This window comes from Lissotriton vulgaris, chromosome 12, assembly GCF_964263255.1.
Source record: "Lissotriton vulgaris chromosome 12, aLisVul1.2, whole genome shotgun sequence".
Taxonomy (NCBI): domain Eukaryota; kingdom Metazoa; phylum Chordata; class Amphibia; order Caudata; family Salamandridae; genus Lissotriton; species Lissotriton vulgaris.
The window spans coordinates 350,548,560-350,620,648 of record NC_141700.1 but is presented as its reverse complement, the minus strand read 5'-3'; positions in this window follow the sequence as shown (position 1 = coordinate 350,620,648).

The following is a 72,089-nucleotide window of genomic DNA, read 5'->3' as shown; positions in this document are numbered from 1 at the left end:
AAGGGATGCAAATTCCAAATTCATGTTGGTGGAGGATACCAGGAAACTGGAAATGCCCTTATACAGATGGTGTGTAGGCATTGTTCTTTTACATCTTTTTTTCACAATATCATGATTACAAATAAATGGGCATGATTGGTACGCAGTGATGTCAACACAAAGCCAAGTCTTATTGAGGAAATGTTTTGAAATCCTTTATTCGCTTCTTTTTGTTTCCAAATTACTTAATTTTGTACAAAAAATCCTTACATCACTACCACAATGCTAACACAATTTTTATGAAAATCAGTTTTTCTGGCAATTTTAATTTAAATCCTTCATATTAAAAGCAACCAAATCCTCCTATCAATTGTCTTTCCTAAATGATAGGATAAACAAAAACGTATGCTGCATAAAAAAACATAAACTGCGTAATCCAACTCATACATTTTCACTCTCACATGTACCATATTGTCATACTTTTCAATATAGTGAAATATCCCTAGGATTTAATCATTCATCTGAAATCAAGGTCGACCTCCTTGTTAATCGGAGATGCAAAATGTCATAACTTAGTTAAAGACAATCATTTCATTACTGTGCAGTGCAATAACAGAGATTTTACAAGGATTTCAGAATACTAAATACCACACTCAAGTAATACACACACATCTGTCAGAGCGCAGTTAAACATGAAATATTTCTAACTCAATCTGTTCCTTCACCCTACTCTTTTTAAGTAATTGCGCAACACTACCCTTCATAGTACTTGACTACATAAAGTATTCAGAAGCTCAACATCACTCACAACTTTCCATACTTACACGATACATGTCAATTAAGTACAGTAAAAAAAACATATGGCTATAACCGTATATTACAAATAATGGAAGCGGAGGCATCAGATCTGAGATGCTTTACTGTGCTCACTTATTTATTCAATGTTCTGGGGCGACAAGCAGTGGGGCACCTCTGACTAATGGGATACAGGGTGCCACTTAAAAACAGCTTCCTTCAAAGTGTGGCAAATGTAAGATGGAAAATTCCTCTCCTTGGGAGTAAGACCTGGGTAAGCCAATCCACTGGTGTGGCTCATTTCCCTTAACCTTTTCAGACTTTGTGCACATTCAATTTCTGGGGCTGCCATCTAGCTGTGGAGTACAGAAAGAGGGGTTAGGCCTGGCTGGCATTCCTTAACGTCCTGCTCTCTTTGAAGCCCAGTTTGATTTACCCATCCCCCATCTTGTCCTGTTCTCTGCACCTGCAGAACTTCCCCCATCAGATAAACTCAGTCTCTGTGCAGGCCACTTATCACCTCGTCAAAGCAATGAAGCCTGTTAAGGGCTCGTCCATCAGGATAGGTTGCTAGAAGGCTAGAATTTGACTGATAGAAAATAAAGTTCTATAACTTATTTTCTGTATTAGTTATGATAAATGCAACAGTGTCAAATTGTTGGATTTATCATTACCAAACTATTAATTCCTTGAAATATTATTTGAGCTCACCACAGTCAATAGTTACACTGATTTATAATATTCCCATGCTAACCTATGGAGCTAAAAGCGCTACAATGGTGAAAAACTAAATTGGTAATTTTTCCCACACTAGGACATTTAAAACAGCTTCCTGGGGCACCTAGGGTAGACCATAGGAGTGACTTGTTTGTAAAAATAAGGTAGTTTAATACTCTGGAGGTACCCTCAAATCCAAAGTGGAATTTGCATATAATTTCAATTTAAAAGTAGCTTGCAAAGCAGGGTGGACATTTAAAATGACACCAGGGGGAGGGTGGCCAAGATGGCGACCGGGACGGACATGGGTTGCTGAGGCTCCCGTCCTGTATCCTCCCCCGGACCTCTGAATTAGCACCCCCAAGTAGAGTTGGCCGGGGCCCGGAGACACCGGACTGCGGACCCGACCCGGTGAAGATGGATGGGTGGCAGCTCCTGCGCGGCTACGGAGCCCTGTCTGCCTCGCACCGCGGCCTGCCCAGTGGCAAATGGCGGCCGCGGCGGTGGAGTGACGGTCGCGATCCGCGGCCGTTGGAACAAGAGACTGTGTGGGGCGGAGAGACAGACACCGGCAACAGCCGCGGCCCAACGGCGAATGTGAGCACTGCAGCGGAGGTGGCCCGGGGCGGTGCTCGGCCCGGCGTGGGGCTACCTGGGGAAGAACTCTGTCTGGAGGGCGTGAAACAGGGTCCCCTGGTTTCCGGGCCCGCAGCGAACAACAGCATTCAATCCTGGCTCCTGCCGCTGCCCGCCTCTGACTGCGCTGTGGAGGGCGGCCCCGCGGGCCATGTGGAGGGCGGCCAGTTAAGGAGGAGACGGCCGACGGCGGGGCGGCTGCCCGAAAATTGAGCCCCAGGCTTTGGGGCCTAGCTGACAGGGTCGCCCGCACTCCTGGGACTCTTGGCGGCGCTAGACAGCGCATCACCTAGAGACAGCGCCTTGATACTGCGACCACAGCGCCAGAGGAGGGGGTTCTGGGCTCCGGCGCTTAGCGGTGAGAAGCTACCTGACAGACCGCATGGGCGCCTGGCCGAGAGCCTTGGAAATCTGGCCCCAGGCTTCTGGGCCTACTGGTGACGGTCCCCGGTGGGCCTGATCGGGGCCACTTCGGCAAGGCACATCTACACTGAGAGGCAGGAGCCCCCTCGAGCTGCACTTCAGCGGCCCGTTCCCCGGGGGACAGCGGGGGACACCAACGGTCGGCCTACTACAGGGCGGTGACCTCTGGCGAGGAGACACTGAGGTGAGCGCAGGATCTCAAGGCCTAGCAAGCAGCGACCGCTCCGCCACGGGACCTCCATACTCGCCTTTACCTGGCCTAGAGAGTGACCCCCATCTTCCACGGGTGGCTAGCACGGTTTGGCGTTCGTGCCGGGGAGGTGTGTGCCCGGCGACCCCCGGGGTTGGTTTCCGCGAACATCATGACATCAGGTCAACACAGAGGGGGCCGCACCATTACGGACTTGCTCACTTAGGGCGCCCAGAAATGGGAGAAGATCCCAGCAACCATGGCACCGACGAAGAGCGCGACGGGGCAAGAGGAGGATGGAGCCCCCATTACTAAGTCGTTTTTGGAGACCCTCTTTAATACACTGCGGGATGATTTCCACACCCTAAAGCAGGACATGGCTGGCGAATTCCGGGAGTTACGGAAGGGATGTGGATGGCCTGGGGTAGAGGGTGGCCGCCACGAAGGATGCTGACCGCACCAGAAGTGAGGAGGTGGAGCAGTTGCAACAGGAGGTGGTGCGTCTCCGGGAGCAGCAGGTAGACCTACAGGCGCATACGGAGGACCTTGAGAACCATTCCCGCAGAAATAATATACGGGTCCGAGGTGTGCCACTTCAGGCGGAGGGGAAGGATATCTCCCTCTTCCTTCAGGGCCTTTTCAGAGATGTCTTGAGCGAGGGAGAGGACTTTGACATCCGCATCGACAGGGCGCACAGGGTCGGCTTGGCGCGCCGGGCGCCTGCCCCTCCCCCGGACATACTGGCGTTCCTCCCTGACTTTCCCTTAAAGGAGCGCATCCTTCAGGCGGCCCGCAGGAAACAGCCCCTTCACTACCAGGGCCATCCGGTAGCTCTCTACCAAGATCTCTCGGGGATCACACTGCAGAAGCGCAGGGCTTTCAGACCGGCCACCGCTTTTCTACGAGACAAGGGTGTTCCTTACTCCTGGGGCCATCCCTTTCGATTGATCTTCAAGTGGAACGGGGCTCTCCAACAACTTCGCTCCCTCCGAGACCCCTGCGCCTTGCTGGGCATAGATCAGGATGACGACACGCAGATGGAAGACCCCTCGGATCGCCCCTCACGAAAGACTTAGCCAAGGCCCTCGAGCGACTGATGGCAGCAGGTGAGGCGTCGGCGCTCGCCAAAGGTGTCTCACAAGCCAGACTCAGTGACGGTGCCACATGAACAAGCGGCAGCCGTGGAGGAGGTATCCAAACACCCGGCGCCATCAGAAAATTAGCTTGGGACTCGAGCTTTGCCTGGGCTAGGTGGCTCCTGCAGAAGTCATTAAAGGGGGTCTCTTCTTCTTCTTTTTCTTTGCTTCGAGTTTTGCAGGTCTGGGGGGAATGGGGGGGAGGCCGCAGAGGTCGTCACTGCCATGAACTCCTCCACGTACGGACTCCGTAGGCCTGAACTGTACACGGACAGGCCTAGGACTATGACACAGTTGGGATTCCAGTTGGGGTTCATTTGGGGACTGGGGGATTGGGGACCCGGGGGAGGCAGGGGGGGAGGGGAAAGTGGGGGAGGGGGGTCCGTTGGGTTTGGGACGGAGTTGGGGCTGAGGGAGGTGCTGCGGGGCAGGGAGGGGGGGTCCAGTGCTCCAGCTTTTCCTCGAGTCCGTAAGTTACACGTTCGCACAGGCCACTGGGGGTCAGTTTGGTACCCTTGTTTCCTTCCTCATCGGAGATCATTTGACTGACAATGCGCACGCGCCCCACACCATCACACATCATGATGCCCACCACTCTTAAGATCTTGACCCTAAATGTACGGGGTCTTAATAACCCGGTCAAGAGAAGCACAGTACTTTCCTTCTTGGAGAGCACACGTGCGGACGTCTGCCTGCTCCAAGAGACGCACCTGCTGACACGAGACTGCCACAGACTCCGCTCCCGCGCATTCCCGGGACAATATTTCTCTTCTGGGCCCACCAAAACTGCAGGAGTGGCGATCCTGGTGGCACGCCACTTCCGGGGAAAGGTTCTGCATAAAACTGCAGAGCTGCGAGGTAGACTCTTGGCATACCGCTTTGCCTTGAACGGCCTGGCACTCACGATTGGCTCCTTGTACTGCCCCAACGAGGGCCAAGAACAATTCCTTCACACAGCTTTCACTGACATCACAACGACATCAGACAGACACATAATACTAGGTGGCGACATGAACATGGTCTTTGACGCAGCACTTGACAGGTCGAGTCAACGCACACATCAAGCAGGAACACTATCTACTGCATGCACTACCAAACTGCAGGAACTCGACCTTCACGATCTTTGGCGTCTCAGCCACCCACAAGAAAGAGAGTACTCCTATTACTCCACGGCACACAAAACGTACGCCCGAATAGATCACTTTTTAGCAACTGGACCGGTGTCTACCCTCGCCGCGTCTACAGATACAGGGGCCATTTCACTGTCCGACCACGCGCCAGTCATCACGACAATTGCCATTCCGCCTACGTCACCCCCCCCCCAGGGTATGGCGACTCCGCAAAACTCTACTGCATAGGAAGGACGTCGTAAAGCACATCCAGACAGCTATACAGGACTACCAGACCCACAACGCCAATTCTGACACCACGCTCACGACCCAATGGGCAGCTTTGAAAGCGGTCCTCCGAGGGGAATTTATTGCCCTCTCTTCAGACGAGAACCGGGATAGGCAGGTCAAACTGGAGGAGCTTACCCAACGGGTACAGGAATTAGAACAAATGCACCAGTGAACGGGAGCTCCTAGAATTTGGAAACAACTCAAGGTAGCAAGGGCAACTGCTAGCAGCCATAGATATGGACCGCGCGGAATACGCCGCGCTGCGTCTTAAGCACGCCTACTATACCGGCGGGGACAGGTGCAGTGCATGATGGCCAACCGGTTGAGGGTGGCGCGGCAACAACAGAGAGTCAAGGAGATTTCCTGCCCGGATGGGTCTAAAGTGTCAGATGATGCGCAGATTGCGGAGGCTTTCCGCGACTTCTACGCCGAGTTATACACCGGCGACCCTCTGAATGTAAGTTCCGCGGAGCAATACCTGGATTCGGTCATGCTTCCTTCACTCGCTCCGGTACAGACGGAATATTTGGAGAGGGACATCCGCATCGAGGAAGTAATAGCTGCAATCGCCCGGCTTAAGGTGGGGAAGGCACCGGGGCCGGGTGGTTTCTCTGCCATCTTCTATAAGACCTTCTGCGCCACCTTGGCCCGCTGCTCACTCGCCTCTTCAACTCCTTTGCGGAACCCGGGGCAATCAAGACGGATCTCCTCCGTGCGTCCCTTTTGGTCATTCCGAAGCCTGGGAAGGATAGGTCCAAGTGTGGAGCGTACCGACCGATATCACTCCTTAACGTTGACCTCAAGCTGTTCACCGGCATACTAGCGGCACGTCTTGCCCCCTATTTGCCGGGCCTTATGGACCCTGACCAGGCGGGTTTCATCCCTGAACAGCAGACTGTAGATAATACCAAGAGGGTGGTCCACCTAATTGAAAAAGCCTCCCGCATACCGGGGGAGCGCATGATTCTAACCGTCGACGCTGAGAAAGCGTTCGACCGTGTACACTGGCCCTACCTGGATCTGGTCCTGGCTAAGGTCGGGATAGGGGAGAAATTCAGAACCCTTGTCTTCAATTGTTACAAATCGCCCACGGCAGTAGTCCGGGTTAATGGATAAAGCTCGACTGGGTTCACTATTGAGAGAGGGACGAGGCAGGGAGGCCCGTTGTCACCACTTCTCTTCGCCCTCTACATGGAACCCCTCGCCCAAAGGATTCGGCAAAATCGGGACGCAACGGGCATAAAGTTTGGAGGGGACATACATACCATCAGTCTCTATGCCGATGACATACTGATCTCCCTAGATCACCCGCGAACTGCTCTTCCAGCGTGCATGGCCGAGATCGACGCCTTTGCGACGGTAGCCGGATTAAAATGAATACAGATAAGTCCATCGCGTTAGATTTGTCACTCTCCGCTTCCACCAGGACCTACTTACAAAACATCCTTCCCATTCAGTGGGTGTCTGACACGGTTCCTTATTTGGGAATCCAGTTGGCCCCGACACTCGCCAGCATGTCCACAGCAAATTACGCCACCCTATGCATGCGGATACGAGAGGAAATGAACCGGTGGCGACACCTTCCCCTCTCTTTGCTGGGACGGATAGTGGCGGCCAAAATGACCGTGCTGCTGCAAATCCTATACCTTTTTCGGGCCCTACCGCTTTGACCCCCTGTCGGATGGATCCGGCAAACACAGGCGGACCTAGCCCAGTTCATCTGGCAAGGCCGGAAGCCCAGACTGAAGAGGACGATCGCCACATTGGCCCCGGAGGCCGGAGGGCTGGGCATCCCCGATTTGCACAAATTCTACCAGGCGGCGCAACTACGGTATTTAGTATAGTAGAGCAGGTGGGAATCCGAAAAGCATTGGCTCTTTCAGGACCAGGCAGTGGCGCGGCGCCTGCTACAGGAAATCCTCTTTCTCCCGAAGGCACACAGACCTGCAAACCTTTACGCTTCTCACATAACTCGAATTGCTCTGGAGGTCTGGGACGCTACCAATATTTCCCACGAACTGACTAGATTTCCCTCCCCGCTAACACCACTGGTAGACAACCCAGACTTTATCCCGGGCATGGCGAAAGGGTCCTTTGCACATTGGAGACAGGCAGGCTGCGGGTTCCTATATCATATCTATGGCGCAGACGGGGTGCTCCCGTTCCCGCTCTCCAAACAGGAATACGGCTTCCCCGAGTCAGAACGCATGCGCTACCTCCAGGTGCGGCACTGGGCGCTCCAACCACTGGTCCGTGAGACTGCGGAGAGACGGTTCACACCATACTAACGCTGGCTTCTGACACGCACCTCTGACACTAAACTTATCTATAAGATGATTCAGACACCACCAACACACATCCACAACCCAGGTCGGGAACGCTGGGAGAGGGAGTTGGGCAGGACCCTGAGCCACAAGGAATGGGAACGGATTGCCTACAGGGCGCGCCATTCGGCATATCACACTTACAAAAATTTTCCACATACTGGTATTACACCCCTGAGCGGCTGCATGAGATGGACCACACCAAGGACAGACTCTGTTGGAGAGGGTGTGGGCAATTTGGTAATCTGGTACCTATACTGTGGGACTGCCCCCATCTCCAGCCATATTGGACGTACATACTAGACAAAACTGATAAACATTTCAGGACTGAAATACCACGTTTCCCGGCTTATGTTCTCCGGGGTCTCCCCAACGCACTGACATGCCCATTGCGCTCTCGCAGGAGACACCAAATAGCCATTGCACTAGGATCAGCGATGCAAAACATCCTCACACACTGGTGCACCACTACACTCCCCTCTACCACAGGATGGCTCCACAGGATGTGGCACGTACTGGGTATGGAGAAGCTGTCCCTCACACTGGCAGGGGATAGAGACCAATTTGAAGAACTCTGGCAGCCCTTCCGATCCCTGTTACTTATGGAATTCACAAAAATAACATGTCCCGCTACCTTCGATTACTGCGCCTCACTGAGACGGCAACCAGGGACCCTTGAGATAGCTCCTGCGGGCGGGAATTCTATGGCTTGTGAGGTTAGTCAGCCGGGGGAAGACATGGGCACTGGACGGGGCGGGGGGGGGGGGGGGGAGGTGTTCGGAGGGGGGTAGGGGCTGGGGGGTGGGGGTTTCGAATTGTTACTGTTTTTTTGCTATATTCTGCACAGTGCTGCTCTTTCCCAGACAGGTCGGACTTTTCAACATACCCAGGGCCTTCTCAAGCCTAGATCTGCTTATAGGGGCCTGGGGGCCATACCTACGTCATAGTTTTGTACAATGTACCTTACTGCACTGTCTTTCAATAAAAAGATTTAAACCTAAAATGACACCAGGCAATACACCAGGGCACACTTAAGTGCTTCAAAGCTGCTGGGCCTCCACATCTACATGCCCTACCATATACTAGGGACTTAAAGGTAGGTTGTCAGTGCCAATTGTAAGTACACCTAATTATCACATACCTTTGTAATCAGAGCACTGCCCTGGCCTGGCTAGAAGAGAGTCAGTTACCACCAGTATCAGTATCAGTGGATTATCACACTTTTTTTAAGTATGCAAGAAGCATAACATGTACCTAAGAAGGCCCCAGGGAGTTGGAACTGACCTTTCCTCAGAATATGTGGCATGCTGTAAGTGTGGAGTTGGCTGATGTTACGGAGATGCACAGGTGGCCTTAAATCTCTACATAAAGTCACGTTTCAGCCAACTTATCTAATGTACTCAGCTTTATATATTTGGTGTTGGAGATTTCCCATTCCAATTCACTAGACTCCAGTTGATAGTAGTTTGATTATGTAATGTTCATTGTGCAATACTCAAATGATAAGCCTTTACTAATGTGTGCTTTTAGGGAAAAAGCTGGGCAGTGACTAGTGGCTTCAGCACCCGGGGTTGCTGTATGACTTGATCACTTGGTTGGCTTGGCTAAAGTTATTGTTATCCTAACAAGAAAAGTCACTTTAAAGTCGGTTCCAAATGATAATGTATTACAGTTTCTTGCAGAAGTGGTTACTAGGTGCGCTATTACTTTTAAAAACATCTAGGGTTATCAGTCTTTTCTAGAAGTATAACATTAATGACCAACTTTAAAGAATTCCATTTTCGATCTTTCAAAAGGTTGAAAAAATGAAGGTTTTACTTCCAAATAATTTGGATGCACAACTTCAAATGCAGTTTTGACTGATTGTATATTAATTAAAGTGGACGCATTCAGAAATATTAATGACTGAAATGTTTTGGGAGTCACCCAGATCACCAATGGGACAACGAGCCTAGGTATTTACCAGCCTATGTAAATGCCAGCATTGTAGAGTGACATATTTGTCAGATCCAATATATACCCCCTATTCTGCGTGCCAACTGAGATTTGGGCTCTGACCTGCACATTTCTGTGACTATTACACTGAGCTCTACAGTCTCAGTAATTGCCAGGCATTCCTTTCCCAAGGACTTTTTTGGGGATGAGACATGTTGAAACTGACCCGAAGAAACTTATGGGGGTGCAGAATTTACCACCCCCAATTATTGCTGAATGCTACAAACTCCACCTTGAACCCTGGGGAAAAGGGTTTATACAATAATCTGAATTGTATGTCCCACCTCTGATTGAGGCTTCAGTGCTGTTTTGTAGAACATTACGTTTTAGCTGGACCTCATAGGATCATTTAACAGAGACACATGCTTACTTAGAATTAAACTAATTTACAGAGAGAGTAGGAGTTTATAACTGGCTTTGTGAACCACGTTCTGATTCACTTGTGTATTCTGTTTTCTGCAGAGTTCAGTTAAACGTCTAAAATGCTGAAATGCAAGAATGACATCACAATATAAAAATGTTTGAGAAAGCACTTGGAGTTCCTGAATTCTGTATTTACCAAAAAGCATAATATGCTTTATTGGAGTATGATTGATGAGGGAATAGTCTCCGGCTGCTGATTTGGTACAATTGTACTTGAAACAGTACATTCGTTGCAGCAGAAATTAAGGTTCAGGGAATGAGACTCCTATCTGAAGGGTTGTGAATGGTAGAATGTGAGTGACAGGAGACAGCAAAAGTAAAAGCAGAGCTTTATCCCTGCATTCCATATCTCAAAAAAGCCTTTTCTAATTGTAACCACTATCCATTAAAGAGATGATTGCATACATGCACCTTGAAGATTAAAAAAGTTTAAATTACAAAATAAACTCCCACCCAAAGTAAAGCAATGACATTTTTTATGATGCATTAATAAGTATTAAACGTGTAGCATAGAATTAATTAAAAGTACGGTAGTTTTATTGTATTTTAATAGATATCAATGTCACATTAATTCATAAATTCGAAAACAGTTGTTAAAATATTTTACAATTAAATAATATCTATCTTCAATTTATAGATTTATTTCTCAATAAGTTCTATTTATTTACATGTTGATATAATTTAAATAATGTAATTTAAAAAGTATTTTCAAACTGCTGCAAAATCACCCCCACAGTAACTAACTCCCCCCCCCCCACCAGTAACATAACTGGCTTCCCAGCCCCCCGGGGAAACGCCTAATGCCTGGTAAGGCCAAACCAAGTTTTGCTTTCCAAGTGTAGTGGACCATTCCATTTTACTATTTAAACATCCTGCACATTACCTTAACCATGACCATATATTTAATTGGAAGCCAAAGGAGACTTCATAAGCGTTGTGTAGAGAGAACGTTTTTCAGGATTAAATAAACTGCATCAGTGTGCGCTCTCCTGAACCTCACAAGGCTTGTTATCAGTCACTTGGGGCATTTAACCCACTACCGAGATCCACTGGCCAGGATCCCTGACTGGACGTCACTCCCTCAAGTGCGCTCTCTTCTTCCTCACAGGACAAACTAGTCTTGGCAAGTAGGAAGGCACTGGTGCTCCCGGCTGTAGGGGCAAGTGGACTTGGATTTCCCTGGGTGATGTCCCCTCACCCAGATGGGAGACTGCCAGGCCTTAGCCCCAACCCATAGTCACAGGCAGAAGTATGACATGCTTCTTGACAGTTGACTCTTGGTGGCTTGGAGTTCTCCGTCTAGTCCATTTCCAGACACCAAATGTGATTTAGGGTTTGAATCTTTGAAGGTTTGTGATGGAGTCTGCTGCCTTTTGCAGTTCCTCCTCCTCTATCTTTCCCTTTCTTAAGAAAGAAGTCTGTCACAGCAGGAGCAACTCCAAATCTTATAGCCCCACAAAGCAGACATGGGAGTTGCAAGACGTTTACACCAGTGTAGGAGAGTAGGGTCTGCAATCCTATGATCACCCGGACTTTTTGCTTTTGTTTCACTGGTTTACGACTTTCTTGGGCTGTGGGCCTGCCAATCAGACCCACAGCCTAGCTGTTCTCTCACTAAATTGCTGTGTGTACCCTAGGTGCATTACCCAATTGGAACTGGGCCACCCTGTCAGACCCTGTAACTCAGGGCATCGGTGTACCCAGGGCCTACCAGGGGCTGAAGCATGTATTATGCCACCCCTGGATGGCCATCTAAATCTGACACAACTGGCTGCACGACAGCTGGGGCAACGTGGCGTACTCGCCCGTTGCTGTAGGTATAGTATCCCTATACCTAACCTTAAAATGGACACCCGAGTTCCTATCAATCACTCCTATGGCAGGCCTTGACAATCCTGAAGGCAGAGTGCATGGAACCGTGTGAATTGGGCTCTGGCACGAGCCGAGCCCGGTTGCAGCTGGCGGGACCAAGACCCAATGGCTGTTCCATGATAACGCGTATCATATCGGTAACTTCGGTATCGCGTTATCAAGACATGTCGAGTAAGGTGTCATACGAATCGGGATGTTGCCCCCTCACCAATACTGGCGACGAGGTTAGCATTCCGCCCTTCTAGAGGGACACGACATGTACGTAACTGTGAACCCCGGTTAAAGTTAACTGAAGCCTCAGCTCCACAAAATGGACGCTGCCACCACAGACACGAGTCTGACCTCCTGCTGCTGGGAGTCCTTCCAGCGAGGAGAGCTTGGACAAAGGGTTTCCTGTCAGGGGCGGTGTTCGCACCGTCCCAGACAGGGTTTGTGTATTCTGGGTAGGTAGGGCTTTGCAAGAAGGTGACTGCGGAGTGGCACCCCGGTGCTCACTACGCATCTGCCGGCTAGAACCAGTTCCAGGGGCGCGCAGCCCCTGACCTGGGGAAAGTCCAGCAGGGGGAGAGGGGTGTAACTACCCCCCTTCCTGGTCCCACCCCTAGGGCAGGACCTAGTCATGTACCCACCCCTTTCTTTAGGATAAAGGCCGGAGCGGGGACCCTTCCAAATTAGATCATCTTTGAATCAAGAACTACTTTCTACGAAAGGACATTCGAGACTCTTCTCAAGTTTTCTCCCTTGTGGCTAAGGAGTAGTCACCCTGCATCCGCAGGCACCATCTAAGAACTCTGCGGTTTGCTGCAAGTCCTTCCTCAGGAATCCAACGACCCAGCTCGACGAGAACCGGCTTCCCTGGCACCTCTGACCTCTACCCACATCGTCAGCTCAGCTGAGATCTGTGGGTGCGACGAGACCTCGAGGGACCGGCCATCATCAAAACCTGCACTCTTTCTTAATCCAGCACGACCACCGAAGGAATCCTCTGGTGAGTGCTCTGGGGTCCGAGAAGCCCCGATCCTGAGCAGCTCCAGCACCGAAGTGCAGCCTCCCAGCATCTCCACGATCTGCGTGGGGCCCTTCTGCTCGCCGCTCAGTACGTTGTCCGATCACTAGCCGCTGGCTTGTGATCTCCTTGACGACATCCGACAACCAACGCTGCTGGTCTGGTTGCTCCAGACCGGCCTTTGCTCCCTTTTATGAGAGGAGCACTCCGGACCCTCCTGGTCCACTCAAGACGCCATTTTAGGCCCACCACGTGGCCCTGAAATCTGCCAAGGCTTGTTGCCCCAATCCTGGGCCCAGCGACGCCGACAGCATCAACCTTCGTGGGACAGCTCGCACCTCCATCCTGGTCGCCGACAACGCCTCCTGATCCGAGAGACTGCAGAGCCTAGCGCCGCCCACTCACCTAGTCGAGGTGACGGCCATCCGGTGCCTTCCTGGTACCCTCTGACTACTGGCTAGTAGTACAAACTTGGTCCCCTCTGCTTTCAGGTATCATCGATCTCTGATCCAGGCTTGGATCACTACGAACTATTCATCACTGGTCACCGGCCAGCAACTCCTTTTTCTTCCGGCTCCTGGCTCGTCAGCGAAGACCCCCGACGCCTGTAAGACTTGTGCAGCCGCAGCCCTTGTGGCTAGGTAACTCCGGCATTTCGGTGCCCGCATAGCCTCCTTACTTAAGGGTCCTGAGTCCCTTGCTTCCGACTTGCCTTATCGGGTCCGCCCGAGACCACTAGAATTTTCCGTGCCCTCGGGCATTTGTTTTAATTGTGCACTTGAAGTATTTTCCTAAGAGTTTTGTTCTGTGCTTAGTACCCTGTCCTCATAAAGAGTACAGGGCTGTTGTGATTCTAATAAATATACTGTTTATTTCATAACACTTGTGTGGTGTCCTTTCACTTGGTGTTCAAGGGGTATGTGATGGTATAACAGCTGGCTTAACACGCCCTCTAGAGTTTAGCCCGAAGACTGCTCGTATCCACGCTACTAGGATAGCTGGTCTAAGGTTGACTTACAACCAATCACCATAAGGGTCGTTTGGAACGATACATAGTGGTCACTAGAATAGTGAACACTGCATATCGGGCCAACTTCTCACATTGGTGGCAGCGGTGGGATTTGAGCTTGCTGTTGTTTTACCACGCATATCCTAAGAATATCTTGTGAAAGATTGCATAAGTACTACAGGTACATATAACTTAGCTTAGAATACTCTGAGTTCTACTGAACCAGCTGTTGTAGCTCCTCAAGGCTTAGCACACCTTGGCTACAACTCTTAGCAAGGGATCAGTAGGTAAACATATAGTGTAGGTAGGTGCATCACTTACACCACACTAGAAGCAGCATGTCAGACAAAGGAGGAAACTCTGAGTCTCCCCTTGTGTCAGTCGACCTTCCACAGGTCACCTCCAGATATGCTGCACTTAGCTTCCAAGAGATGCGACAGCTCTGTACATCTCGGAAGCTAAAACAGGGTTCTAACCCTACAACTCCATTTCTGATTGGTCTCTTGGAGACTTATGATGCCAGGAGGGCGGGTAACACCGACCCTTCTCATCCAGAAGAGAGTATGCCCCCCCTCGAGGGAACCGCAGGTGACCCTGACCTTATCCATCTCTCTGCAGAAGGTGAAGAGGAGGACGAGGAGCCAGAGACATCTGGGGACGAGGCAGACAAAGGTCCAGTCATAGTTAGTCAGCTAACACAGGACAACTTAAGCCGGCACGAGAATGGTACTAGGAGACCCCTGGGGCCTCTCTCGGGCCAGCTTAACATTGGGAACGGACGAGTTAGGTCTCTGTCGAGAGGCTCTAATAGATCCGTTCGCACCAATGGCTCTCGAGGCTCTGCTCGAAGAGGGATGACATCCCCTCAGAGGAGAGTGTACGAAGCGAAGGAGCGGGAAGTCAATCTGCGGATCGAAAGGGAAGAACTTGCCCTAGCCAAAGAAAGACTCGCCTTTGCTCGAGAGCAAGAATTGAGTGGGACAATTCCCACTGGTGGCAGCATTCCCCCACGGGAACCCATGAGTTTAGACACTAAGCACCTGAATAAGATAGTGCCCCCCTTTAAGCAAGGGGACGACATCCACAAATGGATTACTGCTTTGGAGCGGGCCTGCACTGTACAGTGCATCCCCCAGAGTCAGTGGGCAGCTATCTTGTGACTCTCCTTTGATGGTAAAGGTAGAGATAAGCTCCTCACTACTAGAGTAGAGGACGCTAACAATTACCAGGTCCTGAAGAACACACTGATTGATGGGTTCGGCCTAACCACTGAGCAGTACAGGTTGCTGTTCAGGGATACCCAGAAAACTCAGTCTCAGGACTGGTCTGATTTCGTTGATTGTGCCACTAAGGCTTTGGAGGGCTGGTTGCTGGGCAGTAAGGTTACTGATTACACAGGATTGTATAATTTGATCATGCGAGAACAGATTTTAAACAATTGTCAGAACCAGTTGTTGCATCAGCACCTTGTCGACTCGGATCTGACCTCTCCCCAAGAATTGGGAAAGAAGGCAGACAGATGGGTCAGGACAAGGGTTAAGCAAAACCAGGGCCAGAACCAGGGTGGTCAGAAGAAAGCAGACCAGAAGGGTAAGGATTCGAAAGGGGAACAAACTGACCAGAAGTCTGCGACAGGTCCCCAACAACCCAAAGAGGGGGGGGGTCAGGCTGCCCAGAAAAAGAAGAATCAAGAAGGCCAATCGAAAAGGTGGTGCCAATACTGTAAAAGTAAAACTCACTGGTTTAGTGAGTGCACCAAGAAAGGAGGGCAGACTCCTGCTACTGCAGCCCCTAAGGCACCTGTGCCCCCTAGTACAGCCAGCAGTAGTAGTGCGCCTCCCAAGGGACTAGTTGGGTTAACCTTGGGTTCTGAGGGGTGTGACAGCTTAGCTGGTACCCTCACTCAGGCTGTCCTTGTCTGTACAGGGGATGTGGATATATCCCCTGATGTCAGTCCCAATACTTTGGGCAAATACCGACAGACGCCTTTAATAAATGGAAGAATGGCTCAAGCCTACAGGGACACTTGTGCCAGCGTCACCATGGTGATGCCTAACTTTGTGGACCCTGGACAGATCATGCCAGGTACAGATTTCCTGGTGACCAATGCCAGCAACGTCACTACCAGTCATAGTATGGCGATTGTTGCTTTCTCCTGGGGAGGGGTAAATGGACAGAAAAAGGTTGTTGTTAGTTCAGACCTCCCAGTGGATTGTTTGTTGGGCAATGATTTGGAGTCATCGCAATGGTCAGAAGTGGAGCAACGGACTCACATGGAGATGTTAGGCTTGCCAGCACATGTGTTTGCTGTGACCAGGTCACAGGTCAGACGATGCCCCACTGAACAGGTGCTGGATCCTGGAACAACGGACCAGACACCTCCCAAGAAGAAGAGCAGTCGGGTTAAGGCCTCGCCTTCCCCCTTGCCCCAGGTCGAGGATCAAGTCTCAGAGGAGGCTGACCTCCAGGAATTGCGGGAAACTGAACCTAAAGAACTCGAACTTGATCAAGTTGAGTTTCTGGGCTCAGGGGGACCCACACGAGAAGACCCGGGGAAGGACCAGTTAGACTGCCCTTCCCTTGAACCCCTCAGAAAGCAGGCTGCTGCTGAGGCTGCTGGGAACGCCACAGGTACCCACAAGGTATACTGGGAAGATGGACTCCTGTACACTGAGGCAAGAGACCCCAAGCCTGGCATGACCAGGAGGCTGGTTATCCCCTTGTCTCAGCGTGGTTTCCTCCTTACCTTGGCCCACGAGATTCCCTTAGCAGGACACTTAGGCCAGACGAAGACGTGGAACAGGCTTGTCTCGCACTTTCACTGGCCTCACATGAACGAAGATACCAAGGAGTTTTGCCGCTCCTGTGCCACTTGCCAAGCCAGTGGTAAGTCAGGTGGCACAACAAAGGCCCCCCTTATACCAATGCCTGTGGTGGGGGTGCCCTTTGAACGGGTGGGGATTGACATTGTCGGTCCCATGGAACTACCAACAGCATCAGGGCACAAGTTTATACTGGTGGTAGTGGATCATGCCACCAGGTATCCTGAAGCTATTCCCCTTAGGACCACTACAGCACCTGTTGTGGCAAGAGCCCTAGTTGGAGTGTTCTCCAGAGTGGGCTTCCCTAAGGAGGTCGTCTCCGACAGAGGTGCAAACTTCATGTCGAGCTACTTAACTGCTATGTGGAAGGAATGTGGTGTTAACTACAAGTTCACTACACCCTATCACCCACAATGCAATGGGCTTGTTGAGAGATTCAACAGGACCCTGAAAGGGATGATTCATGGACTACCTGAAAAGCTTCGGCGTAGATGGGACGCCCTGATCCCCTGCCTTTTATTCGCTTACAGAGAAGTCCCACAGAAGGGGGTTGGCTACAGCCCTTTTGAACTTTTGTACGGGCATCCTGTAAGAGGACCCCTGTGTTTGGTGAAGGAAGGATGGGAGAGACCTCTCAAAAAGCCTGCAACCAGCATAGTGGACTATGTGCTTGGTCTCCGCTCGCGGATGGCGGAGTACATGGAGAAGGCATCCGAAAACCTTAAGGCCAGCCAAGAACTCCAAAAAGCTTGGCATGACCAAAAGGCTGTCTTGACTGTTTATCAGCCCGGACAGAAGGTGTGGGTGTTGGAGCCAGTGGCCCCAGCAGCACTCAAGGACAAATGGTCCGGGCCCTACACCATCCTGGAGAAAAAGGGAGGGGTCACCTACCTGGTAGACCTTGGAACTCCCCGGAGCCCCCACAGGGTGCTCCATGTCAACAGGCTCAAAGCATATGTCGACAGGAAGGACATGAGTTTGCTCATGGCCATAGATGAGGGACAGGAGGAGGAGAGTGACCCTCTCCCCGACCTGCTCACTCAGAATCCTGACGATGGATCGGTAGACGGTGTTGTCTTTTGTGGCAGCCTCTCCGAAACATCAACAGGAGGATTGTAAACAAGTTCTTCAATCCTTCCGGCATATGTTCTCTCTAACACCCAGTCAGACCAATTGGTGCACCCATGAGGTTGACACTGGTGACAGCTTGCCCGTCAAGAGTAAAATCTTCAGGCAGCCCGATCACGTTAGAGACTGCATCAAAAGTGAAGTGCAGAAAATGTTGGAGCTGGGAGTCATTGAACCCTCGGATAGCCCTTGGGCTAGTCCCGTAGTTCTAGTGCCGAAACCTCACACCCCGGGCGGTAAGAAAGAGATGAGGTTCTGTGTAGACTACAGGGGTCTCAATGCAGTCACTAAGACTGATGCCCACCCAATACCAAGGGCAGACGAGCTTATCGATAGATTGGCTTCGGCCAACTACTTAAGTACGTTTGACCTGACAGCTGGGTATTGGCAAATCAGGTTAGCTGAGGACGCCAAGCCTAAGACCGCATTTTCTACCCTTGGTGGGCATTATCAGTTCGTGGTGATGCCCTTTGGTTTGAAAAATGCACCTGCCACCTTCCAACGGTTGGTGAATCACGTTCTCACTGGGCTGGATGACTTCTGTGCGGCGTATCTTGACGATATCGCTGTCTTTAGCTCCACCTGGGAGGATCACCTGGTCCACCTGCGGAAAGTGTTAGAGGCTCTGCAAGCAGCAGGTCTCACTATCAAGGCTACCAAGTGCCAGATAGGGCAGACACAGGTTGTGTACTTGGGCCACCTTGTCGGTGGAGGCCAAGTTCAACCACTGGAGAGCAAGATACAGTCAATCAGGGACTGGGCTCCTCCAACCCCCCAGACTCAGGTTCGAGCTTTCTTGGGCCTGACTGGTTACTACCGGAAGTTCGTCAGGAATTACGGATCGATTGTGACTCCGCTCAATGAACTGACGAGTAAGAAAATGCCAAAAAAGGTTCAGTGGACAGCGAGCTGTCAAAAAGCATTCGATGACCTAAAACAGGCCATGTGCACGGCACCTATCCTCAAGAGTCCAGACTACTCCAAACCATTCATTGTCCAAACAGATGCTTCTGAGTTGGGTGTGGGAGCTGTTCTATCTCAACTGAATTTTGATGGTAATGACCAGCCCATTGCTTTTATAAGCAGACGGCTGACCCCCAGAGAGTAAAATTGGTCAGCTATAGAGAGGGAAGCCTTCGCTGTGGTGTGGGCCCTGAAGAAACTGAGGCCATACTTGTTTGGCACTCATTTCAAGATTCAGACCGACCATAAGCCCCTCCTATGGCTAAATCAGATGAAGGGTGAAAACCCCAAACTGCTTAGGTGGTCCATTTCCCTACAGGGGATGGACTTCACAGTGGAGCATAGACCTGGCACTGATCATGGCAATGCAGATGGGCTCTCCAGGTATTTCCACTTAAAACAAGAAGACTCACCTGGTCAAGGTTAGCTTATTGTCCCAACGTTTGGGGGGGGGGGTCATGTAGGAGAGTAGGGTCTGCAATCCTATGATCACCCGGACTTTTTGCTTTTGTTTCACTGGTTTACGACTTTCTCGGGCTGTGGGCCTGCCAATCAGACCCACAGCCTAGCTGTTCTCTCACTAAATTGCTGTGTGTACCCTAGGTGCATTACCCAATTGGAACTGGGCCACCCTGTCAGACCCTGTAACTCAGGGCATCGGTGTACCCAGGGCCTACCAGGGGCTGAAGCATGTATTATGCCACCCCTGGATGGCCATCTAAATCTGACACAACTGGCTGCACGACAGCTGGGGCAACGTGGCGTACTCGCCCGTTGCTGTAGGTATAGTATCCCTATACCTAACCTTAAAATGGACACCCGAGTTCCTATCAGTCACTCCTATGGCAGGCCTTGACAATCCTGAAGGCAGAGTGCATGGAACCGTGTGAATTGGGCTCTGGCACGAGCCGAGCCCGGTTGCAGCTGGCGGGACCAAGACCCAATGGCTGTTCCACGATAACGCATATCATATCGGTAACTTCGGTATCGCGTTATCAAGACATGTCGAGTAAGGTGTCATACGAATCGGGATGTTGACCCCTCACCAATACTGGCGACGAGGTTAGCATTCCGCCCTTCTAGAGGGACACGACATGTACGTAACTGTGAACCCCGGTTAAAGTTAACTGAAGCCTCAGCTCCACAAAATGGACGCTGCCACCACAGACACGAGTCTGACCTCCTGCTGCTGGGAGTCCTTCCAGCGAGGAGAGCTTGGACAAAGGGTTTCCTGTCAGGGGCGGTGTTCGCACCGTCCCAGACAGGGTTTGTGTATTCTGGGTAGGTAGGGCTTTGCAAGAAGGTGACTGCGGAGTGGCACCCCGGTGCTCACTACGCATCTGCCGGCTAGAACCAGTTCCAGGGGCGAGCAGCCCCTGACCTGGGGAAAGTCCAGCAGGGGGAGAGGGGTGTAACTACCCCCCTTCCTTGTCCCACCCCTAGGGCAGGACCTAGTCATGTACCCACCCCTTTCTTTAGGATAAAGGCCGGAGCGGGGACCCTTCCAAATTAGATCATCTTTGAATCAAGAACTACTTTCTACGAAAGGACATTCGAGACTCTTCTCAAGTTTTCTCCCTTGTGGCTAAGGAGTAGTCACCCTGCATCCGCAGGCACCATCTAAGAACTCTGCGGTTTGCTGCAAGTCCTTCCTCAGGAATTCGACGACCCAGCTCGACGAGAACCGGCTTCCCTGGCACCTCTGACCTCTACCCACATCGTCAGCTCAGCTGAGATCTGTGGGTGCGACGAGACCGCGAGGGACCGGCCATCATAAAAACCTGCACTCTTTCTTAATCCAGCACGACCACCGAAGGAATCCTCTGGTGAGTGCTCTGGGGTCCGAGAAACCCCGATCCTGAGCAGCTCCAGCACCGAAGTGCAGCCTCCCAGCATCTCCACGATCTGCGTGGGGCCCTTCTGCTCGCCGCTCAGTACGTTGTCCGATCACTAGCCGCTGGCTTGTGATCTCCTTGACGACATCCGACAACCAACGCTGCTGGTCTGGTTGCTCCAGACCGGCCTTTGCTCCCTTTTACGAGAGGAGCACTCCGGACCCTCCTGGTCCACTCAAGACGCCATTTTAGGCCCACCACGTGGCCCTGAAATCTGCCAAGGCTTGTTGCCCCAATCCTGGGCCCAGCGACGCCGACAGCATCAACCTTCGTGGGACAGCTCGCACCTCCATCCTGGTCGCCGACAACGCCTCCTGGTCCGAGAGACTGCAGAGCCTAGCATCGCCCACTCACCTAGTCGAGGTGACGGCCATCCGGTGCCTTCCTGGTACCCTCTGACTACTGGCTAGTAGTACGAACTTGGTCCCCTCTGCTTTCAGGTATCATCGATCTCTGATCCAGGCTTGGATCACTACGAACTATTCATCACTGGTCACCGGCCAGCAACTCCTTTTTCTTCCGGCTCCTGGCTCGTCAGCGAAGACCCCCGACGCCTGTAAGACCTGTGCAGCCGCAGCCCTTGTGGCTAGGTAACTCCGGCATTTTGGTGCCCGCATAGCCTCCTTACTTAAGGGTCCTGAGTCCCTTGCTTCCGACTTGCCTTATCGGGTCCGCCCGAGACCACTAGAATTTTCCGTGCCCTCGGGCATTTGTTTTAATTGTGCACTTGAAGTATTTTCCTAAGAGTTTTGTTCTGTGCTTAGTACCCTGTCCTCATAAAGAGTACAGGGCTGTTGTGATTCTAATAAATATACTGTTTATTTTCATAACACTTGTGTGGTGTCCTTTCACTTGGTGTTCAAGGGGTATGTGATGGTATAACAGCTGGCTTAACACGCCCTCTAGAGTTTAGCCCGAAGACTGCTCGTATCCACGCTACTAGGATAGCTGGTCTAAGGTTGACTTACAACCAATCACCATAAGGGTCGTTTGGAACGATACATAGTGGTCACTAGAATAGTGAACACTGCATATCGGGCCAACTTCTCACAACCAGGATGTCAGCCAAAGGGCTTAGTGCATCAAACAGTTATCCCAGGGCCTCATCCCTGCTCTTTATGATTCTGTTATCTGACCCATCTCCTTCATGACATGTGCCCTGGCCTCATCCCAGTGACCTCTCCCTGAATGAAACAGCACCCTTTAAGTTATCCCATTCAGCTCAAAGGATGCAGCAATCCACAAATCAGTGTGGGGCTATTCCTCTACGTCCACATGATCCTCCAGTCTGCACGTGGTCTCTCAAAATGGAAACCAGAGTCCTTCATGTATTGCACCATTCACAGGCACACATTCACACAGCACATGCATGCAACCACACACATGCTGAACAGCACTACATACTAAATTTTCTTTAATTTTTTTATTGAAGCCAAGTTTTGTCAAACATAAACATTTACATATGCAGCATTATATCGTAAAAAAAAACACCGAATTAAGAAGTCTCTCTTGACAATATAAATCACCATTAAGTCACTATAGATCTATTGAGCATTCTATAAAAAAAATTCGCCAGCTACAAAAATCACACAGAAATAATCCCCTGTAAACATTTACACAATAAATTGATAGAAAAATTAATAACAAGGTCTATAATCTCATTCCCCCCCTCCACCTTGTGACAGCGACCGCAGTCCTTCCCTCTACTTATTAGTCAAAGCTGGAACCCCATATTTTATTAAATTTCTTAAGTCCTCCAATTCTTGCTGCATAGGTATATTCACTTTTCTTCACCCTTCTCATCTTCTGACCCCATTCCAGGGCTGACGGAATTGAATCTGAGCGCCATTTTTGTAAAACCAGTGACTTTGCGATTGCCATAGCTATGTACAAACATCTAGTCACTGAGACTAAACAAAGGAGGTCAGGATCAAAACCAAATAGAATTAACCTGTCATTTACTACCAATTGTAAATCACATTCTTTTTCCAAATACTCAAATACCTCTACCCAAGGCACATTGATTTTTGAGCAGCGGAGCATAATATGTGACCAATTAGCAGCAGGATAATTCAAACATCTGAAGCATTGGGAGGACTGATTGGGGTACATCTTTGCAAGGGCAGCTGGAGTTCGATACAGCAGCCATTTACTAAAAAATAGCATCCTGCGCCAGTTTGCGCCTCTTAAGGAAGTAAAGTTTAACCTATTGATCGTAGACCAAATATGGGGAGAAATTTCAGAGTTCTCCTGCCCTGACCATTTCCTTAAAGCTTTAGATTCAAGATCAACCCCCCTGATGGTGGCTAAATATTTCTTCCAGGCGCCTGGCTTCCTATCAGAAGTCTTAACTAATAAATCCTCCACCAACTGATTTTGAGCCAAAAAGGGGGTGACGTTTATTTCAGCAAGGTATTTGAATAAAGTGCCATAAGAGTTCATTAGAATAAAGTCATTAATCATTAATTGGCGCATGTCTGCAATAGTCACCCAGTTACCATTCCTTATAAAATCAAAAATTTTAAGATAGGCAGCTGCCGCCCATTTTATGGCCAAATATGTGGGTTGTCTAACACCCATCAGAGGGAGGATTTCTTCTAATAAGGATGTGGAGTTAAATACCGGAATGGAATATTTTAAAAAAAATGCCTGCCTTCTTTTAAAAAGCCATTGCAGACTCTTGTAACGGACCAACTTTGGAGACCTAAACATTAGTAGAGGAGAATGAATTTGACTGTCATGGCACATAAGATTGATAAAAATATTAGAGAAAAAATGTTTTTGTGGTGGAGGCTTGAACATTGATAAATATTGTGCAAAATACGCGTCATAATAACTTTTAACATTGGGAAGTGCTAAACCACCCTGGTCTAAATCTTCATATAAGGTGCTGAGTGCTAGGCGTGGATTTATTTTTGCCCAAATAAATGCTGTAAAAATTGACTCAACCTGAGAAAAAAGGAGCCCGATAAAGTGCATGGAATTGAGGAGAACAGAAAATTAAATAACGGCAACACAGACATTTTAATCATAGCAATACGTCCTCTTATAGACAGAGAGAGTAGATTCCATCTGGAAAACAGGCATTTGACCTTCTTTATTAAGGGGACACAATTCAATTCATATAGATCCTCTATTAAATTGGAAAAGAATATTCCCAAGTATCTCTTTGGGGTGGACTTAATAGAGCGCTGAATATCGGGATGTAGATTTATCGTATTGCTCCCACTCTGTATGACTTCTGTCTTACCTTTATTTATTCGATAACCCCCTAAAGCTTCAAATTCCTCAAACAGCTTAAAAACCTTAGATTGTACCTCCACTGCTGGCTTGATTAACAGCAAGATGTCATCTGCGCATAACTTTATTTGAGGCATTGCTGGAATTGGAGGGCGGATATCAACACAATTTTGAATAGCTGTTGCTAGGGGTTCTATAAAAAAAAGCAAATAACACAGGCGATAAAGGGCACCCTTGCCTTGTGCCTCGCTTGATTTGAATAGATCCTACTATTTCAGAGATAATAATTATATCGGCCACCGCATTCTCATATACGTTCTGAATTAATAGTATCATAGACTGTGGGATATTAAAGGAATATAAAATTGAAAATAATGTCTCCCAAACCACAAGGTCAAAGGCCTTTTCTGCGTCAAACAATAACACAAGAGCCAGAATTTTCTGAACCTCAAAATAATCCAGTGCTTCTTCAAGGAAGTGGGTATTAGTGGCCAATTGTCTACCCGCTAAGAACCCGTTTTGATCAGCATGGATCAACTGTGCTGCGAATTTGTTAAACCTACAAGATAAAAGTTTTGTAACAATTTCCGAATTTAATAACGTGATCGGGTGATAGGAGCTAGGGTCCGTCTTGTCTTTGCCTTTCTTTGGGAAACTAACAATGTTACCCTGCCTAAAAGAATCTGGGACTGGACCTCCTTCTAATAAGGAATTAATCACGGCTAAAAAAAAATCTGATATTGCCCCAAAAAAGACCTTACAAAATTCTACCGGTAGTCCATCTGGGCCACAGGCCTTGCCGTTCGCCAAGCTTTTTACAACTTCCTCCAACTCTATCAAAGAAAAAGAGCTAGCCATAGATTGACTATCTGTTTCGGAAAGAGTTGGTGATGGATTATCCTGAAAGAAGGTAGCAAGTAGTTAGGCATCGACCCTTTGAAGTTTACCGTAAATAGAATCGTAATGGGCCATCATGAGGTCGGCAATTATCCCTAGATCTTCTGGGGGAGCAGCTGTCAAAGGGGATTTTAATGCCTTTATTTGATTTGCCGCGGCTTGCTCTTGCACCAGCAGCCTACCTGTGACATTACTTTCCTCATGTACCTTCTGTTGGAAGCGTTGAAAAAAGATCTCACTTTGGGTGTTATAGACAGAGCAGAGCTCACTCTTGGCCTGATCAAGAAGCTTTTTATTAGAGACAGAGGGATCTTTTCGAAATAACTCATTAAGAGCATGGATCTTGTCTTCACAATGTAGCTTCTCGAGCCTAGCTTTCTTTGACATAGCTGCGTCCTTGCCTATTATCAGCCCCCGGACAAATGCTTTAAGTGAATCCCAGACTATATGTGGAGCAGCAGACAGAGAATTCAGGCTTAAGAATTGTCTAATCTCTGAATCCGTCAATTTCACCCACTTTGCTTATTTAAGATCCACTGTTTCGGCATTCTCAATCCTGCCCCCAGGTGGATTTCCAGAGTCAGCATTGCGTGGTCTGAGAAGGCATTAAAACATTTTTTTTTGTTGAACAAACTCTAACCCCTGGGAAATCAGAAAAAATTCAATGCGGGAAGAACAGACCCGTCCTGATCCACACGTGAATTTCCTTTGAGACGGAAGCGCTAATCGCCATGGATCATGTAGGTTCAATATAGATTGATAATTCCTCAAGATTTTAACGGATCTTGGCTTTGTCTGCCTCTTCCCATGTACTGTAGAGTCTAACCGCGGGTCCATCAAAATATTAAACCCCCCTCCACCATTAAATCACCCGGGATCCTGGTCAGTGCTAGAAAGAGTTCCTCGTGGGGGTTCGTATTATCCTCCACTGGTGCGTAAAAACTCACAAATGTGAGAGGGCAAGGTTTTGATCTAAACGAAAAGGAAGCCCAGCACCTCCTCCACTGGTGCGTAAAAACTCACAAATGTGAGAGGGCAAGGTTTTGATCTAAACGAAAAGGAAGCCCAGCACCACCTCCCCGATGGATCACTACCCGAGTTGATATACTCTGCTTGTAAGCTTTTATTAATAAATATAGCGGTCCCTATGTGGGAGGTAGAAGAGGATGAAAACCCCCGGTAGGCTGCCCATAGTCTGAACATAGAGAATTCGGATATCTTTGTGGTAGAAATATGGGTTTCCTGTAGGAGGATTACCCCAGGATTTTCCATTTTTATCCAAGCTTCAATGGCACACATCTTTCTCTTATTATTGAGTCCATTAACATTAAAAGATACAACCTTTAAATTTGAGGTACTAGCCATATATGAAAACTAATGACTTTCTAATGAAAAAAAGAAAAAAGCAAAAAAACAACCAGCTTCATTTTTTCCCCTTTGCCAGCCCAACCCCTCCCCACCCCCCAAAAGAAAGTGGACTTCCCCCCTCCACCACACCCTCCACTTTTCCCTACCCCAACTCAATTTGGATGTCATGTTTTAACACCCTGGTGATCTCAGCTCCCGCCTTCCCGGGACTGTGGGCTACCTGTTCCCCTTGACACCTAGCCTCCAATGCTAGCCTGCTAACTGACTATATAGTTACCCTGCAAAGACATATAGTCAAAAGAAGAAAAAGAGAGAGAAGAAAGAAAAAAAAAGAAAAAGATTTTTCTCTGGAGCGGAGAATTTTGACCCTTTTACTACAATCCCATAAATCCTAACAGCAGGCTAGGTGTCCATATCATCCTGGGACTCTAATTATTTTAGCCCTTATACGTTCAGGGAGATATGATCCAGAAGCCGCTGGGCTTCATCAACATCTGTAAACATGAAAAACTTCCCCTTCAGCAGGACTCTTAGCTTGGATTGCTGAGCTATAGACGCCTGCGCCCCCTTTGCCTTGAATAATTGCAATATTTTGACAAATTCTTTCCTGCTGCGAGCCACAGAGGCAGACATGTCTTAGAAGATTCGACATTTTGTAGTCTCATTCACGGAGAACTGTCTTTGCTGAAAAGCTTTTGATAGAACTGCCTCTTTGATGCGAAAATCTGAAAAATGTATCAAGATCGTGCGCGGGAGTGTTGAGTTGGGAAAGGGTTGAGGTGGGACACGATGGGCTCTCGTAATCGTGAGGTCCCCCTGAAATTCAGGAATGACCCTTTGTTTAATGAAGTTATTGACCCAGCTCACGGGTTGGGACCCTTCCAGACCCTCGGGTACCCCAACCAAACGGAGATTGGATCTCCGAGAATGGTTTTCCAACTCCTCCAGTTTCATTTACATTGCTTGTTTACTTTTAGTAGCGACTTTGACCTCTTTCAGAACGGAGACGAGTTGACCTTCTAAGAGCAAAATTCTTTCCTCAGCCTCTTGAAGCTTGATTGGGAAGCTCCCCATAGTGTTCTCTATTTTCTCAAACCGTAGGCTGAAGGAGGCCAATTCTGCTTTATGAACCCTTTTTAAGTCCCACACCTCGTCTAAGATTAAATTTAGCATATCCTTGATACTCATCAAGTGTATTAGAATCGGTATCAATATTGACATTAGCATTAAAGAGAGGCGAAGGCAAGGATGACAACTGTGGCGGAGGCGGAGGCATTGCGGAGGGAGGAGTTCTCAGATCTACCGCCACTGCGTACTCTTGCTGGCGAGATGGCGCCTGGACCGAAGGTATTGACACTGTTGGAGCTGTTGAAGCAGGGACAGGATTTTTTGCAGAATCGGGCCGTTGCTCTCTTGATTGAACCTTCCTGGAATTCGGCAGATTGAGCATTGGCCTCTTAATTTGGTTAACAGAACTAGGATTGGTCTGTTTGTCAGAATTGCGGAAGGCGGGCAGGTTAGATAAGGCGGTTTGAGTGACGCAGTGCACCATATTGAGTTCATCTTGTGAACTCAGATCAGGGCGGAGACCCGGACCCGGGCTTTCTAGTCTGACCCATTATCTGCATCCTTCTTAGCGTTCTTAGTGTTCTGGGTACCTGGTGAGGAGCTAGGAAAGGAGGCCTGCGGCATAGGTTTTTTCAGGAATAATGAAAATTGCTTAACCTCTTTTGTACACCCCTTCTTCTGTAAATCCGATTCCTTGTCCAAAATAAATTCATCTTGCACCAATCTTGGGGGGCAGACAGCGGTTGCAGTGGCAACATTGGCAACAGTTTTTGCGATAGCCGGGTCTTTACAAAACGCCAGACCTCCTCGTATCTGTTTCTCATGGTGCTCCGTGGTTCTCCGCTGATTGATGGCAATATCTGCCCGGTTCGTGCTGCAAGGGGAGTCCGCCGTGAGCAGCCTCCTTCAATTACCGCACATCAACGAGGAGAAAATAGGAGACGCCGCCAGCCAAATCTGTCCGGTGAATATCGGCAGTAGCTCGTATCTCGTTAGTACAGCAACACTCCACCATTCCCCGAGGAGGAGCCAGGATCACCTGATGCTACTCGGAGGTGTTGTTCTCCATAGCAGCCATCCGCCCTCTCACTACATACTGACATGATGTAGTGCGACGGTGAGTTATGCACACAGCAGCGGAACTTTACATGAGTGGGCCTGTAGGCCTCACTCCAGTAAGACAGGAAAAAAAAGCCTGTTTGCTCCTACTGATATCCAGACGGTATGCTGCTACGAACGCTCATGTGCTTCGTAACTTCTGGCAAAAGCAGTAGCATTTAACTACTACGAGGATAGCACTATGGACCAGAGGCGCAACTAAAGCCATATCTTTGGGGGGCTAATGAAATTTTGGGGGGGCTAATTCATCCAGCAATAGGCAGAGTACAGATGCAGGGGCTCTAAGAAGGGGGGTGAAAAAACAACAAAGCCTTGTTAACTAGTAAATGGTGAAGTACTCAGGTGCGGCTGCAATAAGACGGACACCAGGCCAGCCAGCCTAAAGCAGCTAAAAACTGTCTGTATGTAGCCCGGGAAGCTGTCTTAGCCCGGGGAGACACACACAATGGGTGGGAGGGAGGGGCTGCAGCCCTTTCAACCCTATGGACATTGCACGCCTGCTATGGACGCGCCGCTCCATGTGCAACATCCCATCAATCTGTGAGACAGGCCGATGTCATGGCCCACACACAACTGTGTTTTCCCATGACAACAAAAATCTGCACCAGGAATCCAGACATCGTTGCAACTCAGGCACTCCGGGCAGGGGTTCACATCTTTCACCATGTGAGGGAAATTTCCGTACCAACATAGTGCAATTAAAACACAAAAGAACTAGTACAGAAGTATTTTACAAAGCATGTATACTCTCAAATTGTTCAATAACATAAGCCATGAATTAGAAATCTCTCAATTTTGCAAAGTGAAGGAGCTTTTCAAGCGGAGGCCGAGAAAAAAGAGGGGTCCCAAAACATGTTTTCCCCATGCAATTTCCGATAGGACCTTTAGCCACAGCTACAGCCCGAACTGCTGACCGGAATTATGCCAAATCCAGAGATGTAGTCCTCAGTTCAGACTCGTGCCTTTTCTTTAAATGGTGTCAATCTGTTTAGTAGTTCCTGAGAAAATTACGCGGACTGTTAGCACACCGTATGCGCACCATAAGCGCACCCTTCCAATCACGCGCTGAATGCTAATTGGCTGTCAAGTGGTTGTCAACATTCGAAGCCAGGAACTGTTGGCAGCCATTTTGTGCCTCGGTAGAAGCGAGGCTGAAGAAGTTAGTGGAACAAGTGTGCAAAATGTAGAAAGGGGGCAGGGTAGAAATATCCTGATCCTCTAGATCTGTTTAGGGGAACCCCAGGGCTCATATTTTTTTAATTTTTTTTTAAAAAGCCAGCAGGTGTTTCCCAACAGGGCTTCTTTTATATTCAGCTCCCGGGGGCAAATTTAAAAATGTATGGGGGGGCCCAGAGGGGCCCCGGGGACCGCCACCCCGCTCTTTCTTTAAAAATCTAAACCAATTTTGCTATGGGAGGGCGGGCAGTGTCCCGGGGGTGGGTACTTCTGGGCACTGCAGCAGCCGGAACTTGGGGGGTTGCGGTCCCCAGGGTCCTCGAGGGCTCCATGCGGGGGCCACGCAGCCTCTTTTCCACAATAAAGGAAAGCTCCGGGGTGGTGGTCCCTGGGATGGGGGGGTCATTAAGGCCCCCCACCTCTAATTTTGCAGGGGGGGGGGGCTTGGAGCCCCACCCCGACCATTTATTTTATAGCCCCGGGTTGTGGCTCTCACTCTTACATAGCAACAGCAATGTTGAAAAAATCTTCCGGTAAGATAACAAAGGATTTTGAAAGTCCATTTTCGCCATTTTTGTTTGCTGCCGTTAAAGCGGCGACAATTTTAACGCCAACTTTGTAAATATGCCCCTGAGTTTTGTAATGTTGACAATCCCGTCACCCATTTAAATAGGCACAAAATATTTATTGAGGTGCATTGTGAAATGTGAAACAACACTGTCTAATTGTGATCAATAAAGAATTGAAAGAGTTGTGTACTTCTTTTGCTCGTAATGTGGGGCTGGACTGTTCCCATGAGGCACAGGGTCAAGGCTGATTTGCATATAGCCGTTGTCTGACCTGGGGTGGTGTGGAGTGCAAAAAAACGATGGATTTAGGCCCAGATCTTTGTAATGGGATGAATGTAAGACATTGTTCTGCATTCTGTCCATCAACTGTGTTTTTTGCAATTTTCCCCCCCGAGTGGGCTGGGTATGCTCAGACGTGAGTCCCAGGCTCTCCACATCACTGGAGTCAATCTATCCAGGCTGAAGAAGGCTGATAGCCAGAAACCGGTCCTTGAATGCTTGATTCCGGTCTAGGAAAGACATGGCTTGGTAGTTCGGGCTGGACTGTTCCCATGAGGCACAGGGTCAGGGCTGATTTGCATATACTGGTGATCGCGGTGGGTAACCCAATATACCCTTGCGGGCTTGGGCAGTCAAAGTATTGTAAAGGAGGTTGCCAGCAAGGGATTTATTTGGCGTTTAGAATTCAACAGTGTAGTGCAGTCAATGTTAATTAGACTTAGCAGCTGAATGAAACAGCACCTGTTCAACTTGTTATGAATCTGTTAACCCAAATCAATGGTACCTACCACACTAGCCCCATAGAACTACAATAATCAGAACAGATTCTGTAAAAATCTTGTGGTGTCAAACAGTAAATGAAATCTTGAACACAAGAATAAGGGTGAAGCAACACGAGGAAAGTTTGTTCTTAGAAAAAATTATTATTTTTATATTCATCCAGAAATAAATCAAAGAAAATCAAGGGTGTACAGTTATTGACAAATGCATAAATTTCTTATGTAAATGGAGCTGATGAAACAATCCATAAATACAGAAGAAAACAATCCAGTCTAAGAAAAATTAATTAAGTAAAATTGACTTCTTTAAAAGATGAGGAATAGAAAGCCAAAGGTTGGAGAGGAGACTTGGATTGAACTGTCGACGTTTCGGTCTCAGTGGTGTAATCCAGAGACCATCATCAGGACAGGGAGATAATGCAATAAGGAGGACCCCTATAGAAAACATATTTAATAAAATTAACAATTGATCTAAAACGTGTTGCAAGCATATGAAAATAGTTTAGACATATATTTACATTATTAACATTATAAACATCATGAGCATTCAATGGATTGTACATTATTCATAGAAATCAAGTCTAATCAAATGGTCAGTGTGGTGACCAGACATTGAACTGATTGGATATGCTTTGAGAAAGGGAAGCAAAGACACTTACTTATACAGTGTATGAGACCAAGCTATTGGTGAACTTGCATAGAATTTAAAAGTTCATTGCCTATAAAGGATGAAAGAAGAGCCCAGAGTGAACTCACAGATAACCACATGTGTTATTACAGGTATCCATGTTAGTGAGGAGACCTATTTACCTTAGGTAAGCTTCAAGTCTGCCCTTAGATTGTATCCAAAAAAACAGATCAGCAAAGGATTCTTTATGTTGAAGGAACCTGTGGCGTGAGTCCCAGGATCCAAGATAGCTGTAGAGAGTGTAACATCAAACATCTAGTTGCTATCAAGTGTGATTCAAGAATATATAACATATGCAATATTTGGCATAGTACATATGGATGTTTTAGCTAGGCGCTGTCACTGCTAACAACTGAGAGACGATGTTTAAAATGTGTTCCCAAATTATATAAATTGCTGAAATCAGTTTAAAACAGGGAGTGTACTTGGACATCTGCAATCTGTGTTTGCATGATGGTGGTAAATCTTGTAACAGAAACAAACACGGATTTGAACGCGGCTATTCGTTTAAGTATCAACAACCCCTTGTGTCTAAATAGTGTGGTAAAGTGAGGAGTTGATACGGCGTTAAGGCACTGAGGCACATGAAGTTAACATCGGTTTGCCGGTGTACAACGCGCTCGGGGTCGGAAGATCAAGTAGGCGTCTCGTTTGTGGGATCTTCGAGCGTTGTGCTCCAAGCGGCTGTGTTACAGCGTGAAGCTGGAGGTGACTAAACGGCGTTTGCGTTTGAGATTTTTTAAGTTAACAAATCGCGTTACTGAGTCTGAAAAGTCACAGCGGTGTCCATTAGAGTTGAAGGTGTAAGGGTAACAAGTATCAGTATTATATTAGAAGCAGCTAAACAGCACTAGCATTTGGGATATTTAAGCTCAAAAATTGCATTGGTGAGTCTAACAAAAGTAAAGCGGCAACGTCTGAACGCAATGGCTCGGGGAACGTTACTTACTTCAAGAACGAATAAATCACACGGAGCATCAACTCTGTATCCAGTAAGGAGTGAGCAGAGAGATGAGGCTAGAACGGCCAATATATAGCGCTGTTGGATTGGACAGCTAGGTCACATGATTAATGACCTCACGGCATCTCGGAATCTAGACCTACTTAGCTGCCATCTTGTAGTGGCTATTTAGTTATATAGTGTAACCACAAACCAATGAAGGTCTGGTATAGGGAAGTGTTACAAAAACGAATGAACTATTATTTGGGTGGTTTGTTAGCTAAGCGGTTAAGTAAGCAATTTGTACAGCCATTGACCAGTTAGCTTAGCAGAGGGTGTAGATAAATGAAATAACACTACACCTGCTGCTGTCGCATAAATTTGCGCGCACATTCTTGAGTAGTTGGTAGAATAACAAATTCATGAAAATTTCAACAAACAAGTGCTTGGTTTCTTTTAAAAAACAAATAAACATATGTGCAGTGATATCTGATTTCAAAGTTCAAATTGGCACAGATTAAACCATGGAGTGCATAGAGAACCAAAGGTACAAACAATGAAATGTCGATCATTGATCTTTATAGAGGCCTGTCGCATAACATGCGTTCACATTCTTAGTGGAATCTGATCTTAGCAAATAGAGATCTATCAGGTTAGGCAGGCTAGTGTGTGCCATTCGGTAGATGAATTTAAACCGTTTTTTACACTATTTGCAAGCTCTATCCACTTGTTTTCTTTTAAGGTCAACAATCTGTCAACATTGGTTTGCCTTATAGTGGGTTTGACTACTTCTATGACCCACCATTTGATGTCTTTCTCGCTGTGTTTTAGTTGAACAAAGTGTTCAACTAAAGGTGCATTCTCAGTTTTGCACCTGATTCTGGATTGATGTTGTAGGACCCTTTGTTTTATCATTTGTGTGTTTTTTCCAATGTATATCATGCCACACGGGCACTCTATACAGTAGACAACGTATTTTGTGCGGCAGTTGGAAAAATTATTTATTTGGAATGTCTTGCCATTCAAAATAAATGTTTTAATGTTGTCAGTGGTGCCGCAGGCAATACATTTGTTGCATTTATAGTGACCAGTCAAGGGGGTCAGTTGTCTCATGTTTTCAACCAGATGTTGGTTATCGTATTCATATGCGTGCACCAATCTGTCACGCAGGTTACGACCACGTTTGAATGAAAATAAAGGTTTCTCAGTAAGTTCTGGTAACTCTGATATCAGTGGCCAATGTTTTAATATGACCTTTTTAAGTTGATTGCTGAGAGTACCGAAGGTCGTGACACAAACTAGAGGGTTGTTGTCGTTTCGTGTGCGGTTGGTAAGCAGTGCATCACGGTTGTTGTACCACGCTCTTTTTAGCGATTGTTTAAGGAGTTTGTTTGGATAACCCCTAGCTAGGAGTTTGTTTTTCAAGATCTTGGCTTCCTGAAAGTAGTCTGTTTTTTTAGTGCAATTTCTTCTTAAGCGAAGAAATTGCCCAAACGGTAGACCGTCTCTCAAGGCCTTAGGATGGTGACTATTGTACTTGAGGAGGGTGTTCCTGGACGTGGGCTTAGTGTAGAGTGTGGTAAAAAGCATGTTATCATTACCCACTTTAACAGAAATGTCCAGGAAGTTCATCTGGGAGTTGTTACTTTCCAGAGTAAATGAGAGGTTGGGATTTCTCTCATTAAGCCAAGCATGAAAGCTTGACAGAAGGTCTTTTCTACCTCTCCAAATCAAGAAGACATCGTCTATATACCGAAGCCAACAAGAGATGTTGGCCAGGTAAGGGTTCAACGAGTGATAGATGAATTTCTTCTCAAAGTGGGCGACGTAGATGTTTGCAATGTCTGGAGCAAAAATTGCCCCCATCGCCACCCCCTTGAGTTGTTGGTAATAGGTTTTCTCAAATAAGAAGACATTTTCACATAAGGGATTTTTTATACATTCCAGAATGAAGCTGGTTGGTACCTCATGGGGTCTGCTGCGACTGTCTAGGAGGTCTTCGAGAATAGCCAGTGCCTCAAGTTGGGGAATGTTGGTATAAAGGCTTTCTATGTCCATGGTTACCAGCAGTTCTTCATCAGGATTGAATGGGTGGTTTTCAAGTTTGTTAATGACAGATGTTGTGTCCTTAATATAGGTGTCTGAGCCTATAGCAAAAGGTCGTATGAATCCTTTGCTGATCTGGTTTTTTGGATACAATCTAAGGGCAGACTTGAAGCTTCCCTAAGGTAAATAGGTCTCCTCACTAACATGGATACCTGTAATAACACATGTGGTTATCTGTGAGTTCACTCTGGGCTCTTCTTTCATCCTTTATAGGCAATGAACTTTTAAATTCTATGCAAGTTCACCAATAGCTTGGTCTCATACACTGTATAAGTAAGTGTCTTTGCTTCCCTTTCTCAAAGCATATCCAATCAGTTCAATGTCTGGTCACCACACTGACCATTTGATTAGACTTGATTTCTATGAATAATGTACAATCCATTGAATGCTCATGATGTTTATAATGTTAATAATTTAAATATATGTCTAAACTATTTTCATATGCTTGCAACACGTTTTAGATCAATTGTTAATTTTATTAAATATGTTTTCTATAGGGGTCCTCCTTATTGCATTATCTCCCTGTCCTGATGATGGTCTCTGGATTACACCACTGAGACCGAAACGTCGACAATTCAATCCAAGTCTCCTCTCCAACCTTTGGCTTTCTATTCATCATCTTTTAAAGAAGTCAATTTTACTTAATTAATTTTTCTTAGACTGGATTGTTTTCTTCTGTATTTATGGATTGTTTCATCAGCTCCATTTACATAAGAAATGTATGCATTTGTCAATAACTGTACACCCTTGATTTTCTTTGATTTATTTCTGGATGAATATAAAAATAATAATTTTTTCTAAGAACAAACTTTCCTCGTGTTGCTTCACCCTTATTCTTGTGTTCAAGATTTCATTTACTGTTTGACACCACAAGATTTTTACAGAATCTGTTCTGAATATTGTAGTTCTATGGGGCTAGTGTGGTAGTTACCATAGATTTGGGTTAACAGATTCATAACAAGTTGAACAGGTGCTGTTTCATTCAGCTGCTAAGTCTAATTAACATTGACTGCACTACACTGTTGAATTCTAAACGCCAAATAAATCCCTTGCTGGCAACCTCCTTTACAATTATTTGCATATAGCCATTGTCTGACCTAGGGTGGTGTGGAGTGCAAAAAAACGATGGATTTAGGCCCAGATCTTTGTACTGGGGTGAATGTAAAATATTGTTCTGCATTCTGTCCATCAACTGTGTTTTTTGCAATTTTCACCCCGAGTGGGCTGGGTATGCTCAGACGTGAGTCGCAGGCTCTCCACATCACTGGAGTCAAGCTATCCAGGCTGAAGAAGGCTGATAGCCAGAAACCGGTCCTTGGATGCTTGATTCCGGTCTAGGAAAGGCATGGCTTGGTAGTTCGGGCTGGACTGTTCCCATGAGGCACAGGGTCAGGGCTGATTTGCATATAGCCATTGTCTGACCTAGGGTGGTGTGGAGTGCAAAAAAACGATGGATTTAGGCCCAGATCTTTGTACTGGGGTGAATGTAAGACATTGTTCTGCATTCTGTCCATCAACTGTGTTTTTTGCAATTTTCACCCCGAGTGGGCTGGGTATGCTCAGACGTGAGTCGCAGGCTCTCCACATCACTGGAGTCAAGCTATCCAGGCTGAATAGGCTGATAGCCAGAAACCGGTCCTTGGATGCTTGATTCCGGTCTAGGAAAGACATGGCTTGGTAGTTCGGGCTGGACTGTTCCCATGAGGCACAGGGTCAAGGCTGATTTGCATATAGCCATTATCTGGCCTAGGGTGGCGTGGAGTGCAAAGAAACGATGGATTTAGGCCCAGATCTTTGTACTGGGATGAATGTAAAACATTGTTCTGCATTCTGTCCATCAACTGTGTTTTTTGCAATTTTCACCCTGAGTGGCCTGGGTATGCTCAGACGTGAGCCCCAGGCTCTCCACATCACTGGAGTCAAGCTATCCAGGCTGAAGAAGGCTGATAGCCAGAAACCGGTCCTTGGATGCTTGATTCCGGTCTAGTAAAGACATGGCTTGGTAGTTCGGGCTGGACTGTTCCCATGAGGCACAGGGTGAAGGCTGATTTGCATATAGCCATTGTCTGACCTAGGGTGGTGTGGAGTGCAAAAAAAAGATGGATTTAGGCCCAGATCTTAGTACTGGGGTGAATGTAAGACATTGTTCTGCATTCTGTCACTCAACTGGTTTTTTTGCGGGTTTCAATGTCAGTGCTTCAGGAATGTGAACTTCTCTGCACAGGCGCAGTGCCTCCAAAAATGGAGTTCAGAAGTACATGTCAGGTCCAAAATACGATACATGCAAAAGTAGAAAATAAATAGTTTTAGAACAAGAAATAAATGAATGCACTGTATACCACTTATCTCTACTCTATTCCGATTACTTTATTTTAACTTAAGCATTAGTCGTCATAATGCAGAATGAACAACTTAGTAAAAGCAATAACATAAGCATTAGCACATGAGAACATAGAGCAGCCATCTTTAGTTCTAGTGCGCAGAAGCAAAGTTTTCCCACCAAAGCAGTAAGTACGTCTTGTCATGTGAGTATGACAGACGCATGCGTAGAAAAGTTCCCGCATTGCGGCGGCCATATTAGATCACTCACGTTACTGTTAGTATAAGCACATAAGAAAGCTTCCCCTAGATACTAGAAATGTCGTGTTTTGCATTGTTAATAAGACGAAACATGTTTATTAGTATATTACAGTTTATTTCAAGAAGGCTGAGTCCAATGAAGGCGCTTTTACGTGCGAAACCTTGCTCCATCAGTGTGTTTTTGTTCCTTTATTATATAAGGTCTATTTCCATTCCACAACAGTTTGAATCTAATTTTGGGGTAGCCTTTTGTTGTTTTGGTAATATACAAAACCACCACCCCAGATGTACTTAGACTGAGACTGCATGCTGCGGAGATCAACAACTGTACTTTGCATATCAAATTCCATTTCAGTACTCCTCGCTGCATATCCATATCAGTATACCACCAGCTAAGTATCTTGTTTTTCATGGTGATTCCTAAACATGAAAAGGGTTTATTGGCAAAGGTGAATTGCCACCTGTGCCTGTCGAATGAACAATTACCTTTTTTTTTCTTTTTATTGTTTGGCACCTGCAACAAATAACTCAAGAAATTAACCACTGTATTCTTTTTTTTAATAATCCATACGTTCACAGCTTCATTTCAGAATCATTAGGCAACAATACAGTTTTTAGGAAATGTCAAAGACAATCCTAAACACCATTGTGTGCAGGTTTACTTCGCACTATAGTCCAGCCTCAGATCTAATAAGTGTAGCCATCTTTCGTCCGACCAAAGCTGGTGAAGGAGAAAAAAACCCTCTTAGCCAATCATCATGATCTATTCTTTTAATTAGGCAGTACCACTCAACCTCTACGGGACCAACCGTCTAGATATCACTACATTTTGAATCCTGTTTTCTTTAAAATGGCTGAACAGATGTACACCATATCACAAAGGTATGCTTTCTGAGTAAATATCTAGTTTTCTGGTAGATTGGTGTAAATTTGTTAAACCGTTTTTTTCTAAAACATTTCTAACAGTTCCAATAGGAACATGCATGGGGGAAACCCATTTTGGGATCCCCCTTGTTTCTGGACCCCTGCTTGACAGAATCACCCCAAACCTTTGTGGGAAGGAACTAAGGTGGGTGAAAGGTGTTTTTTGATGATTTGTCAAACGATGCCAAAGTTATTAGCCAAACAAGAAACGCTCCTCTTATGGAACAATTTAAATAATAATTATGAAAATGATATTACATTGAATATAACTTTTAACATTCAAAGATGCATATATGCACACACATACATACATAAATATATATTTTTATATAAATGTGTCAAACATTTTAAATAGTTTGAATAAAGCTTACTAAATAATAATTAAATATAAATAGATATGTTTTTTTTAAAACATTCAAAATATTAATATTTATAATGTAATATATTGTATTGAATTATTTATTAAACATATAATTGGATGTGTTACTGGAGTGTAACATTTAATTCTTTATTATTCTAGCTAAATATTAATTTTCAGTGTATTCAAATTTCCATGTAAATAATCTATCTTTTACTAATAACTATTAAACTTTGTCATGTATCAATACTTTGCTGTGGGGCTCTCTCCTTCACTGGGATAGAGTCCTCCACCTACATGTTAAAGTTACTTGTAGTAAATGTACACTTGTGAATCCTGTTCCCACAAGCTCTGCCCCCAATTCTGAGGTGGTGGAGACATGTAAGGGTGAGCCTAGAAGTAGATGTACACTTTGAAATGGTGAATAGCGAAAGTTACTAGTAGATGCAGTAGTGAGTTTACACATGAGTAAATGCACTGGGGTAAATTTACCTTTGTGATGCAGTGCCTCAAAACTCAATAGGAAAACAAGTGACAATATGTAAAAGATTACTATTTCTTTCTAGGAGACTCAGAAAACTGTTGAGAGGCTGATAACTCATACTGTTCATCACGGTCCATAACTATTTTCTCATGAGTAATAAGAAGAATGTGTGAATATTCATAGAGGATCCTAGCCACTCCCCCCCCCCTCTCAAAACCTTTACCAGTACACACCTCCCTCAGACATCAGTTGTGGTCTCCTTCAAGATCTTGGCAAGGGCGACGGTGGACATGGACAACTTGTTCATAATGCTGCACCCAGTCCAGAGATAGGCACCCAGGGCTTTCCAGCACAGCACTCCTATTGAACCCTGCTGCATAAGTTAGACAATCTTAGCTCAGACTTTGCCAATAGTATGTCCTACGTCTAACCTGCTTGTCTGCTCTGCACAGACCAGCATGGACTCTGCAGCTGATGTTGTTACAAACATCTTGCACTCACTAATACTATGGTACTGTCAGCATAAAAACAAAGCAGTATTTAAACAGCTTTTTGCGCTGTGACTATTTCATTAACTGTCATGATGCTAGCACAAGCAACAGTAAAATTGCCCATTATCATTACAAGTGGTAACTGCAAAAAAATAGTGCATTTCTGAAATGCTTTGAGCTGGTCTCAAACATGAACAAACAACTCAGCAAGCCAGTGACTGATTGGATTTGCGCTAACAGCCAACGCCTAAACCCCTTTTTGTATGTTATGTTGTGTATGTTACGTTGTGGTAGTATTCACATATTTTTAATGAGTTATACAAATGCATAAAAAGTGTAAACTCTGCAGAAATAAAATACTGAAATATCAAGTCATTACGTGCATATTTTATCTTGGAAAGAAGTAATTTATGATGATATGCAATGTTTTTCTCTCATAAGTGGCTATCAGGAGAGGAGAGGCTGGTTTTTCAGAGAAATTTGAAATTGATCAGTAGGTAGTATTGGGACACCGAATCCTATACTTTTATTATATATTCACTCTGTTCCATTCCCTCATGGGTTACCTCGGCAAATAGTTCTGAAAGTGTTAAATGGCGTTTGAATGAATTCTTTGATTTATAAAGGAGTGAGGGAGACCAACATTCTTTAGTGGAAAGGTTTGTTTTTTTCGGGCATAAAAAAAAAAAAAAAAGAGCTGACTGCCAAATTGTATATTTTACTGAATCCTATTAAATTCCCCAAAAGCAGGCAATGTCACTCAGTGCCTGATTATGAGTTTGGCGGTGCAGGAGTGGACCGCCATGCCGGTGGCCCTCCCCCGTATTGCCAAACCCATGGTCGGGCCACCGGCCAGATTACAAGTGTTTCTTGTGTCTGGCAGGCTTTTTTGGGCGGTCCCACGGCGGTGCCTCTGAAAATGGGCATAGCAATGGGAACGTCAAAAAACAATTTGTGCAGCGCAGGAACTGGGGTGCATGCACAAAGGAGGGCACATGTTGTGCCCCCCTGCATGGACCCCATGGCCCTGAGGCAGCATAGGGCCCTCTTTGTTTTCCTTCCGCCATGGTTTTTATGGAGGAGGAACTGCCATGAAAACCGCAGCGGAGAGGAAACTCGTAATATGCTTTGTGGGACCACGAACAGAACAGGAGGAAACATGTGCTTGATGCCTTTCAAGAATCTATTTACCACAGGGGACTTGAAAAGGGAAGGTTGATCTTGGAGCCTCAGGAAGGCGAAATGGACCGAGAGATAGCCCTTGATAGTGCCCAGAGCAGAGCCCTGCTGGTCCAAAGAAAGAAGAAAAAGAAGGACCTCTGAAAGAGGGGCAGAAAGGGGATCCACAGCCTTTGCTTTGCACCATGCCACAAGCTTATTCCACCTGCAGGGATATACCGTTTTTGTGGAGGGACACCTGGCTGCCAAGATAATATTACAGACCTCAGGAGGCAGGTTGAAAGACGTCAACTGCCGCTGCTCAATCTCCACGCAAGGAGGTGGGGGCTTGACAGGTTTGGGTGGAGGACCGTCCCCTACTGCTGCGACAGAATATCCACCCAAAGAGGCAGACAGATCGGAGGATCAATGCTCATACTGAGTAGCTTGGGATACCATACTCTTCGAGCCCAGTCCGGAGCCACAAGAATAACTTTGGCCTGGTTGTGCCTGATCTTCTTCAGCACTCTGGGTAGAAGTGGTAAGGCAGAAAGGCGTACAACAGACCGCAACTCCACTCGCGACGAAATGCATCGCCGAGCGAGTGGCACCTTGGAAATTCCAACGCTCAGAACTGATGATATTGCGCGTTCTTTTCGGTGGAGAACAGATCTAACCAAAGCTCTCCCCATTGCTGAAAGAGTCCTTGCGCCACGTCCGAGTTCAGACGTCATTCGTGATCCATCTTGCACCGACGGCTGAGTTCGTCCGCCCTGGCATTCAGAGAACCTGCCAGGTGTTGAACCACCAGGGACATGCCCTGATGTTCCAGCCAAGCCAGAGACGCAGAGCCTCTTGGCATAGGGTCCACGACCCCACCCAGCCCTGTTTGTTGCAGTACCAATTGGCGGTGGTGTTGTCTGTGAACACCTGCACTACACTTCCCTGGATATAGGGAAGGAATGCCTTCAGTGCCAGTCGGATCACCCGAAGCTCCAACAGTTTGATGTGGAGCTGGGACTCCGCCGGAGAGCAGAGACCTCTGATCTCCGCCTCCCCCACGTGGCCATCCCATCCCAGAAGGGACGAGTCCATCACAACTGCATGCTTCGGTTGGGGAAGGGAGAGGGATCTGCCATTGACCCAATAGCAATTCGTGAACCACCACTGCAATTGCTGTGCAGTGCCCTCCAAGATCTGGACGTGATTGGACAGGTTGCCCTGATGCTGTGCCCACTGGAACTTCAGGTCCCACGGCAGAGCCCGCATATGCTATCTGGCACGATCCACAAGCAGGATGCAGGAGGCCATCAAGCCCAGCACCCGAAGAGTCATCCTGACCAAAACCCCGGACAGAGGCTGAAAGATCGGAATCATAGCCTAAATGTCCCGGACTCGCAGTTCGGGAGGATAAACCCAAAACCGCGCCTAGTTCAGAACCGCTCCGATAAAAAGGAGCTTCTTCGAGGGAATCAGATACGACTTTGGCACATTGATGGAGAACCCCAGCAGATGCAGGAGGTCGGCCGTAGTCTGGAGATGGGAGGCAACTGTCTGGGGCGATTCCGCCTTCAACAACCAGTCATCGAGATAGGGGAAGACTGAAACCCCTGATCTGCGCAGATGAGCTGCAACCACCACCATCACTTTCGTGAACAGCCGAGGGGCGCTGGTAAGGCCAAAGGGGAGTAGAGTGAACTGAAAATACTTGTGGCCTACCATGAATCGCAGGTAGTGTCTGTGGGCAGGCAGGACGGGGATATGGAAATAGGCATCCTGCAAGTCCAACGCCACCATCCAGTCTTGCGGGACGAGAGCAGACAAGACCTGAGCAAGCGTGAGCATCTTGAACTTCTCCTTCCAGAGGAAGCGGTTGACGTTCCGAAGGTCTAGACTAGGACGCAGGCCCTTGTCCTTCTTTGGAACCAGAAAGTAGTGGAAATAACAACCACAACTAGTTATGGTGTCGGAAGGCGCTCGATGGCCCCCTTGGCCAAGAGGGCCGCAACTTCCTGCTGGAGAAGCGCCAAGTGATCCCCGACATGCAGTGGTACTGAGGTGGCATGGCTGGAGGGGTTGCCTCGAAGGGGAGGGAGTAGCCCCTTCGGACAATTTGCAGCACCCACTTGTCCGAAGTGATGGTGCGCTAGTGGTGGAGATGATGGCGTATTTGTCCACCCACTGGCGTCTGATGGGCCTGAAAGTTCGGACTAGGAAGGCTTTGAAGTGGATACTGCGGGGGTGGAAGTGGACTGGCCCTCCCGCTGGCCACCTGAACCGCCTCGAAGGCTCCCACGTCCACGGTCACGCTGAGGTTGTTTCTGCTGTGGCCTGTGGCTTTGCAAACGCTGTGGGGCCCCTCTTCCGTGGACACGAAAGGAGGGAAAAGCAGAAGGGGGAGGAAGCTGAGTGGCCGACAGGCCCAAGGACTTGGTCGTAGCCCGGGAGTCTTTGAAGCGCTCCAAGGCACTTGCCATGAAAGGGCATGTCCATCAAGGTGTTCTGGACAGCCCCTGAGAAGCCGGTTGTCCTCAACCAGGCGTGGCGCCGAAGCGCCACCGTCATGGAAATCGACCTGCCCAGTGAGTTGGCGGTATCCAGCCCACAATGTGTAGTGAACTTTGCTGCATCTCTCCCGGCTCCAATTGCTTGGGAGAGAACTGCCTGGGCCTCCTCCTGGCAGTTGGGCAGCACCTGCACAACCGTGTCCCACAGAGAGTGGTTATGATGGCCCAAGAGGCATGCAGTGTTCACCGACCGCAGCCCTAAGCTGGCAGATGAAAACAGTTTCTTGCCAAACTGATCCAGCTTCATGGATTCCTTATCCGGAAGTGCGGTAGGGAACACACTTTCAAAAGCTGAGGCTTGGACAACCAAGCTCTCAGGGGTGGGATGTTGGGTAAGGAAGAGGAGGTAGCCCAGAGCTGGGCGATGGCATCGGGCCACGTTCCTATCCACAGGAGCCCCTGGGTTGGGCTTGACCAGGTGCCCAAAAGAACGTCCGTCAATGCTTCATTAAAAGGCAGCCAGGGCTCTGAAGAGGTAGCCGCCGGTTGGAGCACTTCTGTCAGGAGGTTAGTCCTGATGACCACCGTAGGGAGTTCGAGGTGGGGAGCCTCGGCTGCCCTACGCAACACCACTGCGTTACTGGCTCCCTCCTCCATAGCCATGGTAGGAGGAGACAGCATGTCAGCGTCAGGTGAGGTGTCAAAACCACTGGCCTCCCCCAAATCTTCTGCCCAGTCTGCATCATAAGCACATCATGTGCTAGAAGGTCCTTAGACCCCTCCCAGTCCTACCCTTCCTCTGAAGTCTGTGGAACAGGCTCAAAATAAGGAGGACGGACATAGGGCATAAAAGGCCCCATCGGTGTCAGTATCAGCATCGAGCGACGTTAATCCGGCACCGTGTCTGGACTGAAGCTGGGGATAACGTCATCCCGAGGAGCAGGCGACATTGGAAGCGGTGCCGGGGAGACCGGCACCGGTGGAGGTGTCACGAGGTCAACCGGCGTCGATCGGGGTCCGACCCTGGATCCCTGGGGGGCCTGCGGAGCCAGAGGCGACACCGGTGCTGGAGCCGCTGGAGATGGTAAAGCAGGACCCCCCATCAGCCCGCGGGGACCGTAGGTGCACCGGCCTGGACAGACGGCCCAAAGAGTCGGGCCATGGCAGCAAGAAACTCTTGCACCTGGGCAGGCGTCGCCCCCGCACCCGGAAAGGGGGGGGTAGACTGGAGGCTACGTCGCAGGCTCCGCCGGAGTTGTGGGGGTGGCACCGCCCGCACACTCAGCCACGTTGCGCGGCAGGCGAGGGGAAGTCGAAGAGCGACGGTGCTTCTTCGACTTCTTGGAATGCTTCGACTTACCTGACCCTGAGTGCGAAGACTTAGTTCCAGAAGAGTGGTGATGACGACTCTGCGACCGGTCCCTTGACCTCACACGGGACCGGGACCTTGAGCGGCGCGGAGCCTACTGCTGGGCTTCAAGCAACTTTCGGGACCGCTCTTGCAAAGTCTTCGGCGCCATCGCACGGCAGTCGGGCACGACTTTGGGTTGTGGTGGCGCCCCAGGCAGTAGAGACACACTCGATGGGGGTCCGTTACCGACATCATGCGATGACAGTCCCCGCAGTTCTTGAAACAGGACATCTCTACGACACCAGGAGTTGATCGACTTGAAAAGATGAGGTAAAAGGCCTCAAAAAAGTCAGTCAAAAATGTACTAGGGGTACTTGCTCTTCCCGGATCTGCGCTTGCTGGCGTGGAAAAAGAAGGAACTGACATCAGCGCGCCTGGGCGCGTCTAAGTAGCTCTGACGACGTCATCACGGCGCCAACGATGCACAAAGCCACACGATGACGCCTACCGGCGCGCAGGGGTACTGCTAATAAAAACTTCCCAGATCCAGTCTGACGCCTGAGGGTAATTCTAAGTTAAGGAATCTATCACTGTGTGTTTCTTTCAGATGTTTTGTTCAGTGGAAGAATTCTCTTTAGGTTACTTTAATTCATTTCAGTCTCCTCTTCACTTATTGGGTTAACATATGTCCACCTCCTGAGTATTTCTGTAATGGTAATTTAAATATTCTTACTTAATAATAAATAATTGCCTTTTGCGAAATTCAGGGACCCATGGTAGATGGTATACAGTAGAACCTGAATTGGACTACCTTTTGGGAATCTTGTGCATTGTGGAAATATCAGTTGCAAGTGTCAGTTCTTGTGGCTGTCTGGGGGCTGCACGTTTGGTCTGGAATTGTAGTGCAGCTTCACATTTGGTGGTATCTCCTAATCCGATGTTATCATTACTTAGTTGGTGAAAAGAGAACTACTAGCTTGCGCAAGACCTCTTCTGGTGAGCTTTCTGGCTGCAGTCGCTGGCTTATCATTGCTTGGAAACAGTCCCTGTGCTGTTTACTTTTGTGGTAGTGATACCTTGATGTTATCTCACTTTGGTTAGCACTTAGTGGGAGACTCATCTGGTCTACTGGATTAGGAGGTTTCTACACAATGTTCTATTTTAAATGGGGTCTACCGTTTTCCATATCTACTCTCAATTGGAGCACTTTTCCTAGAGTCACTGATGAAAGTTAATACGTGACTAGTGGACCTGCAGAGGCAACTGGTTGGGCTTCAGGTGTGACATGTGTTGAGTGTACTGTTTTTTTCAGATGCAAGAGAGATACAGTACAGTTTTCTGCTACTAGGTACAACTTGGAAGTTGGTTAGTGTCTCCCATAGATCCCATTTATTCCAGCATGGTGTTCTCTCTTGCCTTTGGGTGGAGTAGCATCTGAACTAGGTCCATTTAAGTCACTTGATTACACATATTGCATCCTGGTCGGTAGTCGTTCAGCATCCCCTCTATCAGTATTTATATGCCAATTATTTGCAGCAGTGTCAACTTGCAGTTTCTGTGATGGCATTATTATGGGCTGTGGGGTCCACTGTAGAACTAAGGTACATCCTCCAATCGGCGCTGGTTCCCTATTTTTGTGTATGTGTGGGTGGGTGGGTGTGTGTGTGTCTGTCTCTGTGCATCAGTCACACCGTGACTGACTAAGTTGAATGCATTTATATCATGCCAACTACCCTGCTGGGTATGTAATTGAGTCTAATAACTAACTGCCAGGAGTCCATTTTCACCATGCCTATATTTACATTTACTTCTTTTTTCCTAAGTATAGATTTTAAGAGGACTGCCCGTTGGTAGTGCTTGAGAAATTGGCTAAAAAGGCTACATTTTACAGATTAATGAAATGCAATCACAATTAACTTACATATAGCAATATTTTGCACTATAAGACACATGGATTGCCTTGATTGGGCCTGTGGAGCCAATGCCATTACACATTGAGGATAGGTTTTAAATGTTTGATAAACATCTCTGCTATATTCAGATTAACAAGATCGGACAAGTATTTAGCCATATACTACAGCTTAAAAAATTTAATGTCAGTTTTCAAATGTGGTACAAGTATTTGTGACCAAGTGTTACTGACCTATTTCCATTTTCTAGGTTTGAAACAGTGGGTAGACACCTATTTTAAAAGTTTCCAATCAAAGATGTTTTCAAGAGAATGTTATATTTAGTCTAACCATAGCTAGCATTTTCACAGTTTCAGTCTCCCTAATAAAAAGTCAAACCTCCCTTATACTCCTTTAGATTTCTATCTTGATATTCATTTCTGAATTTCTGAATTTTTTCAAGAAACCTACCACAACATTGTTAAATAAGGAATGATTTCTTTACGCCAGCAAAACATTGTTATTACAAATATTTTGTCTTTAACATGTATCCACACATTATGATCAGTACATTGCAATAAGAGTTGGGTGCAGTGACCTTCTTCCCTTTTTTTTACATAATCCTCTGAGGTTTCAAATTACCCCTCAAAAGCCTATTTACCGGAGCGTAACTCAGGCTCCTGCAGCCCCTGTGGCACAGGTGGTAGGTACCCCACCCTCCAGGGTGCCCCCAATCGTTCATGTGGGGCACCAGTCAGCCCAAGACCAATGAAGAATATCTGAGGTAATGGAGATGTGGTGGCCCCTCATCACACTCTGCAGGGGGGAGCATCATTTTGCGTTAGGCCACTGCCCATCTGAGGTGTATATTTCCTGCCTCCCATACTTTCTCAAATTGCTAGAGCAGCCCAAGTTTTATAGGGTGCTCATTCTGCCTCATCACACCAGTCAAGGTTTCTAAATCATGTTTCCAGTGTGCCTCTGTTCTGGGCTACCCCACGTCTTGCTACTACAAATGCCACGTGCACAAACTGTTTTGTTGTGATATGTGCGTGTGTCACGGAGACACACGGACAATGTGCAGGTTACCAGGGTTTATTCAGAAATAAGCAGGTGGGTACAAACATAAGCAAAAGTAGACACATACGCCACAGGAGCAGATGTTATCAGGAGCAACACCCAAGTCTGAAGGTAACACACTCCATGGAACCTCTGTCACTTCAGAGTTTCATCACATTGTATATGGGGGACAGGCCGTTTGTATATGGTGCCATGCATTGTCCTCATCATTTGCCCCCCAAAAAATCAGAATCCTCGGGCTTTGGCATTTTCTAAAATTGAAAATACCCTCGTGATCGCAGTCATGCACTAAAGATGTGAGCCTATTTACTCTAAGGGTTTAAACTTGGTTCTGGAATGATCCCTTATGTTCACATCTGTGGGATATATCGAAACGCCTGGCTAATCCAGATATCCTACATCCCACTCTCACATGTCCTTTAGTTTAATGTGAGTAAGGAAGGCATCATTTGTGAACTTTTCATATAAGGCAGACACCGCCTTCACTGTTATCCCTCCTGTAAGCAATCAGTCTTTCAGTGGTGAATAACCTAGCAACTCTTCATTTGGTTTAACATATTGTATGAAGCACTTTTAAGGCATGTAAAGAATTGCTGGGAGATAATCCATATGCTTGGCTCAGCTATTGAAAGGACAACATTTATCCTACCCAACTCCCACCCCAAAAAATTCTCCAACTTCAAAATGCCCAGGAGGTTCCCGGCCCTACATTTTGAGAGTTCAGCAACTTCCTTCATGTGGTTTCCCCACAAACAATAGAGCTTTCTTTTTTCTTCTCTCAACCCACCTAAGAACCAACCTCCTTCCTCGCTCTTATCACCACTGCTGTTGGGTTTTGCCAAGGGAGAGCACTGACGTCCATCAAATATGAAGTGCAGATATCCTGCATCACTCATTCTGCATTTGTCCATGCACAAAGGAGGTTCATATTGTGCCTCAAAGGTACACTCATTTATAGCAACGAAGTGTGCCGCTAGATATTATTTGCTCAGGTTAAGGAGAGAGATCACTCTATCATTCATCAGACTATACAATGTGATCAATGCTATCATGTGCATTCCTCAATTTCAAGGAGAGCTTCAAAGGTGTTCCTCCACTTCCATAAGAAACATCCAATAGTGGGGAGTTTTGCTGAATGTATAAAAATCTGGACGTTCAATCATATAAAAGAGGGTCACCCTCCTCAGAAAGGATAGCAGGCATTTCCATTTCTCTGTTTCCTTCCGATAATGGACTAACAGTGTCTTAATATTATGTTCATAAGAGTGACATGCTTGTCTAGTCAATCACATCCCCAGATATCTGAAATCATCAGTTTCTATCATGAAAGAGAATGGCTTCTGAGGATTTGGTCACCAGTCACTAATAGCAAATAGGTTAGGCTTTTTCCAGGTAATAATACATCCTGAAAATCCCCAAAGATCTGAAAGATCTCATGTAATCTCCATTATTGTCCTAGCAGAAGCAGCCCCATACAAAAGTGCATCATCATGTGATAGTCTGGCTACCCATTCTGGGCTCCACTTCAGTCTAACCAGTGCATCCCTCTGTATCCAACAGGTAGTGGGCTCTACGACCGAGTCAAAAATGGCTGGCAATACAAAGAAACTGGGGTTGAAACTTTTCCCGAAATGTTCGATATATATATATGCAGCCGAAGCTATCTCCATCGCTACTTATGAGGCTGGGGTCCTGGGTATGGCGGATGTCAAACTGATTCAGAGAGTTGGGGATGCATTTGGTAAAATACTCTTAGCCTTGCCACATAGTTGTTCCAACTTTGTATGCCACAGTGAGCTTGGCTTACCATACAATACAGATACTTTTAGGCTTGGACCATTTCTAATTTGGTTCTTGATCTTGAAGAGGGACACTGTTATTTTGAACTAAAGTGTATTGATGGATTGTCTACACTTTGACTTTGCACTAAAGATACCCTAGTTGCAATATGTAAAGCATACCCTGGAGTAAATGTAAATGTACAGGAATTTTATATAGCGCAAATCACCGAGCGGTTTCTAAGCGCGTGCTTAGGGAACCCGTCTTGGTATTCCCCTGAGAGATAACCCCAGCAGGGTATCCGCAAGGTGAAAGCCAGGCATCCCGCCGCGAGGGGCCGTTGTGGAGATTAAGCATGCTATTGCCCAGAGTCGCAGAGTGTGAACCCGTGAATCGAGTAGGCAACGGAGCAAGAATTGTCGAGTCCATGGACATTTTAGGACTCAAGACCCCACCAAGCCAGGAATTGAACCCTGGTCCTGGGCTGACCTCTGCTTCCAGGTCTTCCTCCTCTAACCAGTGAGCCACACTTCTAATAACGAGTAATTGGGGCTCTCAGAATTATTTGAGTCTCCTCCTACATGCTAATTATTTACAAAGTGAGGCTCAAGGACAGCTGCTAATAGACGGGAGGCAAATAAGAAAAAATCTACTGTAACTCTGTATGAAGTGTCTCCCCCTAACCAAGATGCCCAGTCATATCTAGCTTTTATATAGAATCTGCAGCACCATGTTATCTTGGCAAGATTTCATCTAAATTATACTTCAATGAGGCTTGGCTTCCCTGCAAAATGTTATTAGGTGAGCAAGCGTAGTCTATGCCATTGTGATGGGTTCTCTATCCAGTCAGACTTACGCTTTTTATTATTTTGTACATTTTACTGTTCAACAACGAAAATATTTTAGACAATGTTGACCAGCACTATTCTTCATTCAGCAGCCTAATGGCACACTGGTTTGTCTGGCAGTTGCATCGTATTTTTGGGCATGTCTGAATCTCAGACGATGCCATCTGTCATGAAGAAATGGCAGAGTAGTGGGTAGGATGGTACACTGTAATCTTGTGTTATTTATTTATTTATTTATCTCATTTATAAAGCGCTCTATCACCTGACAGGCATCCTGGCGCTGACATTAAAAGTGCAAGTTAAGAGTAATGCTACACGGGAAACTGATAACAGATTATGCATTGTGGAAGAGCCAGGTTTTTAGTCTCTCCCTGAAGGGGAAAAGATCCCTCAGTTGTCACAGTTCTAGTGGAAGTTTATTCCATAATCTGGCGGCCGAGACACTGAAGGCTCTGCCACTGGATTTTTGAATCTTGGTAATTTAACCAGTCTGGCCGAGGAGGAGCGAAGGCTTCTCTCAGGTACATACCAAGCAAACTTCTTCTGCAAAGATACTGGTCCAAACCCATGCAGGGCCTTAAAAACTATGCAGAGAGATTTAAACTGAATTCTCTGCATTATCGGGAGCCAGTGCAGCTCCGCCAAGGCCGACGAAGAGGAGGAACCTCTGTGCCTCCCCAAGGCTAGCTCGGCTGCTGTTGACTGAATCCTCTGGAGCCTATCTATTAGATATCTCGGGGACTCCAACAAAAGCACATTACAATAATCCAATCTGCTTAATATAGTGCTTTGTACTACCAGCACTCGTGCGCGTGAGTAGGCAGCAAAGGAAAAAATCTTCTGTAGAACTCTAATAATAGCGAAGCAGCTTCCCACAGTTTTGTTAACCTGTGAGTGCAACGTCAGTTTGTTATTAAACATAATGCCCAGATTACGTACCTTCTCAACAGGCCTCAGTACAGTAGATGTAGCTAAGGGCCAAAAGATTACAGGCAGCGCTGATGGAACCTTCCCCACTTAGCAATAGAAAACCTAGGTTTTACCAGCGTTATATTGCAATGAGTTCTCCCTCAACCACTGAGCTGTGGCACACAGGCAATCATGAAACACTTCCAGAGATGTCGACTCTTCTCCCTCTGAGGAGATAATCAGTTGCGTGTCATCCACATAATTTACGATGTTAATGTTATGCGTCCTTATGACCGCAATCAGGGGTTTCCCGTAGAAATTAAATAAAATTGGGCTAATTGCAGAGCCCTGAGGCATGCCATGCGTGATGTTAGTAAAGTCAGACTGGTAAGGAGGTAGGGCCACAGCTTGTCTCCTCTCTGAAAGGAAGGATTGAAACCAGCTCAAGGCCATGCCTTCTACTCCTACCTCCCTGAGCCTCCTCAGCAGGATAGCATGGTTGACCGTGTTGAATGCGACAGACAGGTCAAGCAGAATAAGAACTGCTGCTTGACCTCTGTCTGCACGCATCCGAAGCTCATCCATCACGGTCACCAAAGCCGTCTCAGTGCCATGAGCAGGCCGAAAACCAAATTTCACATCCTATAAGATCTTATTGGTTTCTAAATATTTTGAGAGAGATCTGCTAACCACACTTTCTACAATCGTTGCTGGAAAAAGGCAACAGGGAGATCGGCCTGTAGTTTTTAGGGCAGGCTGGGTCCAATGTGGTCTTCTTTAAAAGAGGTGTCAGCAATGCCTGTTTCCAACAGGTCAGTACCACTCCGCTAAGAAGAAACTGATTACAAATAAGCTGGAGTATAGGGAACAACTCTGCTCCAAACTCCTTCCAAATTTTCTGTGACAGAGGGTCCAAAGGTGATCCAGAAGAGATACCTAGAGCCACTTTACCAAAATCCTCTACTGACAGTATCTCAAAATCAGTTAAGGTATTGTTAAGCTGGATCTCTATCCCTCTAGTTATTTTATCTGTGCCAATCAAATCCCTGCCACTAGAACCATTCACCTCTAGGTCTTCTAACTCAAATTGCCGAAAATCCCCACCGAGGTCGTCAATGATAGTTTAAATTTTGTCATTGAAAAACCTTGCAAGACTATCAGACAGGTCTTGTGTGGAAGGTGTCTGGTTCTTGGCACAGTCAGGACTGATCAAATTATTCAGTATGTTAAAAAATGCTTCTGGATTTATTAGGAGCACTCAGAATAGCATTGGAAAAATAGTCTGCTTTAGCAGTATTTATTTCTTTTTTGTAACCAGTCATCGCAATTTTCCAGGTGTTTTTTTGTCCTTGTCATCATACACCCTTCTCCACTTTCTCTCCGCCTGCTTACAGTCAAGTTTCAGTTTTTATAAATTATCGTTAAACCTAGGGGCCGGGGGTCTGCCCACTCTCTAATGATGTTTTAATGAGGCAGTTAAATTGAGTGTAGAAGTGATCTGTGAGCAAAGGGTCACATAGTTTTCCTCCACCTGCTTATCTATCGAGAAACAATCCTCAAGCTAAAACACAGGGGAGATATCTCTCTTTCTTAAGAGGGCGTTCCAGTCTCTACACAAATAGTTACTTATAATACTGGCTGCTTGATTACTACAATTAGGGTTATGCACTTGTAATTTAATCAAATAATGATTGGACCAACCCATAGGCAAAATGTCCAAGATATTAAGTATATGGTCCTCTGAGAAAATTAGATCAAGTGTATGTCCTCCCTTACGTGTTGGTGTAACAACCCGCTGGTATAGGTTAAAACCTTCACATGATTGGAGGACATTGTTATAGCCAGAATCAAGGATTCCATTGAGCCAAAGATTAAAATCCCCCCAAATCACTAGTCTGGTATGTGTGGCAGCCATGTTGCTAATAGTCTCAATAAGAGACTGCTGCTGCTGCACACTGATAGCCCCTGGGGGTCTATAACAGACAAACCCCGTCAATATATGAGCATTAGCATCTTTAATACCATATCCTAGCATTTCAAATCCCTCTATTACGTCAATATCTATTGTGACAATATTCCATGATTCTTTAAAAATGAGACCAACTTCTCCTCCCCTCCTACTCAATCTGGGTTTGTGACAGATTTTATACTCAGACGGACAGGCCAAGCCTGGTTCTAAATCACACTCTAAGTGTGTCCAGGTTTCTGTCATAAATAGCACATCCAATTCATGGAATTACAGCATCAGCTGAATTTCCACACTGTGTTTGGGGAGGGATCTTACGTTTAACAATCCTCAAGTGAGGTGACCTTGTTTAACAAAAGCTGATGTAGCACACGCGGTCTCCTCAAATATAAGTTCTCCCCTCCCCTTTCCAGACTCACCAATGTTACGAAGTTCCGCACTGGTGTATCTTAAAGGGCGCCAAGCTGTATTGTATCCCAGAAGTGTTCCAAAAGGGGCAGCATGGCCGGTGCGCCCGCTGCTGTGTTATGACAAAATGAATGTTTTACAATGGACCTTTTTAGTTGTTTTGCATAATTTACTATGATAAGTGCTTTTGAAGATTTTGGATTTGATATTATTATAGACTAAGCATGTTAGGGGCAGCACTTTTTTATCGTTAATGTCAATTTTATTTTCCCATTAATTGATGAAGTATCTTTTAAAGCATTATTTCTTTTTAAATCAAAAGAATAAATTGTGCTATTTGTTCCCAAAGTTTATTGAATTATTAGATTTGGTTGTAGCAGCTATCACAAATTTACTGTATATTTACTATGTTTGTTTTTATATGTATGTATTTTTTGTGCTACGGAAATAAAAAAATTGCTGATAATGATGATGACTGGCAATAGGAGTGGTGTGGCCTAATGCTTGTATGTTAGGCCAAAGGATGTGGTCATTTATAATTTTCTTAGACCCTTAGATCGAAGCTATCCATGCAAATATTGTAGAACGTAGGTCCAACCTACCCTCTTTTAGAACGTTTAATTAATTTGCGAAGAATTCTGTTCAGACTTACCAAAATTCTATTCACCGCTGATCATTAATTAGTATATTATTTAAGCTAACATCCATGCACATTGGTGTGTGATTCTGCAGAAAATGTTACCGAAAATCAACTAGTGCCCAGAATGTTCATTTATAGGTTTGAAAAAAAATGAGCTATTTCAAAGATTCACTGTGTGACGGGTGGATCAGGCTGCACTGTATTTGCTGAATATCTCAGTTTGTTTTCTCCGGTTAACCGTGATGACCACCTAGAGCAGGGAGGCAGAAGCAGAATTGCTCCTCCAAGAGCTGTCAAATCTCCTTCATAGGGCTGCAAGGGAGTCATTTCTAGTGACAAGTACTGCAGTATGGAAGGCTGCAAGGTGTGGGGATGTTCCGTTTGCAAGTCCGTTTGCAAGTCTGACCCCTATTATTGCAAAAAGAACAATTGATGGACAGAATGCAGAACAATGTCATACACTCACCCCAGTACAGAGATCTGGGCCATAATCCATTGTTTATTTGCTCACCCTGCTATTCCAGTTTGGACCCAGCCGTATGCAAATCAGTCTTGACCTTGTGCCCAATGGGAACAGTCCAGCCCGAACTGCCAGGCCAGGTCCTCCATGGACAGGAAACAAGCATCCGAGGACCGATTTCAGGCTTTCAGTCCTGATCAGCCTGGATAGCTTGACTCCAGTGGCATGGAGAGCCCTGGGCCCATGTCTAGGCATACCCGTCCCACTCGGGGTGACAAATGCAAAAAGAACAATTGATGGACAGAATGCAGAACAACTATTATTGTTATTGGCAGAAACATTCTCCCTCAAGAAGCTGAAGGAGCAGCGATGAACCTGTAACAACTGGGCCACAATAGGGGGCCTTATGAACTAGGGACCATCAGGAACTTGTTCCTGGTATACTATCTCAGAAAAAACATCATAGCTACAGTGGGAAGTACCCCAAAGTTACCTGTGGGGAGTGTATACAGATCAGGCTGATCAAATGAATTAATAAATTAAATGATATTTATATAGCAAGGAGGCGCCCTGGTGCTCAGTAAAAACACAACATTTGGATAAGAATGAAACTGATTGAAACATAAACATTTTCAACAGTTTTGGATGCCAGGAACACAAAAGAACATCACCTTTTCTAGACCTGCACACCTTGGGAATATGTAGCAATAACATGTTGCAGGAACACATGAATCTGGCTGGATTGGTAGTTGAGTTGATGAGTCTGTCTCTCAAAGAAGAAGGGCCCTTTCTTAACTGGCAATGTTTTGTAGCACTTGGCACTTAAATTGAATGAGCACCACCAACCAACAAAGGGCCAGATGTACTTACAACTGGTCGCAAAATACTGGTCACAGTTTATGGCCATTAATTTTGCAATGTGCTAATTGTCAGGGTATGCTCCGCAGGAACAGGATGACGCAAATATGGGTCCACCTCCTGACGTCACCAACACCCTGAATATCTTACACAGGGTGTTTGAGCTATCAGGCGAGGGAAGGGACAGCAGGGACAAGAACCTGAAACGACAAAAGAACAGGAAACGATATAAACAAAACCTAGAAATATATCTACACTCATGAATTCTTGCTAGTCCTGCATACCTGTAAAGGATTGTGTAGGATTGTATGGGGTAGTCTAGTGGTTGGGGTGGAGCTAGGAGGGAGGAGCAGGAACGGGAGGAGCTAGGGGACAGGAACCGGGCAGTTAGTGTAGGGATGGGGAACGGGGCAGACATGATAATAAAGAGCTACGAATAGAATAGTCTGTGTCCGTGTATCTTTGTAGTGGGGACACTACAGATTGGAATGACCCTTTTCTGGATTCAAAATAAACAGAGTATAAGTCATTCAGTTCCTGTAAAGAAAAACACCACATGAATTGTCTTGATGGATGCACTCTATTCTACTAGAAACAGAGCTTGTTGTAAGTAGCCTGCCATATTACAAAGAAGAATTTGCATTGTATAAGGGTTCTTGGATTCATCAAAAAGCATACATGTCCCTGATTTTCCCAAATGACAAAACAAAAAGTACGTTTTTAGCAAGTTGAGAGGCACGACTCAGCCCCTAAGCACTCAGCCAAGAACCATGTCCCATAATTGAAGATACAATGTGTGCATAGATAAACACGAACGGTAGCGCGAGGCTGCGACCACCTCCCCGCTCCGTTCTCTAGCTATGACCTCGAATGCAATTACTGACAAGCAACTGGTAGCGTGTGGTTGCGACCACCACTCCCGCTCCGGTTAAATAAGTCCCAAACAAAAGAAACACAACATGCAAAGAACCAGCAGCGTGTGGTTGCGTCCACCACTCCCGCTCCGGTGAATTAATAGGCCACTTGACAAAATGAACTAGTGCACAGTAGTATGTAGCGAAACCAGCCACTATGCTCCGCTGTTCCCAAAGAGTACCACACTCACAAGCATCGGAACGGCAACACGAGGATCCGACCACCTCCGTGTTCTGCTTCGTGCGTCGAAAGAACCAAAAGAAAACTGCAGCCCAAGCCAACTAGAACTCATAGCTCCGTAGGAAACAAAAGTTTGAGCAATGTCGTCTGAAAAACGCTGAGCTCCAGACTCACAGCCAGTCTTACCAGTTACAGGGAATATTGCAATTACAGCATGCCAGACCCTCCTGCACAGCTCCCGTTTTCATACTCCACACCTCGGCACGAACGCGTCTGATTCAGACCAAAACCAGGAAGTACAGAATTACGCGCAGAGAGTGCACCGCGCAAGTCCGTAAAATGCTTCCTTTTCATAGAGGATCATGGGAAGTGTAGTTCCAGTACCAAACACGAGGCAGGCGCCGTTTGGCAGATCCTGACATCATGCCCTCCCCCCCCTAGCGCCTCCTAGGGCCAGGTTTCGCAGGAAAACGTCTCTGGAAAGAACGTACCGCAACAGGGGCATGCACATTGGTACAGGGCTCCCATGAATCATCCTCAGCAGAGTACCCTTTCCAGGACACCAGGTACCACAAGATACTCCTACAACATTTGGATTCCTTGATGCTTTTTACCACATATTCCAGCCCACCATCGCACAATACCGGGGGAGGAGCACGACGTCGGGCAGCCAGGGCAGGCTTCAACAAACTGCAGTGAAAGACTGGATGTATCCTGAGTGACATTGGCAGTTTCAATTTATAAGCCACAAGGTTTATTTGCTTCAGGACAGTGTAAGGGCCGATATAGCGAGGGTGAAAAACATTCCTCAACTTGAACAGGATGTTCCGAGTGGACAACCACACTCTGTCGCCCACATGGTACACAGGCCCCTCCGATGGATGTCAATCCGCCCATCGCTTGTATTCATGTTTGACCTTAAGAAAATGCCTCTTCACCATTTGTTGTACAGCATGAAGCTTTGTGACCATACCCATAACAGATGGTTTATTTGCCACCACTCCAGGAATGCTTATCGGCAGAACCTTAGCATCAAAACCGTATTTAGCACAGAAAGGTGACATCCCCACAGAGCCATGCCATGCATTGTTGTAAGCCAATTCCGCCATCCACAACAATGAAACCCAAGACTCCTGGGCTTCCAAAGCATAATAACGTAAGTATTTCTTTAGCGTTTGATTTCATCTTTCTGTCTGCCCATCTGTCTATGGATGAAAACTGGTAGAGAGCGAGGATACAATGTGCAATGCTTGATACCATGATTTCCAAAAACGAGCAATGAACTGTGGCCCTCTGTCTGAAACAATGACCATGGGTATTCCATGAAGGCGAATGATCTCAGTCAACAGCAACTGAGCTGTTTGACCTGCCGTGGGAAGATTCCTGCAAAGTATAAAATGTCCGATCTTGGTTAAGCTGTCAATAACCACCAACACAGCTGTTTTCCCCAGATCAGGAGGTAGCCCTGTGATCAAATCCAAACTTATGCTTTGCCAAGGTCTCTGGGGTGTAGGTATTGTCATGAGTTTCCCTTTACTCTTGGTGTTCACACTTTTAGCGTGAGCACAGACTTTACATTCAGACACCCACAAAGTTACATCGGCTTTCATAGATTCCCACCAGAAGTGTCTCAGCATTAACTGTATGGTTATCTTCACCCCCTGGTGTCCCGTCACTGGTGGTCTATGACACCTCTCAAAAGCCTTCCTCCGAGTCTCCCTTGAGTGTGAGAACAGCTTGTTACTTACAAAAGGCAACCCTTGTTTCAAAGACCAAGCATTCAGGGTTTTTTGTTCCTTGATACTGTCCAAGAAATTCTCACGCAAATTACTTTAGATGGTTCTACAATAGCCAATAAAGCAGTTTTTGCACAAGTATCCTCCCTGCTTTCTAATTGGGATAGGGTATCTGTTTTTTGATAGTCACAACCTGGACGGAAAGTGATCACAAAATCATATCCTGCAAAAAACAGCATCCACCTCATTTGCCTCTGTGTCAGATGTCTAGCAGTCTTCATATACTGGAGGTTACGGTGATCTGAATAAACAGTAACCGGGAACACCGCCGCCCACAGATATTGCCTCCACTCATGAAAAGCCCTTTTTATAGCCAACAGTTCTTTTTTGGCAGTCGTGTAGTTCTTTTCCGCAGTACTCAATTTTTTGGACAGATAAGCCACCGGATGCAGCTGTCCAGTATGTTGGTCTTGTTGAGACAAAATGGCCCGATAGTCTCATCAGAGGCATCAGCCTCTACAATGAAAGGGAACTCAGGTTTAGGATGAGCCAAAATCGGTGCTGAAGTGAAAGATGGTTTAAGGGAATCAAAGGCATTTTCAGCTTCTTTGAACCAATGAAATGCATCTCCCTTTCAGAGTAAGAGGGACAAAGGGTTTGCTACCTGTGAGAAATGGAGGATGAACCACCATCTGTAGTAATTGGAAAACCCTAAAAAGCATTGCACATCCCTCACAGTTTTAGTGATGGGCCATTTCTGTACTGCCTGTACCTTACGTTCTGCCATTTGTAATCCATCAGAGCAAAGCATTTCTCCCAGGAATTCCACCTTCTTCACTCCAAACTCACACTTGCTCAATTTACAAAAAAGACTGTGGTCTCTCAATCGCTGCAGGACCTGAAGGACATGCTTAAAATGCACCCCAGCGTCTTCTGAATATATGAGAATGTCATCTGTATACACCACAACGCTTATGTCCACGTACTCCTTCAAAACATCGTTAAGAAAAAACTGGAATGCCACGGGGCGTTACACAACCCGAACGGCATTACAGTGTATTCGTACAGTCCATAACGTGTCTTGAAGGCCGTCTTCCATTTGTCTCCCTCACGAACACGCACCAAATGGTACGCACCCTGAAGATTCAACCTGGTGTATTTCTTGGCATCTCTTACTTGGTCCAGTAGAACCGAGATAAGAAGGTATAGGTGCCCCATCCCCTAGATCTATACAGTACTCGTATGCCCTGTGCGGAGGCAACTGCTCAGCGATACTTTCACTGAACACATCCCTATAAGATTGATATGCTATGGGTAATGACACTTCCTTCTCAGCTGCAGTGGCCACTAAAAAAGAAAAAGACAAAGCTGCCGGTTGAGTGGGCTGATGTGAATGGAAATGATCTTGACAGTCCTTAGATAGAAATTGTACTGACTTCCCTTTCCAATCAATAGAGGGATTATGATAACTCAGCCACGGCATTCCCAAGATTGTCTCATACTGAGGAGCCTCTATGATGTTTAAGGCTAAAGTGTCTCTATGTTCACCCTCCGGGACCGAGACAGTCAGTTCTACCATCTCTGTTTGTTCTGTAATTAATCCTGACTTTAGTGGCTTGCCGTCCACTGCCCAGACTTATTCCGGTGTTTCCCTGGTGACTCTGTTTAACGATAAACTGGACACCAACCCCTGGTCTATGAAATTACCCGTGGCACCCGAGTCAATCATTACCAAAACCTGGTATATCTTCTGGTTACTCTCTAAGCTCATGGGAAGAACTATGTGAGACACAGTGTCCTGAACTTCCTCAACTGACAAGGAAGGAATCTGCCAATGCTTAACCTCCTCTGATTCTCCCCTATTCTTCTCAGACTTGCCACTACTTGTACCTGTAGAGGACACAGCTAATTTTTTCCTAGACTACCCTCCCGTAGTCTTTGGTTTAGCGGGGCATCCTCGTACATAATGGCCTTTTTTACCACGGTACATGCATAGCCCCTGAACTCTGCGGCTTTCTCCCTCTTATCTGGAATTATGATGCTCGGACAGCACCTAATTCCATTGGTTCATTCCCCTCTACCGGAGGAGACAGACTCTTACATGGAATGTTCTCATTCCTAAAATAACCTCTGTCCCATCTCTTCCTCTCGCCCCGTCTTTCTGCCAATCGACCATCCAATCTTAGAGTTAGGTTAATCATACCTGTACAAGTGGTAGGCTGGGGATCGATCTGGGCTTTTATATCCTTTAACACTTCTCTCAGACCTTGATAGAAAATCGGCATTTGTTTCTCCTCCGGCCAAGAGGTTTCTGCCAGTAGCCGGTTAAAGGTTGTTAGATAATTGACAAGATAATTTCTCCCCTGCCTTAGTTCCAACAGTTTCTTATCTGCACTAAAAGTGGTTGCCCTCCTATCAAAAACCCTTTCGAATTCCGCTCTGAAAGCTGACCAGTCAGATAAGACCGCATAATTATTCCTCACTAAAGAAACAGCCCAATTGGCCCCATCCCCAATCAGATAAGAGATGGCGAAGGCCACCCGAGAATGATTATTTGGAAAGGAAGCTGGTTTGCAGGAGAAATGCAACAGCATCTGTGTTAAAAACACCTGCGTTTTAGAAGGATCCCTGAATAACGTTCAGGACTGGCCAAAGGAATGCGTGGAGGGACATTAACCTGAATAGGAGGATTGGGGAGGGAGGCGTCAAACGAATTCCGAGTTAGTTTGTCCACCCTTTCTCTAAGTGCTGTGGTTTCTGCCCTTGAAGCTGCTAGCTCCTTCTGCAGTAATACAAGGGCCTGAAGGACATCCTCCATGGAGGCCATTACACCCGACAACCGGATCGGGTGGAGCAAAATTCCTGGGCGCGTAATTCTGTCAGGGTATGCTCCGCAGGATCCGGATGCTGCGAATAAGGGTCCACCTCCTGACGTCACCAACACCGTGAATATCTTATACAGGGTGTTCGAGCTATCAGGCGAGGGAAAGGAAGGGAAGGGAAGGGACAGCAGGGACAAGAACCTGAAACGACAAAAGAACAGAAAACCATATAAACAAAGCCTAGAATTATACATACACTCATGAATTCTCGCTAGTTCTGCATACCTGTAAAGGATTGGAATGACCCTTTTCTGGCTTCAAAATAAACAGTGTATAAGTCATTCAGTTCCTGTAAAGAAAAACACCAGATGAATTTTCTTGACGGATGCACTCTATTCTACTAGAAACAGAGCTTGTTGTAAGTAGCCTACCATATTACACAGAAGAATTAGCATTGTATAAAGGTTCTTGGAATCATCAAAAAGCATACATGTCCCTGATTTTCCCAAATGACAAAACAAAAAGTAAGTTTTTAGCAAGTTGAGAGGCACGACTCAGCCCCTAAGCACTCAGCCAAGAACCATGTCCCATAATTGAAGATACAATGTGTGCATAGATAAACACGAACGGTAGCGCGAGGCTGCGACCACCTCCCTGCTCCGTTCTCTAGCTATGACCTCGAATGCAATTACTGACAAGCAACTGGTAGCGTGTGGTTGCGACCACCACTCCCGCTCCGGTTAAATAAGTCCCAAACAAAAGAAACACAACATGCAAAGAACCAGCAGCGTGTGGTTGCGTCCACCACTCCCGCTCCGGTGAATTAATAGGCCACTTGACAAAATGAACTAGTGCACAGTAGTATGTAGCGAAACCAGCCACTATGCTCCGCTGTTCCCAAAGAGTACCACACTCACAAGCATCGGAACGGCAACACGAGGATCCGACCACCTCCGTGTTCTGCTTCGTGCGTCGAAAGAACCAAAAGAAAACTGCAGCCCAAGCCAACTAGAACTCATAGCTCCGTAGGAAACAAAAGTTTGAGCAATGTCGTCTGAAAAACGCTGAGCTCCAGACTCACAGCCAGTCTTACCAGTTACAGGGAATATTGCAATTACAGCATGCCAGACCCTCCTGCACAGCTCCCGTTTTCATACTCCACACCTCGGCACGAACGCGTCTGATTCAGACCAAAACCAGGAAGTACAGAATTACGCGCAGAGAGTGCACCGCGCAAGTCCGTAAAATGCTTCCTTTTCATAGAGGATCATGGGAAGTGTAGTTCCAGTACCAAACACGAGGCAGGCGCCGTTTGGCAGATCCTGACATCATGCCCTCCCCCCCTAGCGCCTCCTAGGGCCAGGTTTCGCAGGAAAACGTCTCTGGAAAGAACGTACCGCAACAGGGGCATGCACATTGGTACAGGGCTCCCATGAATCATCCTCAGCAGAGTACCCTTTCCAGGACACCAGGTACCACAAGATACTCCTACAACATTTGGAATCCTTGATGCTTTTTACCACATATTCCAGCCCACCATCGCACAATACCGGGGGAGGAGCACGACGTCGGGCAGCCAGGGCAGGCTTCAACAAACTGCAGTGAAAGACTGGATGTATCCTGAGTGACATTGGCAGTTTCAATTTATAAGCCACAAGGTTTATTTGCTTCAGGACAGTGTAAGGGCCGATATAGCGAGGGTGAAAAACATTCCTCAACTTGAACAGGATGTTCCGAGTGGACAACCACACTCTGTCGCCCACATGGTACACAGGCCCCTCCGATGGATGTCAATCCGCCCATCGCTTGTATTCATGTTTGACCTTAAGAAAATGCCTCTTCACCATTTGTTGTACAGCATGAAGCTTTGTGACCATACCCATAACAGATGGTTTATTTGCCACCACTCCAGGAATGCTTATCGGCAGAACCTTAGCATCAAAACCGTATTTAGCACAGAAAGGTGACATCCCCACAGAGCCATGCCATGCATTGTTGTAAGCCAATTCCGCCATCCACAACAATGAAACCCAAGACTCCTGGGCTTCCAAAGCATAATAACGTAAGTATTTCTTTAGCGTTTGATTTAATCTTTCTGTCTGCCCATCTGTCTATGGATGAAAACTGGTAGAGAGCGAGGATACAATGTGCAATGCTTGATACCATGATTTCCAAAAACGAGCAATGAACTGTGGCCCTCTGTCTGAAACAATGACCATGGGTATTCCATGAAGGCGAATGATCTCAGTCAACAGCAACTGAGCTGTTTGACCTGCCGTGGGAAGATTCCTGCAAAGTATAAAATGTCCGATCTTGGTTAAGCTGTCAATAACCACCAACACAGCTGTTTTCCCCAGATCAGGAGGTAGCCCTGTGATCAAATCCAAACTTATGCTTTGCCAAGGTCTCTGGGGTGTAGGTATTGTCATGAGTTTCCCTTTACTCTTGGTGTTCACACTTTTAGCGTGAGCACAGACTTTACATTCAGACACCCACAAAGTTACATCGGCTTTCATAGATTCCCACCAGAAGTGTCTCAGCATTAACTGTATGGTTATCTTCACCCCCTGGTGTCCCGTCACTGGTGGTCTATGACACCTCTCAAAAGCCTTCCTCCGAGTCTCCCTTGAGTGTGAGAACAGCTTGTTACTTACAAAAGGCAACCCTTGTTTCAAAGACCAAGCATTCAGGGTTTTTTGTTCCTTGATACTGTCCAAGAAATTCTCACGCAAATTACTTTAGATGGTTCTACAATAGCCAATAAAGCAGTTTTTGCACAAGTATCCTCCCTGCTTTCTAATTGGGATAGGGTATCTGTTTTTTGATAGTCACAACCTGGACGGAAAGTGATCACAAAATCATATCCTGCAAAAAACAGCATCCACCTCATTTGCCTCTGTGTCAGATGTCTAGCAGTCTTCATATACTGGAGGTTACGGTGATCTGAATAAACAGTAACCGGGAACACCGCCGCCCACAGATATTGCCTCCACTCATGAAAAGCCCTTTTTATAGCCAACAGTTCTTTTTTGGCAGTCGTGTAGTTCTTTTCCGCAGTACTCAATTTTTTGGACAGATAAGCCACCGGATGCAGCTGTCCAGTATGTTGGTCTTGTTGAGACAAAATGGCCCGATAGTCTCATCAGAGGCATCAGCCTCTACAATGAAAGGGAACTCAGGTTTAGGATGAGCCAAAATCGGTGCTGAAGTGAAAGATGGTTTAAGGGAATCAAAGGCATTTTCAGCTTCTTTGAACCAATGAAATGCATCTCCCTTTCAGAGTAAGAGGGACAAAGGGATTGCTACCTGTGAGAAATGGAGGATGAACCACCATCTGTAGTAATTGGAAAACCCTAAAAAGCATTGCACATCCCTCACAGTTTTAGTGATGGGCCATTTCTGTACTGCCTGTACCTTACGTTCTGCCATTTGTAATCCATCAGAGCAAAGCATTTCTCCCAGGAATTCCACCTTCTTCACTCCAAACTCACACTTGCTCAATTTACAAAAAAGACTGTGGTCTCTCAATCGCTGCAGGACCTGAAGGACATGCTTAGAATGCACCCCAGCGTCTTCTGAATATATGAGAATGTCATCTGTATACACCACAACGCTTATGTCCACGTACTCCTTCAAAACATCGTTAAGAAAAAACTGGAATGCCACGGGGCGTTACACAACCCGAACGGCATTACAGTGTATTCGTACAGTCCATAACGTGTCTTGAAGGCCGTCTTCCATTTGTCTCCCTCACGAACACGCACCAAATGGTACGCACCCTGAAGATTCAACCTGGTGTATTTCTTGGCATCTCTTACTTGGTCCAGTAGAACCGAGATAAGAAGGTATAGGTGCCCCATCCCCTAGATCTATACAGTACTCGTATGCCCTGTGCGGAGGCAACTGCTCAGCGATACTTTCACTGAACACATCCCTATAAGATTGATATGCTATGGGTAATGACACTTCCTTCTCAGCTGCAGTGGCCACTAAAAAAGAAAAAGACAAAGCCGCCGGTTGAGTGGGCTGATGTGAATGGAAATGATCTTGACAGTCCTTAGATAGAAATTGTACTGACTTCCCTTTCCAATCAATAGAGGGATTATGATAACTCAGCCACGGCATTCCCAAGATTGTCTCATACTGAGGAGCCTCTATGATGTTTAAGGCTAAAGTGTCTCTATGTTCACCCTCCGGGACCGAGACAGTCAGTTCTACCATCTCTGTTTGTTCTGTAATTAATCCTGACTTTAGTGGCTTGCCGTCCACTGCCCAGACTTATTCCGGTGTTTCCCTGGTGACTCTGTTTAACGATAAACTGGACACCAACCCCTGGTCTATGAAATTACCCGTGGCACCCGAGTCAATCATTACCAAAACCTGGTATATCTTCTGGTTACTCTCTAAGCTCATGGGAAGAACTATGTGAGACACAGTGTCCTGAACTTCCTCAACTGACAAGGAAGGAATCTGCCAATGCTTAACCTCCTCTGATTCTCCCCTATTCTTCTCAGACTTGCCACTACTTGTACCTGTAGAGGACACAGCTAATTTTTTCCTAGACTACCCTCCCGTAGTCTTTGGTTTAGCGGGGCATTCTCGTACATAACGGCCTTTTTTACCACGGTACATGCATAGCCCCTGTACTCTGCGGCTTTCTCCCTCTTATCTGGAATTATGATGATCGGACAGCACCTAATTCCATTGGTTCATTCCCCTCTACCGGAGGAGACAGACTCTTACATGGAATGTTCTCATTCCTAAAATAACCTCTGTCCCATCTCTTCCTCTCGCCCCGTCTTTCTGCCAATCGACCATCCAATCTTAGAGTTAGGTTAATCATACCTGTACAAGTGGTAGGCTGGGGATCGATCTGGGCTTTTATATCCTTTAACACTTCTCTCAGACCTTGATAGAAAATCGGCATTTGTTTCTCCTCCGGCCAAGAGGTTTCTGCCAGTAGCCGGTTAAAAGTTGTTAGATAATTGACAAGATAATTTCTCCCCTGCCTTAGTTCCAACAGTTTCTTATCTGCACTAAAAGTGGTTGCCCTCCTATCAAAAACCCTTTCGAATTCCGCTCTGAAAGCTGACCAGTCAGATAAGACCGCATCATTATTCCTCACTAAAGAAACAGCCCAATTGGCCCCATCCCCAATCAGATAAGAGATGGCGAAGGCCACCCGAGAATGATTATTTGGAAAGGAAGCTGGTTTGCAGGAGAAATGCAACAGCATCTGTGTTAAAAACACCTGCGTTTTAGAAGGATCCCTGAATAACGTTCAGGACTGGCCAAAGGAATGCGTGGAGGGACATTAACCTGAATAGGAGGATTGGGGAGGGAGGCGTCAAACGAATTCCGAGTTAGTTTGTCCACCCTTTCTCTAAGTGCTGTGGTTTCTGCCCTTGAAGCTGCTAGCTCCTTCTGCAGTAATACAAGGGCCTGAAGGACATCCTCCATGGAGGCCATTACACCCGACAACCGGATCGGGTGGAGCAAAATTCCTGGGCGCGTAATTCTGTCGGGGTATGCTCCGCAGGATCCGGATGCTGCGAATAAGGGTCCACCTCCTGACGTCACTAACACCCTGAATATCTTATACAGGGTGTTCGAGCTATCAGGCGAGGGAAAGGAAGGGAAGGGAAGGGACAGCAGGGACAAGAACCTGAAACGACAAAAGAACAGAAAACCATATAAACAAAGCCTAGAATTATACATACACTCATGAATTCTCGCTAGTTCTGCATACCTGTAAAGGATTGGAATGACCCTTTTCTGGCTTCAAAATAAACAGTGTATAAGTCATTCAGTTCCTGTAAAGAAAAACACCAGATGAATTTTCTTGACGGATGCACTCTATTCTACTAGAAACAGAGCTTGTTGTAAGTAGCCTACCATATTACACAGAAGAATTAGCATTGTATAAAGGTTCTTGGAATCATCAAAAAGCATACATGTCCCTGATTTTCCCAAATGACAAAACAAAAAGTAAGTATTTAGCAAGTTGAGAGGCACGACTCAGCCCCTAAGCACTCAGCCAAGAACCATGTCCCATAATTGAAGATACAATGTGTGCATAGATAAACACGAACGGTAGTGCGAGGTTGCGACCACCTCCTCGCTCCGTTCTCTAGCTATGACCTCAAATGCAATTACTGACAAGCAACCGGTAGCGTGTGGTTGCGACCACCACTCCCGCTCCGGTTAAATAAGTCCCAAACAAAAGAAAGACAACAGACAAACAACCGGCAGCGTGTAGTTGCGTCCACCACTCCCGGTCCGGTGAATTAATAGGCCACTTGACGAAATGAACTAGTGCACGGTAGCATGTAGCTAAACCAGCCACTATGCTCCACTGTTCGCAAAGTGTACCACGCTCATAAGCATCGGAACGGCAACACGAGGATCCGACCACCTCCGTGTTCCGCTTCGTGCGTCCAAAGAACCAAAAGAAAACGGCAGCGCGAGCCAAGTAGAACTCAGCGCTCCGTAGAAAACAAAAGTTTGAGCAATGTCGTCTGAAAAACCCTGAGCTCCAGACTCACAGCCAGTCTTACCGGTCACAGGGAATATTGTAATTACAGCATGCCAGACCCACCGGCACAGCTCCCGTCTTCATACTCCACACCTCGGCACAAACGCGTCTGATTCAGACCAAAACCAGGAAGTACAGAATTACGCACACAGAGTGCACCGCGCAAGTCAGTAAAATACTTCTTCATCATAGAGGATCATGGGAAGTGTAGTTCCAGTACCAGACACAAGGCAGGCGCCGTTTGGCAGATCCTGACATCATGCCCTCCTCCACTAGCGCCTCCTAGGGCCAGGTTTCGCAGGATTATGCTTAGTATCTATGTGGCAAAATGCAGAAGCATTGCTCTGTACGGTGCAGGGATTTGGGGGTATCAGGATGCAACATCACTGCAAATTGCAGAAAATAATTTTTTTAGATACCTCCTTGCCCTTCCTAAGGGCACATCTGTTTATAATTGCCACGCCGAACTAGGTATGGACCATTTAACTGACCTGATTAGAATCCAGCCAATTTTGCTGTGGCGCAGAGTTTGGGCGACACAAGAACTTGGCCTAAACCAGGGTATAATCAGAGACGTCATGGGCCTTGATAACATAATGCGCATTAAATGGCTTGAGTATGTCAGGAAGGTCCTAACCGACCTACAAAGGTCAGAGTGGTATAGTAACCCTAAGCTAATTGGGGAAATCCCCAAGAAAGTCTTGAAACAACTTTGTATGGAGCACTTTAGCCTGATAAGGTGTGTAGGGGAGGTCATCAAGAAAACAGTGACTGAACATCAACTGTCACTGACCACCCATAAAATACAACCTTATTTAAATCTTGTGACTTTGGGGTTTGAACGCTTTATCTTGACCAGATTTAGGATTAACCTATTCCACCGCCTAGTGACGTTCCCAGTTAAAAATGATTGGAACAGAACTCTTGCCTTATGTCCATGTGATAACATCTCATCCCAAACTACTTTCCATCTGGTTTTGTTTTGTAAACTGTATATAAAAGAACGTTGTAGATGGATTAGGCAATATTTGAGATGTGGTGCATGGCGGCAATGTAGGCCAGCGTACTTGAATCTGCAGCAGTTGGGGAACCCTGTATGTATAACGACCATGACAGTGTTTTTAAAAAGTGTTTTAAGACTACGGAATTAATTTGAACAGTTAAATATTGGATAGATTCACTGCAATGATTTAATACTTTTCTTAATCTAATTGTTATTTATTATTGTTATATTGTATAGATGTATTTTTGATTGCACCTGCTTTTATGATTTTTAACATTGTGAAATCGAATAAAGCTTACTGAAACTGAAACCAAACACGAGGCAGGTGCCGTTTGGGGAGATCCTGACACTAATAGGTCGGTTTGCAAATGACCGATTCTTAGGGGATCGCAGTTCGACCTATCTCATGAATATTAATGAGGCAGGTTGCAAACAGTGACACAGTAGGACTCATTACCATCACAGTGATGGTGACCTGTTGAGGTCAGTAGAACATCATGTCTGTGATTGCTCTTAAATAAAGCAGTTTTTTTCTTTAAATGCAGCTTAATTTCCATAAAGGAAAACAAATGTATTATAACAAAACAAAAAAAAGTATAATTTTTACTTTTTAACATTCACAAAGGGGAAAGGGTCTCCAAGGAACCACTTCCCTTTGGAGAATGCCTTATCACCTCCTTTGAGGAGGGGGTATGATATTAGTGTTTTGCGACCGGAATGTGGTTGCAAAATGTTAAAACATACCATGCCTTTTTGCTGTCCAAACCGCGCCTTTTGTGACTGCAAAAAAGGCTTTGTACATCTGTCCCCTGGTCTTTTCAGATGGGAGGAGATGGAATGCCAATTAGGGTTGTTAAGTACCTATCTGTCTGCAAAGTTTTGGACCACCTGCAGCCACTGTAACGAGCCAACTGGAAGACCCAAATATAAGTTGTTAGCATAATCCAACTTGGCCATGATCAAAGAGTGCATTTTATGGCTATGATTGGGAACTATCTTCATGATTTTCTTCAAAGAACGAAGCAAGGCAAAACAAGAAGCTGTTACAATTAGAACTTGTGTAAGGAAGGAAAAATCTTTATTGAGTTTGATCCCCAGATTTCTTACTATGGAGGTCTGGGCGGGATGTTCTCCCAGTTCCGGTGGTAACTATTTGACCACAGTTGCTTAATACCGCCAAGGAGCAAGATTTCCAACTTATCAGAATAGAGCTCCAAACAGCTCTTTTGGATCTAGTCTGTCACAGTGGTGAGACACCCTTTAAAAACCTAGTATACATTTGGTAACATTATGAAAAGAAAACATTAGCTGGGTTTCTACAACATATGACACCACCTTGAGGCCAAAGAAATCAATAATGTATGCAAGGGGGCCATAAACTTTAAAAACGTAGTGCTTAGTGCTGAGACCAGAGAAACACCATGTCTAAGCGCTTTAGAAGCTGAAACAAAGGGGGGAAGGTAGAAAGACAAGTTACTGCCAGAGCTATATATTAATCAGCTTCTCTAGCATTTTGGAGACTGGTAGTATATAAGATATGGGCCTTAGGGATGCCATTGACGTCTGCTAAACAGGGTGTCATAGGTGACACCAGCTCAATCAGTAATCACTGTGAGAAGCTTGCTCTGCCAAATTCAGAGTAGATTATCTCTGTTTTATTATGGAAAAAAGTGACACATGATCAGATATTTCCACAGGAGAAAACCTTTGCATACAGATTGCTGGTGTGAGGAAAGATTGGACTATTTTGTACATTTCCCTCAAGGCATTTGAAGTTGAAGACATTTTCAAAGAAAACACTTTACATATAGATTCACGAAAAGACTTTAGTGCTACTTTGTATAAGTTTTTCACTGCAAGATCAATATTTCTATGCCAAGTTCTCTCCGTTTGTTTACCATGCCTTTTTTAATCTCTGAGCTCAGAGGTAAACCAAAGGGTGGAAGGTTTTACACTCTTAAAAGTGAAACTTTTTGAGAGCACAGTTTGGTTAATGGCTGTAGAAAGCCGTAGGTTGTTGGTATTCACATCAACTGTTGTATATCCTGTACATGTGGGATTAGGTGAAGATAATAATGTTGGTAATTTTTTTCTGTAAAATTGTGCCATGCACATGAGTGTTTAATTTGAAGATTAGTTGATTGTACAGCCATTATGGCCAGTACAAAAAAAGAGAATGGCACCAAAGTGACCAGATGAGCCAAGAAGGCAAACCTACACACAAATCTGTAAAATTTCAAAGGTCCAATCGTGATAAATGCCTGCTATTTGAGTCGGACAGAGTCCAACTGTGGAAGATTAAGCCCTAAACGTGAATTGTATAAATGACAGTCTGTTCTGTAGTTAGGGTTTTCTAAATCAAACAATCAATCAATCAGGGGCTTGTAAAGCGAGGCTACTCATCCTTGAGGGTCTCAAGGAGCTGGGGGTGGGGACTACTGGTTGTATTGGGTGGAGGATCATTTGAAGAGCCAGGTCTTGAGGTCCTCCCTGAATGAACATTGAAACATCCAAGAAAGGAAAATTTGGAGTACTGAATACAATGAGGAGCTAAAAAGTCCACAAATGCATTGGAAAACTCTAAAAGATATTTTGCTGGGTGATAGATAAGCAAACCCATCATAATTTATTTCCAGTTAATAAACTTTTAGTTTGCAACATGCTTAACCGTTAGTTAAATGTGTGCATACATTATTCTACATTTAGATTAAATGAAATGAGCCATTTACATGATTTGAAATTGCTAGTTAGGTTGTGTACCTTAACAAGGACACGAGTGGGCCCATCTGCCCAGTTGTTCCATTGGGGCAGAATCTGCATCACTTGCCATTGATACGCTTTTGAATGTATTATTTTAACCTAAATGTGAGATAAAGGGCCACCCCAGTGGACATAGCAGAGATTCAAGTATGTGCTAAATTTGTGTGGTGATAACACCATGCATATCTATCAGTAGGTGGTGGTAAAGGACGGTTCTCAAAAGGCATAGATAGAATTCGCCCCAAAATCCATCCGAATCTTCCCCAACCCAATCCGTGCCTCTAGTTTCCAGCGTTCCAGTTAGGAAAATTGGCAGTGTTCAGGCATTCCTGAAGTGGTTGTAGTGTCCTAGGAGTGTGATTATAGTAGGGTTATGCATCTTTGATTTTGTTGTTGAGCCTTTTGGTGTTTATTCACTTTAGTGAGTTAGTGTGCTCTGCTGTGTGGTGTCTATTTTGAGTCTAGGCGGGCTTTGTTTTGTGAGTTTGTGATATTGCCTTATGTATTTTGTCTGTGCTTATGGAGAGAAAATACCTGTTGCTAGGAGTTGAAGTTTGGTTATTGAACCCGTCATAGTCAAAGATCCCAGGAAAATACATTGAGTATCTTATGTAGTAACTTGTCTTTTAAGGTTTGTGGTGTTAGACCATGAAAGTGATATGGGGCACACTGTGATAGCAACTTTTAACTTCTATTGTGAAATTGTATGAACTGAGGTTAGTGTTCAGTTAACTCCTTTGCACACATGAGCCAACTGCACTGGTCAGGGTGATTTCCAGCTAGTT